Genomic DNA, 72089 nt, shown 5'->3' with positions numbered 1-72089 from the left:
AAAATATTTGATTAAACATAATTAAAGTTAAAAAGTATTCCATGTTAAATGTATGTTCAAAGTTCATGTCTATTGAAGACATTTTGATTTGAACGTTTGTGTCCTTTAGCATCCTAACAATCATGTTCCTTGGTCCTTCACTAGATGTTTTCATTAAATCACGAAAGTATATGACTTTTGGAATAGAGATGTCCTTATAATCCTCATAAGTCACGCCCTTTGGATGAAGAATCGCCTCCCGTTGCTTTTCATTAGACATACCTTTTGACTCTTGAAAGGGCACGTCCCTTAATCTCCCAAATTAACAAATTGTGTTGCTTGGAACATCCTGTAAATCAAAGAAATTTTCTGAATTTTCAAGGTTAAAAAAATCTTCTTTAATCTTACGTCTCAACAATAAGCATTTCTGTAACAAGCACATAGATGTAGAAGCACTTTTTTTCTGACTAGTTTTTTCCTTACTTGATGTCAATTTGCCCTTCCTCGTAGCCTCACACTTTTCTTCATCTTGATTTGATCAATTTGGACTTGTGAGAATAATCTTCTTCCCTCAAAGTTTGAACGAGTATTGATTGGTAAAATAATCATGGATAATCCTTTTATCATATTGACATGGCCTTCCAAGAAATAAATGGCTAGCATGAAAATGAACAACATTACACATAACCTCGTTCTTGTACTTTCCAATTAAAAAATGAACCATCACCTGCTTATTGACGTTAAGTTCTCCTCGTTCATTGATCTATTGTAGTTTATAAGGATTTGGATGTTTCAATGTTTTCAATCCCAATTTCTTCACCATGATTAAACATGCCACATTGGTACAACTACCGCCATCTATGATCATGAAACATACATTTTCATTCACATGGCATCGAGTATGAAAGATGTTTTCCCGTTGTGCATTATCCTCTACCACTTGAGTTCAGTTGGTGCTACTTCTATGGGAGCCCCAATTTCTACTTCTTCCTTGAATTCAGTTGGTGCTACTTCTTCTTCTTCATGGTCAGATTCAATGTCACCATTTCCAAGTAGTAACTTGGTGTTTCAATTAGGACATTGTGTAGAACCATGCCCCATCCCAAGACATTTATATCACCGAATGTCTTTTGATCGTTTAGGGGTTTCTTTTTCTCTGTTATCCTTGTTTAGTTGTGGAGCACGGGATGATTCGGCTTCTCTTTGCTAGGAGTAGGAGTAGATTTCTTCAAGTTGTTTGGACTCTAACTTGAAGGTGTAGGCATCATAGTGTGAGAGGTAGATCTTCTCCGTAGTTGCATTTCTATTTTCATCGCCATTTGCACCATTTCATCTATCTCTATGTAATGGTATAACTCCAAGGTGTTGGTGATTTCTAGATTAAGTCCGGCAAGAAATATTGCCATGGTTGCTTCACGATACTCTTCAATATTGACTCAGATCATTGCCATTTCCATCTCCTTTTAATAATCCTCCATACTCCTTTGGCCTTGTTTAAGATTCTGCAGTTTTGAAATAAGTCCCGATGATAATGATCAGGAATGAAACATTTACGCATGATACATTTCATTTCAAGCCATGTTGAGATTGGACTCTCTCCATTCCTCCTTCTGGTAATAGTAAGTTGATCCTACCATATCAAATAATAATCGACAAAATCCATGGCTGCCGATCTCACTTTCTTTAATTCAGAATAGTTGTGGCAACTAAAAATATGTTCCACCTTGCTTTCCCATTCGAGATAGGCTTCAGGATCAGTTTTTCCTTGGAATTGAGGAATCTTGATTTTGATGTTATTCATGTTATCATCAACATCGGTACGTCTAGGTCCTTGTAACATTGCTGGTTCTTCTCCATCATAGTTGTCTGGGCATCATCTTCTTGGAGAGGTTGCTGTCTCCGAGGTGTATCATTGTTTCAAACTTGTGGTGGATCTCGTTGTTGGTCTAGTTTATCATGAAGAGCATCAAACTCTTCACGAAACATTCTCATCATTTCTCCAATCAATGTTTGCAATTGCAAGTTTGGTTGACTTGCATTTCATTTAGGACTTTGAGACATAGTTAGTAAACAAAATAAACCTTACCAGCACACTCACAAAGCCTCACAAGTTTTGCTCCAAAGAAATGATAGGATCACTCCACTCAACACTCGTGTTTACTATCGGGAATATAAATTGGCTTTTGGCAATTCTGCTTCTGATCTCACTCACTCAATTAGCCTTTTTCCACTCGATCTCTCTTGCTAAGTCCTGTGAAGAACTTACTCAAGATTAGAACAAGTTATTTCTCTTCTTGTGAGCGTCAGCTGCAAAATAGGTTAGGGTAAAAAGGAAAAAGGAGAAATAGAAAGGTAGAAGAAAGAATTCAAGGTATTGAAAAGAAAGAAAAGGTTGAAGACAAGGAAAATGGAAGTATAGAAAAGGAAGAGGTGACTTACAACCCAAGAAACAAAACTTATTGTACCCTTTCACAAGAAACAATAAGGTTATCTTCTCTAGTGTAGATATGCCTCCTTGATGTACTTGCAATGGTAGAGCACTTTCCTTGGCTTTTGTTTTTCTCTCTTTTTTTTATTTGAAATTCTTTTTCTTTTTGCTTTTGTCTTTGCACGCCAATGACACTTTTTTTGTCAATCCAACTATGCTCTGAATACCGCTTGATGTAGGCTGAATCTACACTCTTCAATAGAAGTGAGTAGATAGCCTTATTATGTCTCGATCTTGGATTGACAAGTACTGATGTCCTTGAGTTATAAGTTTGGGATGCAACAAAGATAATAAAAGAAATAGGATTAATAAGGGAATAATAAATGGATAAATAAGATAAGTAATGAAATGAGAGAAATGAATAGAGTTGGCTGCGAAATTATGAAGATGTTGATGGCCTTGATGAAAGATGTTGATGGTGTTGATGTTGAAATGGAGATGGTAGTGATGTTGTATCTCAAACACGCCAAAGATGAAACTATACTAGGAAACACAATCCTGATCTTCGCAAACTTGCTTGAGGGGTGATGAAAGTGTCTTCAACCCACTAGATAGAAATCTAGGAAGTTAGGAATCAAGATGAAATGAAAGTGTCTTCATAAACAAGGCATGTGGGTATGGTCGAATAGGCATATAGCTTTGCCTCATATCCCTTGGTGATTTAGGCCTCCAATGTGTGTAATCTCTTCACCAACGTGCTCCTGGGTGAAAGGGCATCTTCATGGGTAGCATCATTCATGAAAGGTCACAATGTTTGAAAAGGTAACATTTCGTGTTTGAGCTAGTTCTAAGGTGAATGAGCTGGAGGTGAGTTGGCCATAGGTGAGTTGTAACATGGTGAACATTATGGCATCTCCTTGTGAAAATGTACCTATTGAGGTGGCAACTATTCTTGAAAAGGTATGATTTCACAAAATTTGACTTAGGACATATTTGAAGTGTCCTAAGTGGTGATGATGATGGTGCAGCTTCCTAACTGAATTGAAGTCATCTTGTAGCTCAAATCTTTAGCTCAATCCAACTATGAGCTCATAGGTGTCCGGATAAGTTTTCACCAAATGTTCCTTATGTCCTCCTTAACATCCCCATGTAAGTTTCCTTGCCTTTTTTTTCTCCAATTAGCTCCAAGATAGTTCCCAAGATATGGTTAATTGTATCTATACACATAATATAAAGAATAAGTTAAGTATATTAACTATATAATAATGTGTATAAGATAAGGATGTGAACTATAGTATAATAATAACTTATATTTCACATAGTAATGAATAAGTTATCATCGTCATAACTATAGATGTAATATATGTATATGAATATAACTATATTATAGCATATGAAATTAGCATCATTATGTATAAAGATAGAAAGTTTCTTCCCTTGAAAGGTTGGAATAGCCAAGTTAAACATGATGTTGAATTGGATCACATCACAATTACTCAAGCTTCTCTTCAACAAGTTGTTCCATGATGCCCCATCTTGTCTCTTCTTGCAGAAAGATTTACGGACAAATGAAAGTTTTGTATTTTGAGGCCTTTCAGTTTTACGGTATAAAGAAAAATAATTGTTTTGTGTCTGAAAAGGCAAAGATGTGACTTTGAAGTCGTGCATATGGGAGAAATTGTGTTATAAACAGATTGGCTCTACACGAGAATGTAAAAGTATGAATTTGGGGAAAGTATGACTTTGAAGTCTCGGATAAATGTATTGTCAAAATTTGTTTTGGTAAAAGAGATCGAGTAATTGTGTTTTTGGCTTTGAAAGAGATATGAAAGGTCTAATTTTTCCACTTGCCAAAGATCTATAATTATTGAAAAATTAATTAAATGAATATTTAACTAATTTGATACTCAAAGAACTAATGGATTAAAACTTTGATTCATTGCTCATAGCCTTAAAATGTGGCACACGTTCAACCACTAAACATTTTTGATAAAATATTTAAGTAAATAAAATAAAAAGAAAGAGAAAAAACAAACTTAAACAAGACAATGCAATAAAAAAAGAGCTTCGTGACAGATGAAATTGTCTCTTCCTAATTAGAATGCCCCATTACTCATCAGAAATTTGGGTGTCTGGCTGGATATTCAGGGTTATTATAATCTAATGCCCCACTTGCTCATTAAAACCATGCTTCGAAATGATCAGATTCTGTAAATTTCTCTTCACCGCCCTATAATTCTTAATGGCATGCCCCGAACTTCAAATCTAGTTCACAAATTTTATTTAGGAACCAACGGGGTGGCCTTAATTTACCTTTAATATTACTGTCACTAGATTCTCTAAGGTTTACCACCAGGACCCATGATTAATGTACATTGAGATACAATATATTATGCATTGTATGACGTATACATGTGAATGTAAAGATGAAAAAAAGCACATACGGATGCGAAAATACGTAAATGAGAATGCAGAATGTGCGATACAAATGCATGTATGCAAAAGGTGTCATTCAAGAGTGACCATCATAAAATAATTTTCATTGAACACAAAAGTTTTATTATATCAAACAAACTTTACATATAAGGAATAGCTTTAACTCCTAACTTCTATATTCCTCTCAAAACCCAAATTAACTTCCACTCATACTCGAGTGTTGAATTGCCAATCTGCTTTAATTTCCTTGCAAAGCCAGCTAAATTAACCAATTTATGAGCCACATTGTTTGCTTGGGGAAGCAACTTCTTTCATGACCTTATCTTTTTCCTCCATATTACATATCAATTCTCATATAAGTTAACAATATTGTTCATTCTCCCTTGTAAGAGAGCCTTTGTGGTCAAGAAGTCCTCGTACAAGATCTTCATAATCATCTGCAATCTTCATCAATATTTTGTTATTGGCCCTAGTGGCTTCTAGTTCAGCATCATTCTCATTCTTGTGGACCTGATATGAAACTTCCTTATTGGCTATGAACATACTCAACATCTGGTTTTGGGCTTGACATCTTTCCAAATCGATGACGGATGTTTTGCGCATTTCCTCTACAATCCGTAAAATATGAGAGAAATTCTTAGCTCGACCTTCATAAGTCTTGAAATTCTTTTTCCAGTGTTCAACATCATTTTTTAGTTTAGTGACCCCTGTTGTCCACTCTTTCGGGGTATTTTCTATACCAGCAATTTTAAAGGCTAGACTGATCCTTTGAAAACTATCATGCATGGCTTCAATCTCTGAACTCAGTTTATCATTTTCAATCTTCAAATGATGTGTTTGAGCCTCATACTTCAGTAAACATTCTTTTTCCTAAATGCCCTTATTGATACCCTTACTTTTAAATACTTATGGTATCAATCTAATAGGACAATCATTTACCAAACTAGGTCGATCTTTCATCTCGAACTCTAAGATTCCATGATCCAAAAGATGGTGGACTCGATGCTTTAAGGTGATGTAATTCTCAATGGAATTTCCTTGAGCTCCGGCATGATATTCACAATGAACATTGACGTCATACCAATTTGGATACGAAGGTTGCTAAGGTTTCACATAATATGGAGCCACCTCTCGGGCTTCTAGCAACTTTTCGTACAACACCTTGTATGATATAGGGATAGAATCAAAATGACAGCCACCTCTCATCTTGGATTGAACTTGAGTCTCCGATTTTGGGAGAAAACTCTTAAATATCAATGAGTTCTTATTGCATAACTTATTTTCATCTCTGGGAACTTCTACAGTTGTCACTATTTCTTTAGTATTTCCAAATAATTCGTTGATACGAATGGTGACTGTGCGTAATTTCTCCGATTGGTTAGGATCAATGGTCTCTCGTGTATTTGACATTACAAGATCATCTTCATCGAGCTCTTTTTCTCTTGAAGAAGTCTCTATTTCTTTGGTCAAAGTAGATATTCTATCCATCATTCTAAACATTTACCCTCATATCTCTCGTATCTTCTTTTTCTCTTCATCGGAGATACGATCTTTGGGGTGCATAACTCTCCATTATTTTCAGAGTTTCCTCAAGATGTCATTCCCTAGTTGTATTATAGTTTACTTGATCATGAAATCCTTTTTCCATAATGAAAACCTTTTACATTAATGACCACTCACAAATCAACATGATTATGATCATACAATGCAAGCAAAAAGAAAGCAACATAAAAACAAGTTAGTACAAATAACAAAATAAATAAATTAATAAGCTAATGGAAAACAAAACTGAAAATACAAATAAGAGGTAGAGAAAAATAAGTCAAGAGGAATGGTTAATACCAATCAAATTTATGGAAAGAAAAGATTCTACCCAACTGGTATCTACCCTAACAAGATTTTATCAAATAGCAATCCTATCCATATTTTTCTAGTTCGTAGGCTTCACATAGAGATATAAAACCTAACCGCATAATTTTATAGTTCTCGTACTTCTTGCAAAAATAAATAAGTAGATTCGAGGGAAATGTTAGAATGAGTTTCCCCTACAGATAGAAATTCAGTATAAAACGGACAGAAATTCAGTACTACTAGCAGGGTACTCAAATTGTCCTTTGCTGGTGCCCCCTTGAGCCTGCCATACCCTTGATCCTCACCCATTATAGGCTTAAACAGATTGAGTTCAATTCGAGAAAATGCATTTCCCCATGTCCATGGAAGGAAACTCATTGTTTCACTCGTAAACATGAAGTGTATGTATCTTAGAGGTTACTTGCTAAAGCCTATGCGGAGAAAAATAATTTTTCTCACGTAAGTGTAGTGTTCACCCATACATAACGGGATACAACTTAGTTAGAAGGCTCTAACTATTTCAAATGGTTATAGTGTGTGTGAGGGGAAACTCACAATCCTTTGCCTCGATTCGAGAACAATAAAACCAAAAAATGTTAGAAATCTGAAACATAAAAACTAACCACATTAGTATGACTAATAAAAAATGTGATGTGATGTAAACAAAAATATCATTCATATTTTCCATTTCCACTAAAAAGATGACGTATAATCGATTATAGCTTGACTCTCTAAAAAAGTCCACAGCAAAGTCGTCAAGTTGTCGAAACGGTCCTCAAAGCTTTTTATGGCTATAGTGAGGATCGATCAAACATAATATTGGAAAATGTTGGGTTTTAACATAAATACATAAATAAAAAAAAGTTGGAGTTGCCATCGACCTTTGGGTTAGGTAGGTCGAATACCTAAAAATACCTTTTAAAATAAATTTAAGAAAAATTATTTTAAAGGATAAAAAATTGATATGCGTTTGACCAGAGATTCATTTTGAAAAAGTGTTCGGGAGTCGATTACGTGTGAGGAAGGATTAGCACCATACATCACCCGAAATCGGTACCTAAGCGATTATATGTCATCTAAATATTGAAATTGGCAAATTTGAATAATATTTAAATTATGATACTTTTTTTAGAAAAATAAAAAGGAATATTATTTTATACGAATAATCATCTAAAATATCTCTCTAGTCAATAAAGGGGGTATTTTTATGGATTCCTCGTATAAAATAGTATTACTCTAAATTTTAGATATTAATAAAAAAACAAATTCATTTGAATATAAAATATATTACTTTATTCGAACAATTCTTGGAAACACACTCATTGTTAGTTAAGGTGTGCTTCTATAAAAATTTTCAAGTAAAATAATGTTTAAAAATATTACAATTAACGAAAATTGACAAACATGCAAATGAAGGATTAAAATAATAAATATGATAACTTTACTGATTAAATTATAAAAATAACAAAAGATTAAGACACCAATGTAAATATTTCATATGTTAGGCACTTTAAACGTAAATAATCGAATAATATTATTTTAGAATTAAAAATTTCAATTTGAGGATTAAATTGCAAAGAAAGCAAAAATTATGGCCATACACAGAAAAGTCACACAAGATATGTACGGTAATTGTAATTTAACCATTATCACTATTAATAATTAAAATAGAAACCACTAAAATAATAAGGACTAAATCAGATATTTACTCAAAACACATGTATATACAATCAACTACTAAAATAGAAACAAAATAAAATTTGAAATCTAAATTAAAATACATGGAAATTAATTTCATGGACCAAAATGAAAAGTTACAAAACTCGAGGGACTTGGAACGAGGTTTACCCATACTCTCAAAACGCAGATACTCTGCCCCTGAAACGACGTTGTTTCAGATTGGGTATAAATACCCTTAATCGGCCCAAAATGGCCCTCAACCCCTCATTTTCTCAATTCTTTTTGTCTCTCTAAAAGAGAGAAAATTAATTTTCTCTCGCCTCTCTCTTCATTCCTTCGCTGGAGGGATTGCGACAGCCTTGGGCCACCGTCCGCTGGAGTTCAAAAAATTACCCCAAATTGAAACCCTTCACACCCTAAACCCAAATCCGACATCCCCTAAGCCTAAAAACCTTCCAAAAGCCGTAGATCTAGGGAAATACCTTCGAACCGATGACTATCTGATGGAACGTGGAGGCTTCGACGAACCAGGGTAAGTCCTTCTTTCCTCTCTCTTTTCCTTTATATTGTTGATTTTGGTTGATGGTTGTTCCCTTATTTATTTGTTCGACTGATTGTTGCCTCCTCTCTCTATTTTAGAGGTGGTTCTTTTATAGGCCCCGGGGTGCCCCTCTCGGATCGATCAAAGGAGGGTTTCCCTATGAGTGACCGATCTATGGCGGTGACTAGGGGCAATTGTGACTCACCATGGGCCGCCAGTTAGGTGGTTGGGTGCATTATTTGCACCCAGATATTTTGGAGGCCAGTGCGGCAGCTCACGTGGCAGTGGTTGAGTGGTATTCATTGGAGGCGGCAGCTAGCAAGGACTTTAGGGTAAAACCCTAGTTGATAAGTGATCTGGACCGTTGGATGGGTCCAGATCCTACGGTTGAGAGTTGCAGCGCATGGCTAAGAGTTGCAAAACCTTAACTGATTGGGTTGAATGTGGGCCTTCCTTGTTGGGCCTAATCCGACCTGGGTGATGGGTTCTGGGCCTGCGTTGTAATTGGGCTACGGGTTTGATTGTAATTATTATTTAATAATAATAATAATAATAATAATAATAATAATAATAATAATAATATGGGACGAAAACTAATGTCTACAGAAAAATAATTAAATCACTGTTAATGTTCTCAAAATAAAAATAAAGCATCTATTATTATTCCCAAAACAAACCATTATACGAACCAAAACCTATCTAAAGTGAAAAATCATTAAAATATCTCTTTTTCTGTAGAAAATATCTCTTGTTTCATGTTTCAGAAAAATAGTTTTGTCAAAACAGTTTTTAATTAATTTTGGTTTAACTATTTGTTGTTTTCTTGATTTTGTTTAGTTTCTGTTTTTTGTTTTTTGGATTTTGTAAATGTGCGTTTTTATGCATTTTAATTATTTCAAGAATTTATTATATCTATAGATTTCTGTCTTTTGAATTACAACATACTTCTGTTGTGCTTTATTTTTTTTTTCTTTTATGGCCTATTACTCGATGTGTATGTTGCTGTACATAGTACCGGAAAACGCCCGTTTAAATATGTTGTTTTTTAGACTACATGAATACATATATGTTGCTGTTTTCTTATTATATTCACAATTTTTATGGTCAGTTCATTCGAAATGGACTTCTTGTGGTTGGATCTTTGTAATCCTTTTACCTGATCTACAAGGAATAGATCGAATCCAAAAAAAAAAAAATCATTGACTCCACCCTAAGAAAAAATTAACCTAAAAGTAATTTAATAAACATCGAATTTATTCCCTCGCAATATCAATTAGAAAGCTTAAGAAAACAAATTTAATTCAATTAATAAATTAAATCGAAAACAAATGTATATCAAACCAAAGTCTAAAATTCAAAATAAAATTTCAAAGTCCAATGTCCCAAAAATAAATAAATATAAATAATAACGATTCTCAAATAAAAGTATTAATGAAACCTGAAGTAATGATCTAAGTAAAACATTTCCATACTATGAATATTAATAAAATTCAAATATGAAAATCTCCAAATATCGGTTCACATAGAATATGAGTAAAATATTTACATACTGTGAATAATAAGCTTAGTGTGTCTTTAAAGTACAATCAACCACAATTCATAACAGTCTAAATCAATCAGTATTACTCATAGTCCAAATCAACAGTGATAATCCAAAATTTGAATGTTATGCAAATGCTTATGCACCCATACTCCTGTCACACCATCTGAAGAGAAGGTTCCCCAAAACCACTATAACTACAATCACACCATCCGAGTGGGGTTCGCCACAAAGGCAGAGGCCACAAAATCCGAAAGTGACATTCACCCGTCGAGTGAATGCACTGAAATTTCCCTAACATATGCATCCCATTATGATATGAAAAAATGACATACATATCTGATTTCCAATCCGATCTGATCTGAATGTAAAACTATTTACATAATTCCAAAGTCCGAATGCATAGCATAATCCAAATCCAATAAATAACATATGTCATATAACATACTTTTCTGAATTACATCAGATGCAACAATATCACATACCATCATGATAGAAAACAACTATCAATCAACATGCATATCTGAAATATAATTAACTCAACATTACCACAAAAAAATCTTGCTTCAAATCAATTTCATACAATCAAACAATTATCACAGCAAAGATTTAGCACCAGATAGAGGCACACCTTGACAAAATAGTTATCGATGGTCGTAGTCTCTCACGATCAACTGACCTGAATCAGTTTTACGAATTAGTTTAATAACCAAATTAATATTCTAAAAATGCCAATACTAACTGTACTAAAAATGTCAACTAATACTCACGATCAATCTGAGCAACATGAGACGGTTTGAAGTTTGCGGGTAACAGCTAAAGAGGCGATAACTCGGTTCCCAGTTTAATTTCTCCTAAAAAAAATTACAATGTTTGAATCAAATCCCAATTATGTAATTCTAGATTAATGAAATATTTCAAACGACGTCTATAATATTTTTAGTTTGATCGAAAAACCAATAGCGAAGTTTAGTTAAAATATGGGGTTGCCAGAACAGTAAAATGGGACTACCGACTACGAAACCACACCGACAATAGTCCCTAGTGCAGATGACCTAACGGCTGGCCTTACCGTGACCTTAAACGGTCGACCATAGTGTAACCATGCTACCAAACAATGACAGCAACATAAGCCAAACCCGACGAGGGCCCCACATGGTTGATGGGTTTTTCAACCCAATGTCGTTCAACGATGACAGTAGAAGATGGGTTACAACGAAGGAGCGACACTTGAATTACTGACGCCCTTCTCCTTCAACGGTGACGAAAGTTACTCAGAAAAATATGAGCGATACTTCTAGGGTTTTAAGAAAAAAGAAGAAAGGGTTGCAGACGTTGCGTGAGTGTTATAGAATAGAAGGGGAATAGTTTGTTTCAATTTAAAATTGGTTAATTACTAAGTAATCATTTGATTATTTAAGGTTACAAAATATGCTTCCAATTTATCTTCTTTTATAATTTGTTTACCATTCTAATTTAGGGTTTTAAATATATTTTCCCCAAATTCTAGGGTTTTGAATTAGGGTGTTACAATTATGTCATTTTTAAAGAAAATTTTTACATCAAAATTTACAAAAATTGAAATAGAACGACTAAAAATTACCTCCAATATCGCCTAGCTCATCCTGATCCTCATACCTCTTAGTAGTATATACAAACTCAGGTTGTGTTAGGTTCAACTCCTTCTGGGTAACCAAGTACTTAAGGCTCTTGTGGTGAGTGAAAATATGGCATTTCTCTCCAAATGGGTAGTGTCTCCAGATCTTAAGTGAAAAAACCATTGTTGCAAGCTCTAATTTGTGGGTAGGGTAATTACGCTCGTGCGACTTGAGTTTACGAGATGCATAAAATACTTCTTTTCCTTCTTGAATAAACACGCACCCAAGGCCACTCAATGAGGGGTTGCTAAACACTGTGAACTTTTACCGGATTCTGGTTGGGTTAATACGAGAGCTTGGGTTAAAATGGTATTTAATTGTTCAAAGCTTCTCTGATGCTTCTTATTCCACACAAATGGAACTCTCTTCTGAAGTAACTTCATCATCAAATCAGCAATCATTGAGAAACCTTTAACTAACTGACAATACTATCCCGTAAGACCTAAGAATCTATGAACTTTTTTCACATTCTTTGGCAGTTCTCACTCTAACATTGCCTGAATTTTCTAAGGGTCAACTGGATGCCATATGCTACTATGACATGACCCTAAGAAGGATACGTCAGATAAACAGAACTCCCACTTCCCAAGCTCAACAAACAATTGGCGATTCTACAATATCTGTAAAACTAGGCGAAGGTGTCGGTCATGTTCTTCCTCTGATCGCAAGGACCACCATGAATTGGTCTATATACGGGTTGAAGACCCAATTTATCAAGTCCATGAATATTGTCGGGGCATTGGTGAGTCCAAACGGCATCAAAAGGAACTCATAGTCACCATACTTCATCCTATATACTGTCTTCGCTATGACGACATCCCTAACCTTCCGCTAGTAATACCCAAAACTTGGGTCTATCTTGGAGAAAACACAAGCTCCCTTAAGCTAGTCGAATAGGTCATCTATCCTAGGAAGAGGATATTGGTTTTTGATGGTCAACTTGTTAGCTGATGGTAGATGATACACAACCTCATTGACTCATCTTTCTTTTTCACAAAATGAACTAGCACTCCCCAAGGAGAGATATTGGGATGGATGAATCCTTTCACTAAAATCTCTTAAAGTTGGACTTTAACTCTTTGAGCTTCGTTGGTGCCATGCGATAGAGACCAATGGACACCAAAGCTGAACACGATAACACCTCAATGATAAATTCTAAGATCAATGAACCAAGGCATCACACATAACCATCAAAGTGGCTAACCTAAAATTTTTCTTTTAAAACGACATAAACATCAATTTAAGAATTCATTCATAAAGTTAATAACAAAATAAATATATAACATTTGATTTAAAAAATATGAAAGCCCCCAAAATAAGTCCAAATAAAGTTTAACAATAGTCCCAAAATACAATTATGACTCGAATATAAAAGGGTTCATATACATTGCATGCCCACTAAAAATATACTCAAGACGTACTCAAAAAAGTTGATGTCAGTATGAAAGGCGGTCTATGAAATGGCTCCTCAAAAGCTCCTTCTACAAACCTACGCACGGAAACAAATTTCGAACTCTGAGCTCATAAGCTTAGTACAACACTAAAAACCATACTATACTACATGCATCATTTACATGCACATGCTAGTAAACATAACTATTAACATACAAATATACTAAGCTAAACATACACACAGAGGTAGGAATCATAGTGTGGTCAAAGGGTTTCACTAAATCTCATAGACGCACACCCGTCTAGCATACCTTGGCTGAGATCTGAAATTTCTACATCAGAAATATTCACCAAACCATCCAACTCCTTGCAAGTACTTAGGGCATCTATGCCCAGTTTGTAGTCTTATGATACCCCGAGTTATAAGGTTTCTAGGTGTAACTTTAAATTATTAACATTTGTTTTCTCTTGGTATTTTATTAGAGGTAATTAGGGTGCTTTTGGGTCCCTAAACATGCCTCTAATCCTTTTAGATTTTTTGCCCCAAAATGTGTGTTGGTATTGATAATGAGCTTTTTGGTATCAATACAGACCCTGGGTATCGCTATCATGCAGTTAATTTAAGTCTGGCAGAAGGGATAGTATCGATACTCCTAGCCAATTATCCATACTCCCGAGATAAAGTATCGATACCCACAGGGGTACCGATACCAAATTGGGCTTCGATGTTTCAAAAAATATTTTAGTATTGATACTCTAACCTCAGTATCGATACTCCCACGAATACCGATACCAAAATTGGCCACTGGAAAATCGATATCGATACCCCTCCTACAAGTCTCAAAATTGGGCCTAATGTATCGATACTGTAACACCCCCAACCAGTATCTGACCCGAATATGAGTCCAAGGTGTCACATTGACTTTTTAAAACCTTTACTTGTATACAATAATGAAATTTTCCACTAATATTAAATAAACTTCATATTATTCCAAAAATAAAAGGTTTACAAAAAGAACTTATCAGAGCATATACAATTCAAATCATTTATCTTACATGCCAACTACATTTCATATAACAAATACATAAAAGACTTTTCTGATATGATATTTGAAAACGAGAATCTGACCTATCTTGCTCCTCTCTGCTCCTTAACCTTCTCGGAACCTACGTGTGAAACATTCACATGCTAAGTCTATGACTTAGTGAGGCCTGTAAAACTTATGATGTAACTCTAACTCCTAACAATGCATGAACATTAAATACGATAATATCACACCAAATTATATACCAATTCATACATACTCATGTACAATCATTTCAATTTATTAAAAATCTTATCATTAGCCTTTATACTTATATCCTCTTATACATAACATTCATAATCTCCACATCATGCATTAACCAAGTAATACACTACATTACATAAATCATGTAATCCTTTTCATATAACAAGTTACATATATATATCGCATACAGTATATTTGTTTAATTTTTTATTAGCCCGTGTACACATGTGAGAACTAAAGATATGTGAGTACATAGAGGTTGTGCACATATGTTGTCACCATAGTTCGTATAATTCTCACTAGGGGCACGTAGGATTTGTCCTGAAGGACCACATATAACACATATGTCACGAAGGACTACTCCTTAAGAACCATATACATTTTCCAATAGACCAAATAAGTGTACCGAAGTACCGCATATATGTTCCAAAGGGTTACATATATGTCCCGAAGGACCACGTAGAACCCTCGACTCTTGCCATGTCAACTATACCTCTAGCTCTTCTGACATATAACATGGGCTTTATCTTTATACTTGTCTCATAGTCACTTATTCATATCACATAGCCACATAATCTCATAGTTCTTTCACATAGCTCATTATCAGATATTCACATATGATCGCATAGGTCATATCTCATAGAGCTCATAGCTTATATCACATGTTCATATTTTTCTTTATGTCCCTATCACATAACTTATTTCATATTCTTATATAATCATATAGATCATTTATTCTAATTCACATAGTTTATCACACTAACGTATTCACACAAATCATGTAACATATACAATAACTTATAACACATATATGCATATCAAATACATGCTTATATTCATGTATTCATGTATTCATGTATTCTACTATAGGAAATAGAGTTGTCGTAAGTCTTATTTCCATTAAACATCATATACTAACTAGTATGCACTCACCTGGCCTCACTAGTCTTATTTGAATACTTATGGTTCTTGCACATTCTTATCACTTTGAATCTCCTTGGCTTGACTTTGATCGATATCTACATGAATATACAACTTATATAAATATCAAAATTTGAATTACTTATAACCAATCAATATAACTTAAACTATATCAATTATTATCTTAACCATTCCCATATAAGTAGTATCGGTACCCTACAATACGGTATTGATACTTCTAGCCTATGGTATTGATACTACACTTCAGTATCGATACCCAATTTCGATTCTGTAAATTCATCTTCAAAATGGTATCGATACTTGCTCAGAGGTATCAATACCCCAGTATCGATACTACTCCTTTGGTTCCGATACTCTATGAACAATTTATAAATTTCCGTCTTATGGTATCGATACTCATTCATATGGTATTAATACCCTCTCTCGAAGTTTGACTCTTTTTTGTATGAAGTGTCGATATTGGATGAATAATACCGATACCCCATGCCCATAATTCATCTTTTTAACTCGAAAATTCACTCATACTTACCTATACCTTCCATTTTTAACTCCTTTCATACTACTAAACTCAAATATACTTCCTAAAACCTTCTTATATTCATATTAAACATCATTATCTTCAATATCCCATTCAAATTCTTGAAACCAATAATCTCACTACATTTTCAACATGTTCTAATTTCATTTCTAACAGCTTAAACTTCTTATTCTAGCAGATGACAATTCAAATTTAATCTCAAAACTCATTTACTAACTTTTTTCTACAATTTCACTTAACAACCCCTTATATTAATTCTTCCATAACTTCCTCATCTTTTAGTTTATACTACTATAGCCTTTCCTTAAGCTTTCTTAACACTCCAATAATCAAAACCAACTTAAGAATTCAAAGAGCAAACAACTTCAAAGCAATTCACCTTAAAATGGAGCTTACGGGAAGAGAAAGAAGAAGAAGAAGAAATTCCATACTTTTCTTTCTTTCATCCAAACTCCACGTGTATAAATCCCTTATAAAGAGAAAAATAAAAAATTTCTTATCAAATAACCATTATACCCTCTCTACTTTCAAACTTTGATATTAATTCCAACACCAAAATTCTCCAATTAAGTCCCTAAACTTTTAATCTTTTCTAAAATTGATCACTAAGTTTCAAAAACTTTCACTTTGGTCACTAACCCGAATTTTGGGATGTTACAAATCTCCCCTACTTTAAGAAAATTTTTCCTCAAATTTTCACACCATATCTTGATAAAAACACTGCCTACACATATCTTCTAATGTTCCCATATTGCTTCCTTTACTTAATTTTTCCTGTTTACCGCTAATAGCTTACCTTTTTATTCACTCACTTCTTCATCTACATTTGTACTTATAGGTCCATATAATATCACCCATCATTCAGATAGTAATCCTAATCCTTACCATTCATGATCACGAGTCAATTGATTTCTTTCATCATTCTCTAATTGCTTTGTAGCATAAACCAAATTTTTTCTCATTCCTTAATCCTTGTATATATTACGATACACATAATCTTTTCATATAACCTTACGTACTTTTCTTACTTTTGTATCAAACTTATAATCCACACCTCAATATAATCATTATCATACTCGATCCTTTAAACTATATCTTTTCATTTCCTTATTTATTTATTCTTCTAAGAATCAAGATCTCCTTGTAACATAAGTCATATTTTTTCCTTCATTCTCCTATATTCTCTTCATATGACTTATACTTATATATGATTATCGATCTTTATCGCATCTTCATAACTTTGAGATTTAACTTTTCTTATACAGAACCTTATTCTTTACTATCTCTTGTACTTGTATTTCTCCACTTAATTCATCAGATACCAAATTCAAACAATCCCTTAATCTATTAAAATACTTGTTCTACTTCCTTAAAGCTCCCTTCAAACATATAAATCCTCATTTCTTTGACTACATCATAACTACATGATCATAATACATAACTATATCAAAATCCATGCCATATTTGGTTAGTTTAACTTAACATCATCTTCTAATCCATTAAATCTAATTCACTTACCATCACATAACCTTGTTAGTCAACATCAACTCTTTAATCTAGGGTACAAACCTTTATCAAGTCAATCATATACATCCTTTTTCGTCAAAATTTTGCTCAACGATATCTTACTCAACTTATCAAACCCGCACTCCTACTCATACATAGTATTATTCCCTTGTTTCAACCTCATAAACTTTGGTTTCATTTATCTTATACACTAGGCACTAGGCACTTATTCTTAAACTCTTCTAGAAATTCCAACCATATCATTTGATCTTTTAACGTTCTTATGGCGAAACTTGTCCACCATATTCTATATTATCCACGTAATAACAAAACTACTCCATATCACTTTTTCGATTCAAAACAGTAGAGACCCTTTAGCGCTATGCTAACATGTCTTCAACTTACTGAAAACAACCTTTGATCTTACAAGGACTTCCTGAGGTGTCCGCTCCTTATCCTGCCTGGCCAGGGCAGGTGAATTGCTACCACCATCAGGTTCATCACCTCTCACTTTTCTTCAAAAATTTTCATAATCAGATTTCTATTATATCCTATTAATCTTATTCTATTAGCAAGACAACATACTCCTTACACTATCAGATCAGAAATTTCCCACTTTGTGTTGGCATGTACACATTTAAAACTCCATTGACTTCGGTTTAAGCCTAGAATCGGCTAAACCTTAGCTCTAATATCGTTAAATGTAACACCCCCAATGCGTATCCAACCTGAATACGAGTCCAAGGTGTTATATTGACTTTTTAAAACCTTTACTTATATACAATAATGAAATTTTTCCACTATTATTAAATAAACTTCATAATAATCCAAAAATAAAAGGTTTACAAAAAGAACTTATCAAAGCGTATACAATTCAAATCATTTATCATACATGCAAACTACATTTCATATAACAAATACATAAAAGACTTTTCTGATATGATATCCGAAAAGGAGAAGATGACTTGTCTTGCTCCTCTTTTCTCCTTAACCTTCTTGGAACCTACGTGTGAAACATTCACGTGCTAAGTCTATGAATTAGTGAGGCATTTAAAACTCATGATGTAACTCTAACTCCTAACAATGTATGAACATTAAATACGATAATATCACACCAAATTATATACCAATTCATACATACTCATGTACAATCATTTACATTTATTATAAATAATATTATTAGCCTTTATACTTATATCCTCTTATACATAACATTCATAACCTCCACATCATGCATTAACCAAGAAATACACTACATGACATAAATCATGTAATCTTTTTCATATAACAAGTTACATATACATATACATATCGCATATAGTATATTTGTTTAATATCTTTTTTAGACCATGTACACATAAAGATATATGAGTACATAGAGGTTGTGCACATATGTTGTCACCACAAATCATATAATTCCCACTAAGGGAACATAGGATTTGTCCTGAAGGACCACATATAACACATATGTCCCAAAAGACCACATATAATACATATGTCCCAAAGGACCATTCCTTAAGAACCATATACATATTCCAATGGACCAAATAAGTGTAACGAAATACCACATATATGTTCTAAAGGATTACATATATGTCCCGAATGACCACGTAGAACCCTCGACTCTTGGCATGCCAACTATACCTCTAGCTCTCCTGACACATAACATGGGAATTATCTTTATACTTGTCTCATAGTCACTTATTCATATCACATAGGCACATAATCTCATAGTTCTTTCACATAGCTCATTATCACATATTCACATATGATCGCATAGGTCATATCTCATAGAGCTCATAGCTTATATTACATGTTCATATTATTCCTTATGTCCCCATCACATAACTATTTCATATTCTTATATAATCACATAGATCATTTATAATAATTCACATAGCTTATCACACTAACACGTATTCACACAAATCATATAACATATACAGTAACTTATAACACATATATGCATATCAAATACATGTTTATATTTATGTATTCATGCATTATACTCTAAGAAATAGACTTGTCGCAAGTCTTATTTGCATTAAACATCATATACTAACTAGTATGCACTCACCTTGCCTCACAAGTCTCGTTTGAATACTTATGCCTCTTGCACATTCTTATCACTTCGAATCTCCTTGGCTTGACTTTGATCGATATCTACATGAATATACGCTTATATAAATATCAAAATTTGAATTACTTATAACCAATCAATATAACTTAAACTATACCAATTATTATCTTAACCATTCCCATATAAGTAGTATCGGTACCCTGCAATACAGTATTGATACTCCTAGCCTATGGTATCGATACTACACTTCAGTATCGATACCCAATTTCAATTCTGTGAATTCATCTTCAAAATAGTATCGATACTTGCTCAGATGTATCGATCCCCCAGTATCGATACTACTCCTTCGGTTCCCATACTCTAAGAACAATTTATAAATTTTTGCCTTATGTTATCGATACTCATTCATATGGTATCGATACCCTCTCTCGAAGTTTATCTCTTTTCTCTATGAAGTATCAGTACTGGATGAACAGTACCAAAACCCTGTGCCCAGAATTCATCTTTTTAACTCAAAAATTCACTCATAGTTACCTATACCTTCCATTTTTAACTCCTTTCACACTACTAAACTCAAATATACTTCCTAAAACCATCTTATATCCATATTAAACATCATTATCTTCAATATCCCATTCAAATTCTTGAAACCAAGAATCTCACTACATTTTCAAAATGTTCTAATTTCATTTCTAACACCATAAACTTCTTGTTCTAACCGATGACAAGTCAAATTTAATCTCAAAACTCATTTACTAACTTCTTTCCACAATTTCACTTAACAAACCTCTTATATTAAATTCTTCCATAACTTCCTCATCTTTTAGTTTTACACTATTATAGCCTTTCCTTAAGCTTTCTTAACACTCCAATAATCAAAACCATCTTAAGAATTCAGAGAGAAAATAAATTGAAAGTAACTCAACTTAAAATGGAGCTTACGGGAAAAGAAAGAAGAAGAAGAAGAAGAAGAAATTTCATATTTTTTCCTTCTTTCATCCAAACTCAACGTGTATAAATCCCTTATAAAGGGAAAATAAAAATCTTTCTTATCAAATGACCATTATACCCTCTCTACTTTCAAACTTTGTTATTAATTCTGACACCAAAATTCCCCAATTAAGTCCTTGAACTTTTAATCTTTTCTGAAATTGATCACTAAGTTTCAAAAACTTTCACTTTGGTTACTAACCTGACTTTTGGGATGTTACAGATACTCTACGGATGAGTATCGATACTCCTACAATAAATTTCCCTCGTTTTACTCCTCATCTTAGCTGTGGAAAAACGTCTCCAGATCAACCAAGAGTTAACTTCTCATTTCCTTTGGTTTTGGAGCCTTTTCCAACTTCTCTCGCTAACATAACATGGGAAATGAGTTACTAATTTGTTTATTATACTAAAATAAGTCTAAGAACATTTTCCTAATCTCATCTTACCCTAGAAATGAGCTATAATTCCTAGATTCCAAAACCCCCATTAAAACTCCAACTATGGTCATTATGACCAAACTATGAGATTATGACCCCAAATGAAAGCTTGAGGTGAGGAGATTATAATTCTTACCTTGAAATTTTTGTACTACGCTTGGAAGGCCATCAAGTTCTCACCTTTGTTGGTTTTCTTGAAGGAGAAAAGATGGAGAATAAGAAAGAAGATATAGGACAAAGAAATGATGAAAATGAGGGAAGTGGGGGAGTGGTTAAAGCATATTACTTCACCACTAATTAAAAATAATTTAGCATTTTATATTAAGAATGGCCTAATATCCCCTTTAATCGTCCAACTCTCACTTAGATATTAAAATGGTCTCAATTTCTATCACTTGGGCTTGACAAAAACCCACCTACAAACATGACTTGGTCCAAGCAATTCTATAAGTCTATTCGACTCGTTTTATGAATCCCGGGTTGACCTGAACTACTAACTTGAGATCGGGGCTTTAAAGGGTTGCTTTTGGTTCAACAAAAATTCAGATCCGTTTTAGTTCGATTTAGTTTATTTTGGATTTCAGATCAATTTTGGGTCATCATATTCAGGTCCATATCAGGTATCAGATCAAGTAAATCAGTCCGAGAATTTAGATAGGGGTCAAATTTTCCAGGTCTACTTAGAAAGTATATTATAATTAACTTTAAAAGAAAAAAATTCTCTTTTTACAAACACAAATTAACATCAAGCACACCTAAAAATAACATATATATATATATAAGAAAATTCATTTTAATTCAGATGAAAGTTATTTTAAGTGATCAATTAATTTTAATAACGATAATAATTTAATAAAAGTATTAAATTTATCATAAAAATATTAAACAAATTTGCATAGATATTATTTTTAAAATTCAATAAAATGTTAAAGTTAGAATTAAACATTAAACATATTATTGAAAATTTTATTTGAAAAATAAATTTATAATAGAATTTTTTTTATCAAATTAGATTTTACTATAAACTTTACGGATCATATCAATATAAAATTCAAGTTATAAACTCTAACATGCATTATAAGATCAAGCTTGAGTCAAATATCATATGTAAATGATGGTTTAATTCAAAATATTGAACGTTTAAAAATTAAAATTGAGCAAAAATGCTAAGACTAACAAATAAGTAGACATGTTTTACAATAATAAATAGATAATTCTATATATACTTAATTAGACTCATACCTGATTCAACTTGAATTGACCTAATCCAAAGTTTGACCCAAATAGAAAATTAATTGATCCTCAATGACCTAAATACAAAATTAACTCATTCGATATTGACCCGGTCCAAAAATCAACCAATTTGATATTGATCCGACTTCAAATCCAACTGATCTGATATTAACTCAACCTAAAATCGATCGATTTGATATTGACCCAAAAATTGACACAACCCGATACCTGAATCGATCTAATTTACTTTACGCCTAAACTTAATTCAAACGAGACCCGATCTGACCTAAACAAAATTAAATTGAGTATAATCTAGACTTGAAATGACCCGACCCAAAATGACCTAACTCAAACCCGATCCGACTAACCCATTTTTCACCTCTAGATCCAAACAATAAGGTTTCAAATGCACATGAATTTAGATCAATAACATACTGACTTGTTGAATAATAAAGTTGTCATTGGTTTTGTTGGATTCTAACTGTTAACTAAAGAGGTATACATTGTTTTAGATTATATTTAAAACATTGTTCTTATTTTTGTATATTAATCGAGGTTGGCAAACTTAGAAGCATTGCCTCACTATACCTTTCAAGCATGCCTATGAGTATATAGATTCCATTCTGAAATCTAATTTTTTTTTTCAAATTAGATGATTGGAGGAAAATTAGTTACATGTACGAGTCAAATATACCAATTTCGATAAATGACTCTTATACCCATTCATTTTTTCACATTTCCATATGACTTAACTCATATGTCAATAGTAATTACTTCAGGGTAATGTAGCTTTATAACATTGTGATTTGGTATAATCACCTTCTGTTTGCATATAAAAATACTCTTCTCTGCTTGCAAACAAAGAAAATTGTCCCAACACAGTACAGGATGAGAAGCAAACCAATGTTGGAAATATACTTGAAAACAACATGACACTTGCTGAGTCCAGACTTCTTGTTGGTGAACATCCAGGTGGTGTAATTACCATTGAGCTCGATCGATCAACTGAAAAACACTAAGAGGGGTGAATTGGTCTTTAAAAATATTTGGTGTGGAAGCAATAAAGATTGAAAATTTAGCATAATGATTTATAATGGTTTGACTTCTTAACAAAGTATACATCCACCGACTTAGCTCCACACTAAGGATTTTCTAAAAAATTCACTAATTTGTTCTTACCTTTCAAGGATTAGGTGTAACCTTTACAACTCTCTAGTTTTTTCAAGACTAAACTAGAACCTCTCTCCTCTTTAAAAGGATTGATTTGGGTAAACAATAATACCTCTCTAGATAGGTGTTTACAAGATTTAATTTCACAAATAATGAATTAAAAAGATATACAATAAGGTCAATACACTTATGCATAAGAGAAAATAAATGAAATATGAATGAAAACTCTTTTCTCGTGATCTCTAAGCTTGGATAAGTGTAATAAAATTCTTTTAGTGTCCTTTTGTTATTTTTGTCACTTGGAATGTATTTCTAACCATTTATGACCGTTGGGGATGATTTATAGCTGTTGGAATATTTAAAAAGGTGCAACTAAGGCGACTTGCACATGAAGTTTCGAAACTGTAGAGATAGTTCACTATGAATGAGGAAATGAAATTGTTTACCGCTGGAACCCAAAGTTTTGAAACTCTTGGGAAAGTTTGAAACTTCGAAGTTTATTGTTTTTCCAAGTTTCAGAACTCTTGTTGGAGTTTCGATACTCTTCATCAAAACTTGTTTAAAATGAATATTTTTTATATTTTGAGAAAAAACTAACTTTGAAAATTGTTCTAAATTGTTTGAATTATATTTTTTACATAATTTGAACTTAGAAACCTTATTTTAAAGATTGGTTAAATTTTAAGGACTTTAAATTAATTTTACAAAAATCAATATTTGTATATAAATATATATTAGGTTACATCAATCTCCCCTTTCTGATATAACAAAATATTTTTGTAAAAAAAATTTGATTCAAAATTTGTCATAAAATTTTCAATTTATATATCATTCAAAAACAATTAATTTTCATTTAACTCACCATTTAAATAAGAATTTAAGGCTATAAATTTTTTAATCAAAAGTTTATGTCAAAAATGAAAGGATAAATAAAGATGTTTTTGATATTCTTCTCCTCTTTTGTTATATCAAAAATATTTCAAACTTTGTTGGTTCAAAAGAACAATATAAAGAAAATTCGCAACGAATTGCACATGCATAAGGCATTACATAATGTCATTCATTTAATATGGATATCAGTTGTTAAAGAGATACCATTTGCTAATAAGAACACATGCATGAACATATTTAATCTCATTTACATTTGCATATCAAGAATTCAAAAGATTAGGCACCCAAATGCAAATAGACAAAAGGAGGCATATGCAAGTAAGAAGAAAAGCTTTATGATTTATTCCATATGCACCTTTTAAAATGATACCTATTGAAAAATATTTTTAAACATCAAACTTGTCATCATAGGCTCAAAGTGATCCCAAATGTTAAAAATATTCAATAAATTAAGGACATCACTTGTTTTGAAAATAGTTTTCAATAAAATCACAAATTAAGGTCAAGGTATTTTAAAAGAATCATTTAAAACAAAAAAATAACTTTACCAAAAACATTATGATGAACTAAAAAATGACAAAATATTTAACTTTAAAACATATACATCATAACACGTTTTCAACATACATGACAAAACAAACAACATGCAATCATTCATGCTCAAAATCTCATTCAAAAAAATATATGCATTAAAACAAAAAATCAAACCAATTGGCAACCAACATTCAAAATAAATAAATAAAGCTTTAAGTTTAGAGGTTACCCATCCTTCATTTTTGTGTGACAAGAGTATTCAAATGTTTTAAAATTACACTTCATTGCCCTAACAAACAAACAAGAGAAATTCATTTCGATTTTGGTACACAAATTACATTGGGTCCTTGAGGGTTAGTACCAATGTCTCTAGTTTCCAACAGAACCCATACTTATCTGATTTTAAAATGTTTTCTTTTCTTTATAGGACAAACAAGTTCATTGTGACCATAAAATTGACAATGTGAGCATTCTTTTCATTTTTAAAAAAGATGAATTATTTTTAGAAATGATTTATTTTGTTTTTATTAAGCGCTTAACTTTCAAATTAAAATTTTCTTTTTCAAAATTTTCAATTTTTATTTTTGAAAGCTCTAAATCATTTGTCAAAACTTCATTTTGTTTTTCAGAATCTAATTTTTCTTTCAAAAGAATATCATTTTCATTTTTGAATTTTGAAATCAATTTCTAATATTTGGAATTCATGCTCTCAAATTCCAAATACAACTCATCATAGACATTTTGTAACTCTTTAAAAGAATAAGAATTTAAATCAAAAAGTTAGGAGTTACCATAGAATATTCTTCGACGGCCATGAGACATAGACTGGCTACTTCATTTTTATCATTGGAGTTGTCTTTATCACTCCAAGCAGCCACAAATTCCTTCTTTTTTCTTGTTCTTATATTCTTTTTTTAGGGGACAATCATAATTGACATGTCACATTCTTTGGCACTCAAAGCACACTGGGGGACCCTTCTTTTTGCTTGATTCATGCCTCACATTTTCTTTTGATGTCTTCAATCTTTTGAAGAGTTTGGCCATATTTTCTTCTCCATCCTCTTTTTCACTTAAGGTGCTCTTATTTTGAGTTGAGGACTTCAATGTGACACATTTTTCTTTCTTTTATTCTTTCTTCTCTTCTTCTAGTTCTTCTAGTTCTTCCTCCTTTACCATCAACTCGTGAGTGAGAATGAGTTAATAAGCTCACTCTATAGGCTTTAGGTTCTTCGCTTTGATTATCATCGTCTTCTTCAATTTCCAAGACTTTGGAAGAGAGTATATCACCTTTCTAACAAGCTTCTCATTGGGGATGATTTCTCCATGCCCCTTAAGTTCATTGACAATCATGAAAAAACTATTTGTCATAGCTTTGATGTCTTCATCTAGTTTCATCTTAAAATTTTCATAGCTATGGTTGAGAAGATCGATTTTTGTTTCCCTCACTTCATTGGTTTCTTAATAAGTGACTTGAAGCTTGTCTCAAATCTCGTTATCATTTGAACAAGATGAGACTCTTCCATATTCATCTAGGCCTAATGCATAGAATAGAATGTGTAGGACCTTGGCATTTTGTTGGAACTTCTTCTTTTCTTCTTCTTTTCTTCTTCACTTCAATCTTCTATCTTTGGTTGGAGTAGAGTGACCCTTAATGATAGAGTTTCAAGATCCTAGATATTTTGCTTGAATGAAAAACATTACCTATTCTTCCAATAAGCATAATTTGGTTCATTGAAATATGATGGCTTGTTGATCAGTTGAGAATCTTTAATGTAGTAGGAGTCAGATGTAGAAGCCATCTTTACTAATTGATTGTATAAGTTGATAGAGCTCTCCAAGGACCTTCTCAAGGTTGTTAAACTGTATATAGAGACCCACTCTGATATCAATTGTTGAGCTTAATCAATCAATCGAAAAACACCAAGTGAGAGTGAATTAACCTTTAAAAATCTTTGGCATGGAAGGAATAAAAGACAGAAAAATTGGCACAACGATTTATAATGGTTCTACTTCTCAGCCAAGTCTACATCCACTACCTTAGATCTACACTAAGAATTTTCTAACAAAATCACTAATTGGTTCTTACCTTTCAATGATAAGGTGTAACATTTACAACTCTCTAGTTTTAGGTAGGTTTAACTATAACTTTTCCCATCTTTTCAAGGTTTGATTTGGGTAAACAAGAATACCTCTCAAGGTAGGTGTTTTCAAGATTTAAGCTCACAAAGAATGATTTAAAAAGATATACAATAAGCACAATACACTTATGCATAGGTGAAAATGAATAAAATAGGAATGAAAACTCTTTTCTCTTAATCTGTAAGTTTGGATAGGTGTAGTAACCTTCTTCAAGTGTTCCTTTGTTGTTTTATCAGTTGGAATGTATTTCTAATTGTTTATGACCATTGGGGATGAGTTATAGCCATTGGAAGATTTAAAAACGTGCAATGAAGGCCACCAGCACATGAAATTTTGAAACTATGGGCAGAGTTTCAAAACTCTACGAGTGAGGAAATGCAATTTTTGACCATTGGAACCCAAAGTTTTGAAACTATAAGTGAAGTTTCGAAAATCTTGTGAAAGTTTTGGAACTTCAAAGTCTATTGTTTTTTCCAGTTTTGAAACTCTTGTTGAAGTTTCAAAAATATTGGACAAAACTTGTTTAAAATGAAGGTTTTCGATATTTTGAGAAAAATCTAACTTTGAAAATTGTTCTAAAGTGTTGGGATGATATTTTTGACATAACTTGAACATAGAAGACTTATTTTAAAGATTGGAAAAATTTTAGGGACTTCAAATTAATTTTAAAAAAAAAATCAATATATGTATATAAACTTATATTTTGTTATATCAAAATCATTTATGTTTATCAATTACAATTCATATCGTTCTTCTCCTTCCTTTGTCAGACAAAACTAATGGTGGTTCCGACCGATATGTTTAGTTTCTGAACTATGTTTCATGTGCCAAACCTTATGTATGGTTAGTATGCCATATCCCAACTTGAGTGCTAATTTTCCACATTTTATCTATAGAGAAACAAAATGATGATTCTCCAAAGAAAATTAGTTGTTCGTATATGGTACTGTAGACAAGCTGCCTAATCGGATGTTATACCAGTTTCTTCGATGCTTTTCTATGTAAGATTTTTTGAGATTGTAGTCCTTTATCGTTACATGTTTGATGAATATTTTTATTATTTGGGTACATAAGCAAAAGGTCCTAGAGTTTGCTTTACAGAAAATCTTTCATGTCCATTGTGACTTGAAAAGAGGGCAAAAAAAGAAAGTATTGAATTTCATGCTTAGTTGATGTTAGATACCACAACCAAAATTAAAGATTAAAAGTGAAATTTATTGTAAGAAATTATTTGTTTCTTTTTTTTCGTTAAGATTGCTCTTGAAAATGAAAATTCTTGTCACCTGCACAAGTGGATGATTACATGTTTGATTGTTTACAATTATCTTTTTCTATTAAACGTATTGTGCACACCTTAAATTTAAAGTAGGATAAAGTACACAAATGATCCCTGATTATAAGGTATTATTTTTGTTAAGCCCTCCAACTATGAACAGTTATAAAATGATTCCCTGGCTATAAGACATTTCTTTATTAAGTTACCTGATTATTAAAAGTTATAAAATGATCAATTGACTATTCATATATTCCAAATTCGTCCTTTTCAGTTAAAAAATTGGCGGTCGTTTGAGCTGGATGTTGACATGTTGACAAAGATATGATAAAATTTGATCCTAAAATTGTTTGAATTGTATTTTGTGGATCGACTCTCCATTTACATTATGTCCTCGAACCTGTTCTTGAAACATTATATCATAGAGCTAATCCTTGAAAATAACAACAATACCAATAGACATCATTAAAATATATTTTTATCGTATCTCAATCAACATGTTAACGTCCAACTCAGATGGCCATCAATATTATAACAAAAAATGAAGAGTTTGAAACATATGAATAATCGAGTAACCATTTTATAACTTTTAATAATCAAGAGACTCAACAAAACAACACCCGAGAGATCATTTTATAACTTTTAATAATTAGCCATTAGAAAACCGATACCGATACCCCTCATTCGAGTCTCGAAATCGGGCCTAAGGTATCGATACTCTATGGATGAGTATCAATACTTCTACATTAAACCTTGCTCTTCTCAAGGCCAATATCGGTATTGTTCTTCCAGTACCAACACCCAAAACCACAAATGCCATGTTTGGGCACAAATTTGAATCCCAAAGTTATCCAAGAATCCCTACTGAGGTCCCGAAATGTTATTAAAGTCTTATGTCTGATACAAGGCCATAAAAGGGGCTTTAAAACATACTAAATAATAAAAAGCTTGAATTTACCATGGACATACTTATATGCTCCATATCTAATGCAAGCTAAGAAAATGCACTACGAGGTCCACATATGGTATAAGAAGGTTAGAAATGTGTAACCTTGATGCTTAGCTGTGGGAAAACATCTCCAGATCAACCAAGAGTTAACTTCTCTTTTCCTTCGGTCTTGGAGCCTTCTCCAACTTCTCTCACTAACATAGCATGGAAAATGAGTTATTAACTTGTTTATTAAACTAATATAATCCTAAGAACACTTTCCTAATCTCATATTACCCCAGAAATGAGCTAGAATTCCTAGATTCTTAAATCCCCATTAAACACCTAACTATGGTCATTATGGCCAAACTATGATATTATGAGCTCAAATGAAAGCCTGGGGTGGGGAGGTTATATATATTTACCTTGGAAATTTTATATTAAGCTTGGAAGGTTGTCAAGTTATCAACTTTGTTGGTTTTCTTGAAGAAGAAAAGATAGAGAAGAAGAAAGAAGATAGAGGACAAAGAAATGATGAAAATGAGGGAAGTAGCAGAGTGGTTAAAGCATATTACATCACCACTAATTAAAACAATTTAGCCTTTTATTTTAAGAATGCTTAATATCCCTTTTAATCCTCCAACTCTCACTTATATGTTAAAATGGTCTCAATTTCTATCAATTGGGCTTGACAAAAACCCACCTCCAAACTTAACTTTGTCCAAGTTATTCTATAAGTCTATTGGGCTCGTTTTATGAATCTCGAGTTGACCCGAAACTACTAACCCGAGATTCGAGGTGTTAAAGGGTTGTTTTTGGTTTAACTAAAATTCAGATCCGTTTCAGTTTGATTTAGTTTATTTTTTTATTTTGGATCAATTTTAGGTCATCATATTCGGGTTTATATCGGGTCTCAGATCAGGTAAATCGGTTCGGGTATTTAGATACAGTTCAAATTTGCCAGTCTACTTAGATGGTATATTATAATTAACTTTAAAACATAAGATATTCCTTTTTTAAAAACACAAATTAACATAAAACAGTCTCAATAAAGAATATATATATATATATATATATAAGAAAATTCACTTCAATTCAGATGAAAGTTATTTTAAATGGTAAATTAATTTAAACAATGTTAATAATTTAAAAAGTATTAAATTTATAATAAAAATGTTAAAAAATTTACTTAGGTATTATTTTTATAAATTCAATAAAATGTTAAATTTATAATTAAACATTAAACATATGATAGAAAATTTAATTGAGAATGAAATAGTTTTTACTATAAACTTTACGGACATATCAATATAAAATTCAAGTTACAAACTCTAACACGCATTATAAGATCGAGCTTGAGTCAAATTATCATATGTAAATGATGGTTTAATTCAAAATATTGAACGATTAAAAATTAAAATTGAGCCAAAATGCTAAGACTGACAAATAAGTAGACATATTTTACAATAATATATAGATAATTCTATATATACTTAATTAGACTCATATCTGATTCAACCTGAATTGACTCGATCCAAAGGTTGACCCAAATAAAAAATCAATTGATCTAACATTGACCCGAACCAAATATTAACCGATTTGATATTTCCCGATACAAAAAACAACCAATTCGATATTGAACTGACTTGAAATCTAACTAATTCGATATTAACTCAACCTAAAAATCGACCGATTTGATATTGAACTAAAAATTAACACAACTCGATACCTGAATCGACCTAGTTTACTATACACTTGAACTTGATTCGAACCAGACCCGATTTGACCTAAACAAAATTAAATCGAGTATAATTTAGACTCGAAATGACCCGACCCAAAATGACCTGACTCAAACCCGATTTGAATGACCCATTTTTCATCTCTAGATCCAAACAATAAGGTTTCAAAGGCACATAATTTAGATCAATAACATACTGACTTGTTGAATAATAAAGTTGTCATTGGTTTTGTTGGATTCTAACTACAAACTAAAAGGGTATAGACTGTTTTAGATTATATCTAAAACATTGTTCTTATTTGTGTATGTTAAATGGGGTTGACAAAGTTAGAAACATTGTCTCACTATACCTTTCAAGCATGTCTATGAGTATACAGATTCCATTCTGAAATCTGAATTTATGAATTTCAACTTAGATGATTGGAGGAAAATTAGTTACATTTACAAGTCAAATATACCAATTTCAATAAATGACTTCTTCTCATTCATTTTTTTTCACATTTGCATATGATTGAACTCATATGTCAAAACAATTGCTTTAGGGTAATGTAGCTTTATAACATTTTGATTTGGTATACTAACCTTCTAATTCCATATGGAAATACTCTTCATGGCTTGAAGACAAATAAAATAGTCCCAACACAGTACAAGATGAGAAGCTAATCAATGTTGGAAAGATACTTTAAAACAACAGGACATTTGCTGAGTCCAAAATTCTTGTTAGTGAACTTCCAAGAGGTTTGATTATCATTGAGCTTGATTGGTCAACTGAAAAACATTAAGAGGGGGTGAATTGGTCTTTAAAAATCTTTGGTGTGGAAGCAATAAAAGATTGAAAAATTGACATAACGGTTTATAATGGTTTGACTTCCCAACCAAGTCTACATCCATGACCTTAGATTTACACTAGGGATTTTTTTAACAAATTAGCTAATTTGTTCTTGCCTTTGAAGAATTAGGTGTAACCTTTACAACTCTTTACTTTTTCCAAGACTAAACTAGAACCTATCCCCTCTTTACAAGGTTTGATTTGGGTAGACTAGAATAACTCACTAGGTAAGTGTTTACAAGATTAAAGTCCACAAAGAATGAATGAAAAAGATATACCATAAGCTCAATACACTTATGCAAAAGACAAAATAAATGAATATGAATGAAAACTCTTTTCTCATGATCTCTAAGCTTGGATAGGTGTAATAACCTTCTTCTAGTGTCCCTTTGTTATTTTTATCAGTTGGAATATGTTTCTAACTATTTATGACTATTGGGGATGAGTTATAGACGTTCGAAGCTTTAAAAAGGTGCAACTAAGGCAACCTACACGTGAAGTTACGAAACTATACGGAGAGTTTTGAAACACTGCGAATGAGGAAATGAAATTTTAGACCCATAGAACCCAAAGTTTTGAAACTCTTATGAAAGTTTGAAACTTCAAAGTCTATTGTTTTTCCAAGTTTCGGAACTCTTGTTGAAGTTTCAAAACTCTTAGTTAAAACTTGTTTAAAATGAAGATTTTTGATATTTTGAGAAAAATCTAACTTTGAAAATTGTTCTAAAGTGTTTGAATTATATTCTTGACATAATTTGAACATAGAAGCCTTATTTTAAAGATTGGCCAAATTTTAGGGACTTAAAATTAATTTTATAAAAAATAATATATTTATATAAATATATATTAGGTTATATCAATCTCTCCTTTCTGATATAACAAAACTTTTTTTTCTTGATTCAAAATTTGTCATAAAATTTTCAAATTATAATCATTCAAAAACAATGAATTTTCATTTAACCCCCCTTTGAAAAAGAATTTAAGGCTATAAAATTTTTAATCAAAAATTTATACCAAAACTGAAAGTTTAAAGAAATGCCTTTTTTATATTTTTCTCCCCTTTTTGTTATATCAAAAAATAATTCAAACTTTGTTGGTTCAAAATAACAATGGAGTCCAAGTTTAAAAATAGAATAAAAAATTTAAACAAAAAATCATTTGGAAACAAAGCTCCCCCTTCATAAGACATTACATGAAAAGTTTTGGCATGAAAATACTTAGGCACAAAAGAAGAATATTGAATTTCATTAAGATGAGAAAACATGTTAGTAACACATGAAATTCATTAAATCCAAGACTATCATACGTTATGCAATATAAAGAAAATTTGCAATGAATTGCACATGCATAAGGCATTACATAATGTCATGCACTGAATATGGATATCAATTGTTAAAGAGACACAATTTTCTAGTAAGAACACATGCATGAACATTTAATCTAATTTACATTTTCATGTCAAGAATGCAAAAGATTAGGCACACATATGCAAATAGACAAAAGGACGCATCTTCAAGTTAGAAGAAAAACTTTAAAATTTCTTCCATATGCAACTTTTCAAATGATACCAATTGAAAAAGATTTTAAAACATTAAACTTGGAATCATAGGCTTAAAGTGCTTTCAAATGTTAAAAACGTTCAATAAATTAAGGCCATGACTTGTTTTGAAAACAGTTTTCAATAAAATCACAAGTTAAGGTAAAGGTGTTTTAAATGAATCGTTTAAAAAACATGACATGACCAAAAACATTATGATGAACTAAAAAATGATAAAAATATTTAACTTTAAAACATGTTCATCATAACACATTTTCAACATACATGAGATAACAAACAACATGTAATCATTTATGCTCAAAATCTCATTCAAAAAAAATATATGCATTAAAACACAAAATCAAACCAATAGGCAACCAACATTCAAAAAAAAGCTATAACTTTAGAGGTTATCCGTCCTTCATTTTTGTGTGACAAGAGCATTCAAATGTTTTGACATTACTCTTTATTGCTCCAACACACCAACAAGAGACATTCATTTTGATTTTGTTACCCAAATTGCATTGGGCCCTTGAGGGTTAGTACCAATGTCTCTAGTTTCCAAGAGAACACATACTTGTCTAATTTTAAAATGTTTTATTTTCTTTATAGGACAATCATTTTCATTGTGACCATGAAAATTACAATGTGATCATTTTGTCATTTTTAAAATAGATGAATTATTTTTAGAAATGATTTATTTTTCTTTTATTAAGTTCTTAACTTTCAAATCAAAATTTTCTTTTTCAAAATTTTCAATTTTCATTTTTTAAAGCTCTAAATAATTTTTTCAAAACTCCATTTTGTTTTTCAGAATATATTTTTTCTTTCAAAAGAATATAATTTTCATTTTTGAATTTTGAAATCAATTTCTTATATTTGGAATTCATGGTCTCAAATTTCAAATACAACGCATCATAGTCATTTTGTAACTCTTTAAAAGAAAAATAATTTAAATTACAAGAGTTAGAAGTTACCATTGAATATTCTTTGACGGCCATGAGACATAAGATTGGCTACTTCATTTTCATCATTGGAGTTGTCTTCATCACTCTAAGAAGTCACAAATTCCTTCTTTTTGCTTGTTCATATCTTTATTTGGAGGGGACAATCATACTTGACATGTCACATTCTTTGGCACTCAAAGCACATTTTCTTTTTGCTTGATTCATGCTTCACATTTTCTTTTGATGTCATGAATCTCTTCAATCTTTTGAAAAGCTTGGCTATATTTTCTTCTCCATCCTCTTATTCACTTAAGGTCCTCTCATTTTGAGTTGAGGATTTGAATGCGACACTTTTTTCTTTCTTTTCTTCTTTCTTCTCTTCTTGTTATTTTTCCTCATTTACCATCAACTCGTGAGTAAGAAGGGAACCAATAAGCTCATCAAGAGTGAAAGACTTTAGGTTCTTTGCTTCGATTTTCATCGTCTTCTTTGATTGCCAAGACTTTGGAAGAGAGTAGATCATCTTCCTAACAAGCTTCTCATTAGGGATTCTTTCTCCATACCCCTTGAGATCATTGACAATCATGAAAAATCTATCCATCATAGCTTTGATGTCTTCATCTGGTTTCATCTTGAAATTTTCATAGCTATGGTTGAGAAGATCAATTTTTGTTTCCCTCACTTCATTGGTTTCTTTATGAGTGACTTGAAGCTTGTCCCAAATCTCCTTATAATTTGAACAAGATGAGACTTTTCCATATTCATTTGGGCCTAATGCACATAATAGAATGTGTATGACCTTGGAATTTTGTTGGAACTTCTTCTTTTCTTCTTCATTTCAATCTTCTATCTTTGGTTGGAGTAGAGTGGCCCTTAATGATAAAGTTGCAAGCTCCTAGATCATTTTCTTCAATGAAGAGCATCACATATTCTTCCAATAGGCATAATTTGCTCCATTGAAATATGGTGGCATGTTGATCGGTTGAGAATCTTCAAGGAAGTAGGAGTCGGACGTTGAAGTCATCTTTACCGATTGATTGTAGAAGTTGATAGAGCTCTCCAAAGACCTTCTCAAGGTTATTAAACCGTATATAGAGACCCGCTCTGATATCAATTTTTGAGCTCAATCAATCAATCGAAAAACACCAAGAGAGAGTGAATTAACCTTTAAAAATCTTTGGTGTGGAAGGAATGAAAGATCAAAAAATTAGCACAACAATTTATAATTGTTTGACTTATTAACCAAGTCTAAATCCACTTCCTTAGCTCTACACTAAGGATTTTCTAAAAAAATTACTAATTTGTTCTTACCTTTTAAGGATAAGGTGTAACACTTGCAACTATGTAGTTTTAGCTAGGCTAAACTAGAATCTCCCCCTCTTTACAAGGTTTGATTTGGGTAAACAAGAATACATTCTAGGTAGGTGTTTACAAGATTTAAACTAACAAAGAAGGAATTAAAAAGATATACACTAAGCTCAATACACTTATACGCAAGAGAAAATGAATGAAATAGGAATGAAACCTCTTTTCTCTTGATATCTAGGTTTGGATAGGTGTAGTAACTTTCTTCAAGTGTCCCTTTGTTGTTTTTATCAATTGGAATGTGTTTCTAATTGTTTATGACCGTTGGGGATGAATTATAGCCATTGTAAGCTTTAAAAACGTGCAATGAAGGCCACCTGTACATGAAGTTTAAAAACTATGGGGAGAGTTTCAAAACTCTACGGAAGAGGAAATGAAATTTTTGACCGTTGAAACCCTAAGTTTTGAAACTATAAGTGAAGTTTCGAGATTCTTGTGAAAATTTTGAAACTTCAAAGTCTATTGTTTTTTCAAGCTTCGAAACTCTTGTTGAAGTTTTAAATGTCTTGGTCAAAATTTGTTTAAAATGAAGATATTCGATATTTTGAGAAAATCTAACTTTGAAAATTGTTCTAAAGTGTTTGGGTGATATTTTTGACATAATTTGAAATTAGAAGACATTTTTTAAAGATTGGAAAAATTTTAGGTAATTAAAATTAATTTTAAAAAATTAATATATGTATATAAAGTTATATTATGTTATATTAAAATCATTTATGTTTATCAATTACAATGCATGTCGTTCTTCGCCTTCCTTTGTCAGACAAAAGTAATGGTGGTCCAGACCGATATGTTTAGTTTATGAACCATGTTTCATGTGCCAAACCTTATGTATGATCAATATGCCATATCCCAACTTGAGTGCTAATTGTCCACATTTTATCCACGGAGAAACAACAGGATGATTCTCCAAAGAAAAGTAGTTGTTCGTGCATGGTACTATAGACAAGTAGCCTGATCGGATGTGATACCAGTTTCTTCGATGCTTTTCCCTGTAAGGTTTTTTGACATTTCAATTCTTCACCGTTACAAGTTTGACGAATATTTTTGATTATTCTGGTGGCTACAGAAACATAAACAAAAGGTTCTCAAGTTTTTTTTTTTTACAAAAAATCTTTCGTGTACATTGTGGCTTGGAAAGAGAGCAAAAAAAAAAAAAGTGTTGAATTTCAAGGTTAGTTGATGATGGATACCAAAAAGAAATTAAAGACTAAAAAGTGAAATGTATTGTGAGATTTTTTTTTTTTTTTTTTTAAGACTGCTCTTGAAAATGAAAATTCTAGTCACCTGCACAAGTGGATGAATATTTGTTTGATTGTTTACAATTATCCTTTTTCCATTAAACCTATTGTGCATACCTTAAATTTAAAGTAGGGTAAAGTATACAAATGATCCTCAATTATAAAGTATTATTCTTGTTAAGTCCTCCAACTATTAAAAGTTATAAAATGATCCCTTGATTATAGGGCTTTTTTTGTTAAGTCCTTCAACTATTAAAAGTTAAAAAATATCCCTGACTATAAGATATTGCTTTGTTGAGTCCTCCAATTATTAAATGTTACAAAATGATCAATTGACTATTCATATGTTCTAAAATCATCCTTTTCCATTAAAAATTTGATAGTCTTCTAAGTTGGAAGTTAACTTGTTGACTGGGATATAATAAAATCTGATCCTAAAACCGTTTGAATTGTATTTTGTGGATCGACTCTTCATTTACATTATGTCGCCGAGTCAGTTCTTGAAACATTATATCATCGAGCTAATGCTTGAAAACAACAATGCCAATAGACATCATTAAAAGATATTTTTATCGTTTCTTGATTAACATGTTAACGTCTAACTCAGATGGCCATCAATATTTATATCGAAAAAATGACGAGTTTAAAACATATGAATAATCGAATAACCATTTCATAACTTTTAATAATCAAGAGACTCAACAAAATAACATTCAGTGATCATTTTGTAACTTTTAATAATAGGAAGACTCAACAAAACAACGTAATATACTAAGGGGACCGGGACCATTTGTATACTTCACCGTTCAAAGTATCATATTGATGAATATTCCCATGTGTAAAAAGTAAGGTTGATTGAAACCAGAAAGATGAAAGAAAAATCTAGCGTATAACACAAGCCAAAGCGGGAACAGGGAAACGGGCAGATAATTAAAGCAGAGACTAAGGGAAACAGGCACAAGTAAATGTAGAATAACTGTTTCTGATCAATCAAAGAATTATTCACTATACAACAGAAGAATAAATCACCATGACCGGGGGAAAATGGCAGAGGTTTTAATTCTGTCTATACCTTATGATACTGCTAAACCTGTGACAGCCGGGAAATTTATAATTTATTTACATAAAATACTGCTGCTTTGCTTTTGAACATTGCGTATCAAGCTTGGAAAACTTGAACAGGCATGAACTTAATCTTGTAAGGGGGCGGACATTGCGAAGAACACATCCAGTGCCAAGTTTGTTCTTACGGCTCACGAATGGTCTCCTGGAGAGGCTGGTCAGGAGCGAATTAAGTTTTGAGCTTTCCTCTATTGCCAAATATTCTTGAGAGTCATCATGAGTTTCTGTCTCTCGCCTTCAACTTCTGCAAATTGAAGGCTTAGCTGAGAGTATCGTTCATGCATCTCTTTTAGTTCAGTCTCTACCACTCCATATCTTCCCTTAATCTCCAACATGTCTTTGATCAGTTAATTGATGTCCCTGAAACTTTTGAACACTGCTTCCTCGTCATTGTGCTGTTTCAGGAAGAGCTGGGACCACAAAAAAATATCATGTCAAATTCTGTGATGTTTCCTTTTCTCAGCTAGGGTTGGAATTCACTTATGCATGCAACACTCTCGAGGGAATAATATGCATGATGCTTAGAACTTTAAACATAGAATCCATAGCAATTTTCTTTTTTAAGTGACCTTCAAGGCCAAAGCAAATTCCTTAATCAAAAGGTTTCGTCTTAGAAAAGCAGACTAGTTTTCTTTTCTAGAACATTGCATACCTCTGAAAAAGGATGCTTGATTTCTTCTTTGTTTGCAATGCCTCGGAAAGCTCAAGTTCCAACGCCAGTACCCGTTCTAATGCATTCCCGGTTTCTGAATATTCATTAAACAAATGAAAAATGCTTCCCAGTTCTTCATTCACCTGTTAAAAAGAAAAAAGTGAGAGCCTGATTGAATAACTTAATCAAATCTTTATGAAAGGCGGACATATCGATCCACCTTATCTAACTGCATTAGTTCTTGCTGTAAACCTGGAAACTTGGTGTTGAAATGTTGAGTGCGTTTTGAAAGAACCATATTCTCATTTTTCAACCTTTCCAGCTAAAAGCACCCAAAGAACAAAGTAAATTAATCACCATTATTAGATGTTATCCTAAATAAATTTTATGCCACAAATGTAATGATTCCCTCAAGCTCAACAATACAAGAAACTGCAACTGAATTTGAGTGAGATCATCACTAACTGGCACCTTACAGCTTCGACAATAAACATACCTCATTATTTAGGTGGTCCATGCTTGATCTTAAACTTTGGGCTCTAAAACAATCATTGATTAAGGCTAGACGCTTGGCATCACTCTTCGGCAAGTTCCATTGGTTGACAAGTGTCAGACTTTGAACTTCATTTGTATCATTAGACACCAGACCCTGATATACCATTAAGCAAATCATCACCATAAAGAAATTTCATTGTGTAAATATAATGGGTCACACACAGTACAGGAAGAATTAAGCAAATCATCAGGTCTAGATAACATCAAAGTGAAAATAATGCAATTGTAGTTCCATAGTCATCCTAAGGATCAAATACATTTTCAGTTCTTTCTTAGAAAGGCGCACTTGCATTTATAATAAGTTGATAATCTAGTACTAAATTCTCAAATTATATCATTAAAACTAAGACAGAAAAAAATATACGCAACACAACAGAATCATATGCTACATAAAGTTTTCAGACTTATAATTCATTTGAAAATAAAGAATTAATAATTGAATCAATCATAGTGAGAGAAGATATTCCCAGTAAACTGATAAAAACTACCTGCTCAGGTTGCAAATGTGCATTTGTGCGGTCACCTACACCGACAGGAACTAAGCCTTCTGTTTGCTTGGAGTTTTCTGAAGTATCTTGGTCCAAATTAGTGAGATCAATGTCCCGAGTTGGAGCATTATTGAGAACAAGCTCACCAGGAATGCTAGCATCTTTCAGTTTTCCATTTCTTTCTGTCAGAAAATTCATAGTCGATTTGGAGGTTGTAGAAATCAGACTATAGAAAGAAAACAGATTGTATAGTAGAAAACAGACTGTAGGAAACAGTCAAGTCTGTTATTTTATTCTTGCATACTTTCAATAGAAACATATTACATATTTATATATAAATTATGCCTCTAAACTAGGAAACTCTAAGTTAGGAAAGATACTAATCCTAGGAGATGTAATCCCTTGAAATAAGGGATTTGAAAAACAGAAAATAATTACAGAATCTCTTGACAGCTCATTTCTATAATTTCTACACTCCCCCTCAAACTGGTGTATATATGTTGTATATACCCAGTTTGAATGACAGCTCATCAAAAGTCACTCGTGGAAGGGCTTTGGTGAAGATATATGCAAGCTGTTTCTTCGTCGGAATGTACTACAGTTGTGCAACTCCATTGTTGACCTTCTCGTAAATAAAATGTATGTCTATCTCAATGTGTTTCGTTCTATCATGTTGCACTGGGTTTTTTGCTATACTCATAGCTGATTGACTGTCACTAAAAATCTTAAAATTCTTCTTGTCATCTAAGTCCAGTTGTGTGAGCAGTCTTTTAATCCACATTCCTTCACATATTCCGAGAGTCATTGCTCTAAACTCTGACGCAACACTACTTCAAGAGACAACGACTTGTTTCTTACTTCTCCAAGTCACCAAATTACCCCAAACGTAGGCACAGTAGCCACTAACTGACCTTCTATCAGTTAATTCACCTCCCCAGCTTGCATCCGTATAAACCTTCACTGTTCTATCTTGATTTTTTCTAAATATAAGTCCAGCTCCTGGGAAAACTTCAAGAACCTTAGAATTCTGTTAACAGCTTCCAAATGTTCTTCTCGAGGATCACTCATATGTTGGCTGACAATGCTCACTGAGTATGCAATACCAGGCCTGGTCAGTGAAAGGTAGATCAACTTCCCTTCTAGCAAATCTGTCAAACTCCATGTCTTATTCTTTTGCAACGCTTTTATCTTCTCTTCCACAGCCTTTTTCCACTCAGGAGATTGAAATGCTCACTGAGTATGCAATATCAGGCCTGGTCAGTGAAAGGTAGATCAACTTCCCTTCTGGAAAATCTGTCAAACTCCATGTCTTATTCTTTTGCAACGCTTTTATCTCCTCTTCCACAGCCTTTTTCCACTCAGGAGATTGAAATGCTTCTGTCACATTTCTTGATATTTTCACTCAGGGTCATTGTTAGGTGCATTTTTTATAGTGGTGGAAGGGGTTTTGCACGGACTAGAGTTATGACGTAAGAAGAAAGGTAATTCATCAGAGTTATTTAGGTTATTCCCATCACCCTCACTAGGAACTGGAACTATGCTAGACGGCTTTGGAGAGACAGTAATAGGTAAAGAAAGGATAGGCTGTAAAGAAATATTAGTTTGAACAGACTGAAATTTCTTGTAACTCTCCCCCTGAATTTTTGTTCCCAAAAAATAAGGTTAGTTTTCAAAAAATGTAACATCAAAGGAGACATATGTCTTTTTTGTGGAAGGTGAGTAACACTTGTAACCCTTCTGACTCGAAAGAATAGCCCAAGAAGACACACTTTATGGACCTAGGATCTAATTTCCCTCTGTTGTGGATATGAACAAAGGCTGTACACCCAAACACCCGAGGAGAAAGACTTGAGTTTAAATGTTTAAAATGGGGAAAAAGTTGAAACAGAACCTTAGTAGGAATTTTGAAATCTAAAGTCTTACTTGGCATTCTATTGATGAGGTACGTCGCTGTAAGAAGAGCTTCCCCCCAAAGATACTTAGGAGCATTAGCAGCAAATAAAAGAGACCTAGTAACCTCTAGAAGATGTCTATTTTTCCTTTCTGCTACCCCGTTTTGTTGAGGTGTGTTGACACAAGACGTAAGGTGAACAATGCCTTTTTCCTTAAGAAATACCCAAGAGTTTTATTCAAATACTCACTCCCATTTTCACTCCTCAGAATTTTTATTTTTGTGTCAAATTGGGTTTCAACTTTTTGATAAAAACTTCTAAAAAGAGACTCAACCTCAGACTTTTCTCTCATTAAGAATACCCATGTTGTCCTAGAGTAATCATCTATAAAAGACACAAACCACTTATACCCAGAAATACTTTTGACAGGAGAAGGGCCCCAAATGTCACTATGGATGATGGAAAAAGGTGTTGTTGGTTCGAATTTGGCTGCAATATATGGTTTTCTGGTATGTTTAGCTATTTGAAAAATTTCACAGGAAAACAAGGATGGATCTTTATTTATAAATAAGTTCGGTAACATTTTGGAAAGAGAGTAAAAATTAGGATGACCTAATCTAGAGTGCCATAACATAATTTTATCGTTATTGAGATCAGAAGATAAAATTGGTTTCCTAAGAGCACTGGATAAGGCATGATTATGAGATGTTTTACCTCCAAGGGTGTACAACCCTTTTCCCAGCCTAGCACTCCCAATCACCCTCTTCGAGTCCTGTGCCTGAAAAATACAACCACCAGTACCAAACACAACATTACAACCAGAATCTTTAATTAATTTGTTGATTGATAGCAGATTGCATGCAAGTCTAGGAACATAGAGGACATTATGAAGTATTAGATTTTTGTTTAATGTAACAGAACCACTTCCTTTGACTGTAGTGAGAGAGTCATCTGCTATTTTTATAGAAGCTGGTAAGCTGCTTTCATTATATTCCTCCAAGAGATCAATATTTCCTGTCATATGATCTGATGCACCCGAGTTTATTATCCATTGTACCGAGAAAGCATATGGATTATTTCCATCAATAGCAGTATAAGTCACATTGGTAGGCTTGGCTGTCATACTGCTCAAAATCTGCTACATCTCCTCTATTTGTTTCTTGCTAAAACTGCTTGAGGAATCATCTTGAGAGGGAATATGGGCCTCCTTTTGAAACCTAGACCGTGTGGGCTGCCAGGCGGCTGGTTTTCCGTGCAGTTTCCAACATTGGTCTATCATATGGCCTGGTTTCTTACAATGTTCACACCAGAGGCGATTTTGCCTCTGCTGCACTGAAAATCTGAAATCTGAAAAAACAGATTGAGATGGGCTGGTTCGGATGCTGAGGGATCCCGATTAGCCATGAAAAAATAGAGTTGAACAGGAATTGATTTAAAGAGAAGCGGAAATCGGATTGATCGCTCTAACCTGATACAATGTAGAAATCAGATTATAGAAAGAAAATAGATTGTATAGTAGAAAACAGACTGTAGGAAACAATCAAGTCTGTTATTTTATTCTTGCATACTTTCAATAGAAACATATTACATATTTATATACAAATTATGCCTCTAAACTAGGAAACTCTAAGTTAGGAAAGATACTAATCCTAGGAGATGTAATCTCTTGAAATAAGGGATTTGAAAAACAGAAAATAATTACAGAATCTCTTGATAGCTCATTTCTATAATTCCTACAGAGGTCTCATGCAATTCTTTCACTATGCTAAGTTCAACTGACAGTCTAGATTTTTCCTCATTATATTTTTTAAAAGACGCCTCAAGTTTCTTTTTTTCCCGGTGCATTCTTGCAAAGATGCTTCAAGTTTCTGTTTTTCTTCATTACATTCTTGCAAATATGCTTCATGTTTTTTTTTCTTCCTTGTAGAATTCAAGGCTAATCATTGAGCAATCCAATTCAGTTTTCATCAGGTCATAAGCCCTCATTTTTTCATGCTTGTACGAAATTAATGCTTGTAACTCGGCCTCTAGTTCCAAGATCTTCACTCCCAGTTCTTCATTTCTCTTTAAGTGAGACGCTTCTGATTTCTTTCTATTCTCAATGTCATCCAAAGCATCTCCTCGCTATGCTTTTTGGAGACAGCCAACTGATGCTTTAGTTCTTGCAGCCTTGTTTCATACTGTTCTTTGATAAATGCAATTCTTAAGTATTCTTGCATAGCAGTTGGTGGTGCTTCGGATTCTCTCTTCTCCGGAGCCAGGATGGATTCTGCGTCAGCCTTATCTTTGATCTCCTTCAAATGAATGGACAAGTTTTTGAACTCTTCAGTCTTCAAAATCTGTTCAGAAAACCTTTGAGAAAGCTCATTACACTGATTCTGCAGCAGCAGCACTTCATCATTGCGCCCTTCCAGTAAGATCATCTGAGTGGTCAGTTCATCCAATTTGGCTTTGACTACTAAGACATTGAATTCCAGTTCTTCCTTCAATACCATCAGATTATCAATCTCTTCTCGGGAGCCGCCAAGTAAGTGCTTTAGCCTTTCAACTTCAAGAGCATGCTGATGGTTATCCTCATAGTAAGCAAACTCAATCTTTTTTATCCTAGTTTTGTAGTCCTTAAGCTCAGCTATTACAGAGCTAGTTTTATTGGTAGGTATCTGGTTTTCAGCCATCTGAGTGCTCTGTTCATCCAATTTAGCTTTGAGTACTAAGACATAGAATTCCAGTTCTTCCTTCAATGCCAACAGATTATCAATCTCTTCTCACGAGCAGCCAAGTAAGTGCTTGTCTTTCAACTTCAAGTGCATGCTGATGATTATCCTCAGAGTAAGCGAACTCTATCTTTTCGATCTTACTTATGTAGTCCTGAAGCTCAGCTATTACAGAGCTATTTTTATTGATAAGTATCGAGTTTTCAGCCATGGAAGCTTCTAACTCCGATTTTAGGGAGTCAAGAGTCACTGATAATCTTCTACTTTCTTCAATGCAATATGCTTCACGAGCAAGACAACCATCAAGTATACTCTCAAAATTTTGACGCTTCTTTTGAAGCTCTGCAAGTTGTCTATCAGACCTAGAAAGTTGACGAACAAGGTCAGTGGTCCAGTTATCGTACTGCGCTCTTAAGAAAATGAGGCTAACATCTGCAGCTATTGAAAGTTCATGCATTTCAGACAACTGAGATTTCAGAGAAGTAATAGTGGAAGACTCTTTGAAAGCATTGATGAAGCGCACCTCAGACTGCTGTAAAAGACTGCAAACTCTAGATTTCTCTGATTCTAGGTCCAACAACATATGCTTAAGATGGCCCAGTTCAGATTTCTGTTGGTCATATTGCAACAACTCACGGTGCTTCTCATTCATTTGGGAAGTAAGATCTGTAATCACACTCTGTGATTTATCTTTGGCGCTTCTTTCTGATTGCAGCTCATCATGTGTAGAATGCAAGCTTTCTTTTAAACCATTAATTTTCAAAGAAAGCTTGGATGCCTCCTCAGATTTATCCTGCAAAGATTGCATCAAAGCTTTGTTTTCTTCCACAAGTTCAGCCACAGTCAACTTATTGCTTCCAAGTTCTTCATTGGCAGACTCTAAGACCAAGAGTTCTTCAGCAATCTCCCTATTCTTAGAAGTAAGCTGCTGTAGCTCTGTTTCAAAATGCTCAAGATCAGATAAGAGATCTCTCTGCTGCTGTGCATTGGTTTCTTCAACTTCGGAGCTAACTTTGAGCTTTTCGGCAACAGCTTCAATTTCAAACTGAAGCTTTTGTACAACTGCATTGGATAGATCCATTTTATCAACCATGGTTTGTAAATCACATTCGAACTTCTGTTTCATTTGCACCATGTCTGATTCTACCACACTTAGAGAGACTTGAGCCTTATCTCTTTCACCCATCAGATCTTTCTTTTCTTTCAAGAGATGAAGAAAATTTTCATATGCATTATTCTGGACCTCTTCTAACTGGGCAATGAAAGATGTAAAGTCCTCAGACTCAATATCCTGGCAAACCAAGTCAGTTGAGAGGGGTGGTTCAAAAAATTTGCCAAAGGATGACATTAAGGGTCTGTTTGTTTCACTGAAAACATTTTCCGTAAAATGGAATCTGGAAAATGTTTTATAGAAATGTGTAAAACATTTTTCAAAAAATATTTTCCAGTGTTTGGATGGTTCATTGTAAAATGTTTTACACTGTTTGGATAATTTTCCTAAAAACTGTTTTTAGAATCTATTTTTAATGAAGAAGCATACATATTCGATATGTTTTTATTCTTTATTATTTTTAAAGGTTCATTTTTTATATATAATTATATTTTATAAAAATCTGTATTTTTATAAGTACGACAAACTAAATTTTTAGATAATATTAATAATTTATGTTGATTGTGTTATAAATACACTATTTTAGGTTTAAAATCTTCATGATGCTTATTCATTCGCATTCATTTCAACGTATAATTAATATTATGTAGGTTTATTTGATATAATATTAATAATTTATTAAAAATATATTATAAAAGTTTATAAATATTATGTAGGTTTAATTAATAGTACACTACATTAAAACAACAATAGCACATAACTTATCAAAAATATTATAAGAATTATTTCAGAATATAAAAAATTTCTCAAAAACAACAAATAAATGTCTTAAAAGAACAAAAAAATGTACTGAACATTTCATTAACCAATCATCACATTCAAGATCCAACATCACAACACAGGATCTATATTTTGCAAGAGTCTCCAAAATTACAACTCTCCTTCCAAATGATGGACCACTAGTATCGCTCAATCCATTGAAAGTTCCAACAATCAAGCTAAAAATATCCTGAAAGCATGCCACAAATCAATCACCAGAAGTTCAGTTGAAAATTTATTACTTTCTAAGAAAATTAAGACCAAAAACAATAAACCTTCATGAAAGAAAAAGCACCTTTAGAATATCATCACTATAAGGCGCTTCAGGCGCAATTATCCGAGTTATCTCACAAATACAGGTTGCAACTAGAAGTTTGGCTTCCCGATCTTGATGATTCAGCAGTTCTGGCTTGACAATTGCATTATGAAGAGGCTGCATTGATTCCACTATTGATGATGGTGGAGACTGGTCAATCTCAGAGAGACATGTAGCAGCTTGCTGCGGATTAGACGGAAAACATTCCTGATATATGGCAAATAACCAAATTAAAAGACTGCAGCTGATTTTGATACACAATATATATATGAATTCACAAGTTCAATCATCCAACAAGATGTTTTAAGGATAAAACCCACAAGCTAACAGAAGGTAGAAATTTAATTAATGCAGTCAATTGAACTAATTCCAAATCTAGGTTGACTTCTTTTCAAGGTTGATTATGTTTCACCACAATACCCGTTAAAGCCCTTTGCAACCCATGATGACAATTCCAAACCAAGGCCAGACCCACAATACACATTTTTTGCCTTATTACACAGGACGAGTGATTGGTGGTGTAATCCATGAAAGGTACCAAAACCAAAGATTTACGGCATACTTATGTTCTTGAAGTATGGAGGTTATCGATCATTAAAATTGTAGGGGGGCAGTCAAACACAGTCCAGGTCCCGAGGCTTGCACATTGCAGCTTGTTTAGGTCCTGGTTCACTGCCTAGAACCATAATGTTTGAAGATACAACTACTGGGACAAGAACAATAGAACATTCTAATACGGTAACTAATAGCTTGAATTAACTCAAAAGAACGGTTGACCCAAATATCATGTCATGTAGCAAATTAAGGGCATACAATACAAGTGGAAACTCAAGTTGGCAGGAAGTATGAGTGGGGGTAGCATACCACAACAAATACTAATAGACTCACTCAACCGATGCATTCACCCCGCCAGGTCAATTTTTCATCAAAAACAAGTGTTTCATCAAACAAGTTCATTAAGAAAAGGGTCTGGCCGTAGAAGAACCTTAACGAAAAACAAAAAAAATCAGCATAAATCATATCAATAAGATCAAATGCCCAAGAAATAAAAACGAACATAAATAACGAAATTACAGCAAATCAAAACCACCAAACATATGTACTAAGAGGGGAAAAAGCTAAACAGAATTCAAAAGCGAATAATAACCTTGATGATTAAGCAAAAGCCTAAAAAATGTTCTTCAATTTGTTGAATTACCATGATTAGGAGAAACTTTGTGAATTATGGGAACAACCCTAATTCAACCAATTAGGAACGAACTTTAGCTAAGCAATCTAAAGTTCAGTGGAGAAGTAATAAAGTTGAAGAATGCATGCCTTTAACAGCTTGAGAATGGCGTCCTTCGCGGATGGAGGAGATTCCAACTTGGATCCCAGCTCCTTGAGCTGCTCTTCCAGCTTCTCGGCCATTTGCTATCAGCAATTTCTGTTCGCAAGGCAAAGCAGCAGCAGCTTCGTCTCCTGCTCACTCTCGCTGTGTAGCTTTCAGTATCAGTTGAATGAGTCGTGGACTCGATAAGATGAGAGATAGAAAGCAAAGAGGGAAAAAGGGAACCAAACACATGAAAACGGAAAAAACATTTTCCGTAAAATGTTTTCCTCCAACCAAGAAACCTGTTTTGCAGAAAGTTCGTAGTATTTTGCAGCTTTTCCTTCACAAGAACCAATTCATCAAACTCAGCTTTGATCATTCTCAACTCTTTTTGCAAAGAAGAATTATTGTTTCTAAGGTTGTCATTTTCCAGAGTTCCTTCTATAAATTAGCCAACTCTGTTTTCTCCATGACACAGGCGTCAAATTTGCTCTTGTAACTTTTGTACTCCATCAAGCAGCACTCCAGTTCAGTTATCTTCTCACGGAGATGATGATTTCCTTGTGTGATATTTTTCACATTTTCTTCCAAAGCTTGTTTCTGCAGAGCCAAGTCATTATACTTGACAATGCAAGTAGCCTTGGACTCGTTAAGGGAATGAACATCATCCATAGCTGCTTGCAGCCTTTGCATCAATAACTCCTTGGATTCGAGAGACAGTTCCAATTGCCATGCAAGCTCATCTATTTTCTCTTTCATTGTTTTAATATCATCATTGGCTTCGAGCAGAGTTTCTAGTAGAGTGTTTGAAAACACGTCCATGTATAAATTTTGGCAGTGCATTTCACAAACTTCTTCGATCTTCTTGTAAAGGGTTTCCTGCAAATGGAGGGATCTTTTCAAATCTTCTAAAAGGATATCTCCACCCAATTGTTGTTTCTTTACACCAACATACTGATTTTGAGAATGCAAGGGCTTGGAGGGTTGAAATTCTTCAGAGAATCCTCAAGAGTTTGTTTGTGAAGAACCTACAAAAGCTTTCCTTATGAGATTCTCATTCGTCTCAAACACAAGACATAACCTGCGAAGAAAGCAGGTCAAGGTCCTTTTGCAACTGGCCCACTGCAATTGAGTAATTAAGGCATGCCCTTTTCAGTGCTGCTTCTGCAATAATAGCCCTTCTTTCCAGTTCCTTGCTCAGAGATTCCAAATCTTGTTTTTCTTCAGCAAATCTCAAGACTTGCTCATTCATATCTTGGCGCATAATCTCCACCTCAGCTTTAGCAGATTGCAACCTAAAGAAGCAAGTAGAATGCTCATTTCTGATAGACTGCAATTCTCCCAGCATCTGCCTTTGGTTTTCCTCAAGCTCCTGAACGAGAGCTTCATAGTAGCACTCCATCTGGTCCATTTTCTTTGCAAGGCTTTCCCGCTCAGCTTTTGATTCATCCAACTCTCTCAGAAGTTCAAATATTTTTCCTTCCATTGCATTAGTTGCAACCATAGAATCAGGTTCATACGGCATAAGACCAGGCACACTAATGCATGGAACCATGCCTGGTTCTGGTTGAAAAGGCTCTGCATCAAAACTAGTTGCTGATATAAAAGAATTAGTTAGGCTAATTTCTCTGGCACAATTCATGTTGCATCTTTTGGATGCCACTGACCTAAGAATAAACATTTCTTTTTGAGTTCCCTGTTTGAGATCTTGCACAATGCCAAGCAGTGCTTTCAAGTCTGTTTGAATGAACCTATTGTCTCTTTCATGGTAATTCAAACATGCCCCTTTGTCAATATGGCCTCTAAATCTTGGAGCAAGTTGTCCTCGCCTTTCTTTATAGCTTCGTTGCTGGTTAGAGAAGGGCAAAGTTTCGAACTTGTCATTTGCTCAAGGTCATCTTTCAACTTCGAACACTCTAATTTTAAATCAGAAATCTCTTTTGCCAACCTTTCACCTGAAGAAATCTCAGTGACAAGTTGCTGACAAAACTTCTCGGTTTCAGCACCTATTTGACTAGCATGATTTTAAAACAAGCTTAGTTCCATCTGAAGTTCCTGAGTAGATGATTCTGCCACTTACAAGCACCCTCGGAGTCTGCTATTTTCTTCATAAGCAACAGATAAGTCATTATCCCTGGAATAGTCTGAACTCCAGCCATGAACCCAATTGTTAGACCCCTGTGCCAAAAACTGATGATCTGAGGGACCTCCTTTATCTTGCTGAGGGCTATGACCAAGCCCGGTCAAATCACCAGAGACTGTACTCTTTAGGCTGTCAATTTCATGAGTACTGGACGTATCATGCTTCTCTGCATATAAACTTTCTGAAGTGTTAGAAGAGCCATCAAACCCAACAGCTGAGTCTCCATAGTCTTCATTCAAGCCAACATCTTCCTCGCACAAAGAGTGTTCTTTAGATTTTTCTTTAAATCTAACCCTTGGATTATCCTATATACAGAATAAAAGGAGAAAGATTAGGTTACCTCCTAATCATAGAAGACAATAGGGAATCACATACTGCTCATTCATAGAAAGCTCGCAGCAACTAGAGGGCCTACAACGTAGATTTTCGGATGAGCAAACAACCAAAATGTAAAACAAATAAATAAAGTGAAAAAATGTGAAATGTATATTTAAAGATACATTGAAAGTTTGCTCCGTATTGGTTTGTAGCATGAGACTGCTAGAGGGCTTTATGATAGAATTTCACGCATCTCCTCGCTCATTTAACAAACTTGACTTTTCAGTAACATTTTTTCACATTGGCTCACAACCATAGCCTCTTTGATGGTGTCTTAAATGCCATAAAAACTCATGCAAATATTTATGGCATTCCAGGTAAAATCAAAGTCTATTGAATACAATATTTGTGATTTTAATATTCTAAATTCAACCAGGGAATAGATGCCAACATTTCTCTCCAATAAGTGATCTCCTAAACCTCAAAATCATTTTATTTTTTCAAGAGGTATACGGATAAGTGAAGTCTCAGAGAGAAGATAACTATGGCCAATCATGCATCTCCAACACAGAATGTGTATTCTTCTAGAAATCCAAAAGAAACAAAGGACTGGACCTTAATATCCTCAGAAACTGATACTTTTCCAGATGAAGACTGATCAGGACCATTTTGATCTGGCCCCACCTGCAATCCCCTCTCTCTAAGTTCTCGTTGCTGTTCAAACTCCCTGAGACCAAGCATAGTTACAGATAAGAAGATTGATATTAGCTGAAAAAATAATTTAAATGTTTTCAAAAAAAATACCTGAAACCGGTTTTAGAGGTTAGAAGTTGTACAGTGACCTGTCATCAAATATAAATTAAAGATTGATATTAGCTGAAACAGTAAGATTGAAAAAAACAATAGAATCTAATACAGAGAAAAAACTTCAACACTACACATATATTTTAGCATCTAGCTACATTATGACTCAAGATATCCGACAAGAAATTGAAAAGAATAAACCAAGAATATTTTGAGAAATCCAAAAGTCCTCACGTGTAATATAGCTCCAGAATCACAGCCAATAAGTGGCAGTGGAATAACAGAAGGCTTTGATGCGTCAGCATAATCAGCAAGGTTGATGGTCGCCTCACCCAGAAGGCTGGACCGTGAGGAACCCTGATTCCAAATTGATCAACATGAAAGACAGTTAAACTCAGTTAAAATGAGATGGAAAACAAACATCAATTCTGCTACAACTAGAGGATTGTAAAAAACTGTCTACAGATATGGGAACTTCCATAATTCACGTGTAGGTCAAACTAAGAGCACTTGCCTGTGTGGTTAAGTTTAGCAATTGGAGAGTAAGAATTAGAATCTTACCATTGCCACAACAAGCTTATAGAGTTTTTCATCGAACTGCTTAGTTTTGATGTCTTGAAGAAGCCTCGTAGTCTCGTAGATTGGATCAGCCCATTTGCAAGTTCCATTTCTCACATTTGCTTTGGTTGTCTTTGAAGTTGCTTTCCCAGAATCGGCAGGAATGAATGATATATACAGTTTATCCCATCCACTTTGTGGAATCTGAATTTTTCAGAAAAATGAACATAGCAAGATGAATGATGCATCAGAATATGTTTTCCAGTTATGAAAGATGGACAATCAATCACATATTAGATTAATGGCATATATATAGTAGGAAAGTTCAGATGCACAGATCATATGAAGTGGTGGAAAACAGTCATTACGATGATTCAACCAGTTTAAGACTTAAGTCTAGTCGACCATTTATCCAATACTATGGCAAAGAGACAATGACTTGACGTCAATCCTTGTTGAACCCCTATTGTGATTAGAAACTCATCTTTTAATCCACCACAAGTTCTTACATTTATGACGAATGGTGTTGTACATATACTGTATATTTGAGAGGAAATCCCTTCTTGTTCACAGCCTACCAAAGAATGTCTCCAGATAGTTTACCACAGATTTCTTAAGTTAATAAAAATCATACTTAATTCTAACTTCGACCCTCCAAACCTCCCCATAAGTTGTGCAGGGAATGAATAATTTCCAAGGTAGATTGTCATGCATGAAATCAACCCAATTTTGCACAATATTAGCATGTTGTTATAAACCGTGTTCAATAACCTTCTCAAAGTTTCACGGTATAACTCATAAGTTATTCCTCTAAAATTTGAGCGAAAGATTGTCATCTTTGTTTTCATATAAAGGCACCAAAATATTCTTCCTCCACTCACAAGGCATGTTATTACTTCATCAAATCTTGTTAAGGAACAGGTTCAGGAAAAGACTAAACTTACGCTATCGCATAAAATTTAATCCTCCAAACAGCTGACCTTCTAAAACTCTTGGACATTGAACAAGCTACACCCATTTTGTAAACTTTCCAATCTTTTTTTTTTCCATCTCTAAAACTCTCCAACTACAAACACCAAGCAAAGACACGAAAGAAAATTGTGCATTAAAAATACATATTTCTTATCAGATACAAGCAACCATGAAACTGTAGTTGCATGATCGAAGTAACATAAAAGATAAAATCACAATCTAAGTGAACATCATAGAACATTCACATAATATAGCTGAACTTCTACATTCAATGCATTGCCATTGATTTCTTGATCCACCTTAATAAGGTACATTGTAGAATTTGGTACACATTACAACTTCCAATATTACCAATTCATCAACTTGTAACATGAGCTTATGTATAACAATATTAGCTTTAAACAGAAAGATTTAAACAAATATGCCAGAAAATTCCACAAGTACAAATTGCAACTCACATGTGTAGCATGGAATTGTAACCGGAACACGACTTTTATTTTTGTATTCTCAATCCTCCACTTAGGGATCCTCGACATTACCAGCAAATCAATTAAATACCAGCTCTATGACATAACAACCCCCTCTCTCCCCCAGATACATTTTCACATAGCTAGGAAAGCTGACTCCAGATAAAACTAGTTCAAATGGAGGTTTAAATATGTTTGGAATCCAAAGCCTACAGCAAGCACTGAAATCCCATAAGTGTACTTCACCAAGACAGTAAGATAAGTAGGAGAAAAACAAGGAAAAAGCAAACAAAAGAGGACTTTTATTAAAAAGAAGAAAAACAATGTAAAAGCAAACAAAAGAGGGTTTTTATTAAAAAGAACCCAATTACACAGAAGGTCAATTCAGATCAAGGTTTGATTTCAATAAACAGGAAAACAAATTGAACAGAACTTCAAGCTAAAATTTAGAGGAGAAAACCCTTAAACTCATCTCAATGATCTGATCTACTGAGTTTGACTTCAAAATTGCTTCAGAAGCCATCACAAGATCCAAACAAGTATAAAGACGATATTTGAACTAAAAGACAAATTAGAGGAAATCGCTAATTGCAGACCATACCTTGTTCAAATAAAGGCAAAAAATGCCCAAAATGCAAAAACCCAACAAACAAACTTCAAAATGCTGACATAAAATGATCGGGTCCAAACCCTTTTTATTGAAAAATAAAACAGTGAATTTTTTTTTAAAAAAAAAGCTTACATAAGGAGAAAACAAGCAAAGAATAGAAAATGGCACTTCACACACTTCAAAAGAAACAAAGATGCAAATGTCCATCTTCCGAAAGACTGACACAAGAGGAAAAAGGAATAGAGTATAAGAGAATCCAAAATCAAATGACACACCAAAATAAGAAAAACAAATAGCACCTATAACAAAAGCTTCAAAATACCATTATTTTTCTTTCCTTTTGAGAAACATCGAAGAAAAACAAAAGAAAAAACCGACCCAACCCAACTGAGAACACGTCAATAAATTCACATGGTAAGAATTATCCATGTAAAAAATTGACATTTTGAGTCCACTTAAACACTGAAAAACATACAATAAAAGAATGCCGAGGAGCAATGAAGTTAGGTACCCAGCATCATATGGTTAGGTGATTAAGCTGGAAGAAAGGGAAGATGAATCTTTCAGAGAAGGTTGCATTTTTCATACAAACGACAGTGAATAAGAAGAATTTTGTTTTAAGAAAATAAACGAGCTTTGAGAGGGACGAGGGGGGAAAGGTTTTGTTTTTTTTTAGGGGTGGAATTTATGAGTTGTTATACTTTTTAATGATGTGTGTTTTGCAAGTCGAAAAGTGTTTGCTGGGTGGGATTTTTGGGAGTGTGGCAAACAAGGATAAAATGTTCGGACGTTTTGCTTTGATTTTTTTTAAGGAACAAATATAGGGTAAAATACACAAAAGGTCCCTGAACAATGGGACGTTATTTTATTAAATTTTTTGACAATTAAAGTTTATAAAATGATCACCGACTATAGGCTATTTTTCGGGCAATTCGACCTAAATATCACCCTATTTTTTCTAATATTCCCGATCTAACATCGTTTTTCCAATATTTACCAAAGTAACACCCATTCGACTGATGTGGAAATAAGGCATGTTCCTTGGAGCGCGCTTTAAAGGGATTTTTGCTGACTGGGATGCCACACGGGTAAGGCGTTTTGCAGGGAACGCGCTTACACGGGTTTCTACTGACTGGGATGCCACGCGGGTAAGGCGTTTTGCAGGGGGCGTGCTTTTGCAAGATTCAGTGACACGTATGAAGGAGCGTTGCCAGGGACACGCCTTCCATTAATAGGTAATTAATTCCCACCCATTTCCCCCACCTAAACACCCTCCTCCTCCCCTATATAAACCCCTTAATCCCCCTCATTCTTCACACCAAATCATTCTTTCTCTCTAATATATCTCAAATTAATCTCTTATTTGAGTTAAAAATTTCTTAGTAGTTGGTAAGAAATTTATTTTTAAATTAGTATATATTTTAAAAAAAGTTGTTATATTTTTTATAAATAGTTTTATAAAAATAATGTTATATTTTTTTTATTAAAATAATATTTATATAATTATTATTTATTTAAATTTATTAATTAATTATTTGTGCTAATTATATTTGTTTGCCTACAGTTATAATGGGAAGCGAGATGTTGTTATATTGGATGCAAATCATATCTCAAGACATTTTAGTGATATGGTAATATTTTTTAAACTTATGTAAATGTTTAATAATTTTTTAATTTAAAGGTTTCATGAATTTGTATTAATTTTAAATTTTTGGAATGTTTATTAATTAGAAAAATGATTGTATTTTGGAGACATTTATTCAAAACACAAAGATATCGACACCAATACGTATTTGGTCGTATCTGTCTTCCGCTGGGTTCGGGTATATTGTGAAAGTTGTTGGCGGTTACAAAATGGAACCCACCCTAATTTCCTCATTAATTGAGAGGTGGAGACTGAAGACATGCGCATTTCATCTTCTATGTGGAGAGTGTACAATTACATTGGAGGATGTCTCAATGCATTTGGGGCTCCCCGTTGATGGAAATATGATGTGTGGTGTGGTCGATGGTGATTGGCATTCACTATGCATGTAGTATCTTGGAGTTTCTCTGCCAGATTTCAATGGAGGTCGGATATCTTTATCATGGCTAAAAGCCAATTTTGAAGTTTTGAATGAAAATGCTTCTGAGGATGAAGCAAAGGCATGTGTTCGGGCATATATACTACGAATCATTGGAGGAATATTGATGTCCGAAAAATCTCGCAACTAGGTGTGTTATTTGTGGTTGTGTCATCTTATTAATTTTGATGAAGCAGGAAGATACAGTTGGGGTGCTACAGTTTTGCATTTCTCTTTAGAGAAATGTGTCGTGCAACAAATTATAGTAAAACTGCTATCGGTGGATGTCTCCTGCTTCTCCAATCATGGGCGTGGTTCTGCTTGCCTTTCTTATGCCCGATCGTTAATGAGTCATATGTATTCCCGTTATTATGGAGGTAATTTCATAACTAAATTTTTATTTAAATAATTTTTAATTAAATAATGTAATACCCCAAATATCAGGCCAGTGACATTATTGGAAAGATTTAGAATTTGAGGATCTATTTGAATAACTGATAAAAGATAAGAAATTATTTGGAATAGTGTTTAAGACCAATTAGTAACAATGGATGAATAAAGAGGACATTTTGGTCCTTTAAGGAGAAATGAATTTAAAATTATTTCATTATTAGAGATTTAAGAAGGAAAAAAGGGAAAGTTATCTATTCTTCTTCTCCTTCTTCCCGTGCTCATGTACTCTCCCCATAGCCAAGGTAAGTTTCCTTTAAGTTAGTTTATTCTTTAGTTTATGGACAAGTTTTGAAACCTTAAGTAATATAGAGGCATAAGGAAAGTTCAAGGATGTTTAAAACTAAGTAATTTGTGATATATTTGAGATTTAAGAAAATGAGTTTTTGAATGATATGTTAATATATGAGTGTTTATTGATGTCTACTGGTATATTTGACTTGTCAAAGTAGTAAATGAGAGATTAGAAGCATTGGATGAGTATAAATATAAGTTAGAAAATATGGTGTGATTCTTAGACTCAAGTAAGTTTGAGAGATTTTAGATGTTGTAAGAAGCTAAATGAAGGAAAATTATTAGGAATAAGTAGAGAAGAGTTAAATAGCATTGTTAGGTGTAATTATAAAGAAATTTGGCCCCATTTGGCTAATAATCGGATTAAAAACTGGAAAATCTAGGCAAGGGTATCGATACTGATAGAACAGTACTGATACTATAGACTAAAATGGGATGAATTAGCTAAGTAATATCGATACAGATTCAATCAGTATCGATGCCAAGCATCATCGAACCTAAAATTGATATCGATACCGGAAGGGGGTGTCGGTACCATAGTATAGAAGTATCGGTACCAGGATAGTAGTATCGATACTATGAAGCCAGAAATGTTAAAAATAGGCTGATGTTGGTATAGAAAGTTAATGATATGTCCTTTTGAGTATGGTTAAGTATAATGGTTAGGAAATATACTAACATTGGGTATGGTACATGTTTTAATGGATGATTGACTAGATCGGAACCAAGCTCCCGAGTCAATCAAAAATAAAGACAAAGCCAAAGTATCGGAGTGATCAACTTTGCGTTTTGGATACATAGCGAGGAAAGTCAGGTGAGTGCATTTAATTATGTACGTACATGTTACAATAGTTATAGCTGTAGAAATTATTAATGTATGTATTACCAAATGACACTAAGTGTGCTAAAATGTTAATAAATTCATACTAAGTGTATGAATTTCCGTATTGGGCACTATGTGTGCTAAAATGTTAAAAAATTCATACTAAGTGTATGAATTTTCGTATTGGGAACTATGTGTGCTAAAATGTTAAGAAGTCCATACTAAGCCTGTGTTTGTTTTCACTGTTCCACCTCTTCAAACCTCTTATGTCTGCGCCGCGCAGATCACGCGCAGACATTAGGCTTCGCATACTGTTTGTTTTTTATAAGACATAAGCTCTTCTAACGTCTATACGAGCTCTTCTTGGTGCAGACATGGTTTTATGTCTTCAAAGGTCTTCAAACCTCTTCAAGAACAATTATAAAATATGGTTATTTATTAAAATAATTATTTAAGGTTATTTATTTTAAAATAATTTATTTTAAAATAAATTATTATAAAATATGGATTGATTTATTTTAAAATAATTTATTTTAAAAAATTTATTAGTATGGATTGATTTATTTTAAAATATGGATTGATTTATTTTAAATAATTTATTAGTATAAATTGATTTATTTTAAAATATGGATTGATTTACTTTAAATAATTTATTTGTATGGATTGATTTATTTTAAAATATGGATTGATTTATTTTAAATAATTTATTAGTATGGATTGATTTATTTTAAAATATAGATTGATTTATTTTAAATATTTATTAGTATCGATTGATTTATTTTAAAATATGGATTGAATTATTATAAATAATTTATTAGTATGGATTGATTTATTTTAAAATATAGATTGATTTATTTTAAATATTTTTTTAGTATCGATTGATTTATTTTAAAATATGGATTGATTTATTATTGTAGTTGTATGGATTGATTTATTTTAAATAGTTTATTAGTATGGATTGATTTATTATTGTAGTTGTATGGATTGACTTATTTTAAATAATTTATTAGTATGGATTGATTTATTTTAAAATATGGATTGATTTATTTTAAATAATTTATTAGTATGGATTAATTTATTTTAAATAGTATGGGTTGATTTATTTTAAAATATGGATTGATTTATTATTGTAGTTGTATGAATTGATTTATTTTAAATAATTTATTAGTATGGATTGATTTATTTTAAAATATAGATTGATTTATTTTAAATAATTTATTATTGTAGTTGTATGGATTATTTAAATTTCAGTTTTGTAAAACTAAAATTATTTAAATCTCAGTATTGCAAAACTCTTTTAAGTTTAAAAAATCAGTTTATTTATATTTCAGTTCATTTTAGCAGTCTGTAGACGTTAAAAACCAAATAGTCTTCTTCTTGCAGAGTGCAGACTTTTGGTCCACCTCTTCTACTGCAGATGCCTGCAGATGTGGTCCGTAGACTGCAAACCTTTTACCTCTGTAATAACAAACACCACCTAAGTGTATGAATTTCCGTATTGGGCACTTTGTGTGCTAAAATGTTAAGAAATTCATACTAAGTATATGAATTTTTGTATTGGGCACTATGTGTGCTAAAATGTTAAGAAATTCATACTAAGTATATGAATTTCCGTATTGGGCACTTTATGTGCAAAAAGATAAGAAACTTATACTAAGTGTATGAATTTTCATATGAGAAATATATGTGTATGAACATAAGAAATTTATAATAAAGAAGTGGATTTTTATATTGGTAATGAGTATGCAAACCACACAGGTTTTAGTAATGGTTGAGAAATGATGGTAATAGCACTAGCAACGTAAATCATAGAATGTGTAATGATTGAAAGGGTTAATTGATATTATGAATGATTATTATAGTAGGGATTGCCCTAAATAAAAGATTAATAGGCCTAACTATGCATTTGATAGAAATGTGTCATTTATGCTAGTTAGATTAAAGGCTAAGTGCCTTTGAGGCCTAACTATGCATTTGACAGAAAGGTGTCATTTATGCCAGTTAGATGAAAGGCTAAGTGCCTTTGAGGCCTAACTGTGCAATTGGCAAGAATGTGTCAATTACGCTAGTTAGATGAACATTTACATATCGTTGAGTAAAAGAATAATGGACTAGTTGTGCATTTGACATAAAAGTGTCAAATATGCAAGTTAAATGAAAAGATAAATACCTTTGGGTAAAAGAATAATGGAATTATAATGTAATGTGATATGAATGGTATATAAGTGATAAGAAGGGATGATATATATATTTATATATATAATGTACAATAATGTATAACTAGTATGAAGGGATATTATAAAGGAAAACGTAAACAGTACATAACGGGCATGAAAGGATACCTAAATGAAAATACCAAATGGTGTATTAACAGTATTTAAGGTGCCACTATAATATTATAAAAGATACATGACCAATTAGCACCTTGGTGCAATACATGTATACTACTTTCACATTTAATGTACACATGGTAAATATACACTAAAGGGAGAAAATATACAAAATGATAAGTATGATGGACATACTAAGAATAATTTTCATGATGGTATGAAAGAATTGTGGTTTAACTGAGGAGGGGTTAATTGGTTCTTATGAATGATGAAATTAAATTATTCATTCAGTATTTATAAGATATTGTTGTATAATTTCAATATCATTATAGTATTATGTCTCACTAAGTAAATACTTAACGTGTTTTATTTCACGTGTAGGTAAAGGCAAAGATTAATTGCATAAGGAGTGTAGCAGTAGCAGCAGCTTTCATCTATTAAGGTTGACTCTCATAAAAAACGGTAGGACAATCATGTTTATTTTTGAACAATTGCTGGCATGTAATCGAATTTAAAGAAAAATGCTCTGGAATGTTTAAGTTGAAATTTGGTAGTATATTTCGATGATTGTTTTATAATTGTGCTAAAATGTTTTAATTAAAATTTTGAAACTAATTTTTATGGGTTTTCAAATGATTTTTTTTTAAAAAAGTGATGTGACATCCCTATCTCGTGTACGGAAAGATATTCGATAGATGGGTGTTACAAATAATGACATAATGTTTATATTATATTAAATAGGTGGTCGATGAGAAGAAATAATCATAGAGATATCCCTAGTGAACCAGAGGATATCCGTTTAATTATTGATCAAAAAGCAGGGTCTGAGGTACGTCTTTAAATATGAAGAATTTAATTTAAAATGCTTGATATAATTAGAATATTATATTTGTTAGAATTATATATTTATGTTTCAGTTTCAGTGGATACCTTATGCGAGCGATGAAATAAAGGCTTGCATCCCACCCCACTTGAGTAGGCCATTAGATGTTTGGATGCCAGTTGTGCCTCTGATATGTTATGCTATTGTTAGTGGCATTCGATTGATCGTGTGCTCCGACAATTTTGTTGTATGCAATATATTCCTGAAGCGCCTATCAATTTAGACAATATGCATAACATAGACAGACGATGAATTTATACGAAGAAATCCTCAGCGAAATAGACAACCACCGCCCTGTGGAACTCATTCGAGAAGACAACATCGTTGATCCATTGAAAGATAATATTAATAGTTGTATTTTAAAATTTTATGTAATTTTGTAATGTTATTTAAATGTTTAATGGTTGATACAAGAATGTTTTTAAAATTTAAATTTAAATTAAACATGAAATGTTTAGATTATGTAATGTTTTTTTAAATGTTTAATGTGTTTGTTAAAAGTTTTTTAAAATGCAAATCCAAATTCAACTTAATATTTCAATTAAAATTTAATTTGTATTTGAAATTCAAAGTCAACTTCATATTCCAATTAAAGTTCACAAAGAATGGACATTACAATTACAATTGAAACTTAAATTACATTGTTTTGTAAAAATTATTTCAAAAATATTTCTACAATAAGACCTAATTTTGCAGTAGAATGAGGAGTAAATTTCACTTTTTAACTTTAAATAATAATTAATATATTCAAAAGAATATTTAATATATTTGAATGTCCGATTCATTTTTAAATGACTAAATCAAATATAATCTTAAAATTTGTACAAACTTTTCAAATAATTTTTGGTATTTCAACAGCTTCTAATCCCATAAAACATAATAGGTGTTGACGTGAATAGTTCCCCACCGGGGGACATCACACATAGTAGGGCAATTATAACCTATTCTCTAACAAAAAAGAAAAGGCACGTCCCACAAGAAGCACTTTCACGTGAATAGTGCATCCCCTCAAACATAATAGGTGTTGATGTGAATAGTGCCCCACCGGGGGACATCACACATAGTAGGGCAGTTATAACATATTCTCTTACAAAAAGGAAAGGTGCATCCCACAAGAAGCGCTTTCATCACATTGTTGTGTCCCCTCAACCATAATAGGTGTTGACGTGAATAGTGCCTCACTGGGGGACATCACACATAATAAGGCAATTATAATCTATTTTCTGACAAAAAAGAAAGACGCGTCCCACAAGAAGCATTTTCACCACATTGTTACGTCCCATCAAACATAATAGTTATTGATGTGAACAGTTCCCCGCCTGGGGACATCACACATAATAGGGCAATTATAACCTATTTTCTAACAAAAAGAAAAGGCGCGTCCCACAAGAAGAGCTTTCACCACATTATTGCGTCCCATCAAACATAATAGTTGTTAACGTGAATAGTGCCCCGCCGGGGGACATCACTCATAGTAGGGCAATTATAACCTATTTTCTAAAAAAAAGGAAATGTGCATCCCACAAGAAGTACTTCACATGAATAGTGCCCCAGTTATAGATATTATTAAATGCAGTATATTCTAAAATTTTAAAACACACATCTCCTCTCAACCTTTCAATCTCGTATACTCTAAAATTGTCAAACTCTCAAACCTATATTCTTTAAAAATGAGTCGTCTTTCTACTTTTGTTTACTATGATGGAGAAATTCATAAATCTGAAGAGGGGGTTTTTTTTGAATCAGATCATTATATCCCCTTAACCTTGAAGATAAACATCACTCTTGAGGAGTTAATCCCAAAAATTTCGTTAAAAATTTATGTTGCAGGTAGGAGAATACTATCTTCACTTCAGAATAGTTTTTTACTGAACTTTTTCCAGTCACATATACATCATTTCAGCTTTCCAACTATGATGATGTTACTATGATGGTTGATGCTCATATGGGAAGTTCAAAATACCTTATTGAAATGTATGCCACTTTTTTTGAGGTTTTTTCTTCTCGTTATCTGTCATATTCCTCTTACTATGGTTTGGTGTATTAAGCTGATCAAGTCGATAACCCGACTCAACTGATCTGTAATGATTTCACATCATTAATGGAAAATCCAACATTAGATGCCATGTCATCAAGTTCAATAGGAAGGCATTCATCAACAACTGCTTATGATCTCAACCCATGTGGCTTTACCAATAATCCATATGGCAACATCTCTTCTACTTTAAGGGGAAGACATTCACCTACCACCGTTTTCGACTTGCACTGGAAATGCCATCGACACAGCAGTCTGTTCACAACCCATATGATACAATGTCTTCAAGTTCAAGGGGAGGACATGCAAGTGGCAACTTCTTTGACCTCAATATTGGATTATCTGAGGAACCCTCATCTCCACCAGAAGAACCTCTTCGTGAGCCAAGTGCAGATGGTGCTGAAACGGGATTATTTGTTGAATCTGACTCACCACAATGTAACGTACACTCTAATGATGATGCGGATGAAGTTCCCATAAATACACCACCAGTCAAACTTCATGCACATATGTATTGGGATGACTATGATGCAATGTACGGGCCTAAATTTTGGATCTCCCTAATGTTTGCAACTATAGATTTCAGTCATCACTCAATGATGGTGACTTATATATTATAATGGAGTTCTCATCGAAAGAGGAAATAATGATGGCAATTAAGAGTTACAATATTCATAACTCATTTCACTCTAAAGTTGATCGATCTACAACGGAGAAATATGTTTGCTATTGTGTCCAACGTGATAACGGATGTAAGTGGATGGTTTGTGTATCAAAGAGAAAGAGGAAGAACAACTTATGGGAACTAACAAGATACAACGGTCCTTATGCGTGTTGTGCAAGAGGTATAAACCATGACCATCCCAACTTGGACTCGAACATTATTTGCCAAGCTATCATGCCCATTGTGAAGCAAAGCTCTCATATAGCTGATGCAGTGTTGATTTCTGTTATACAATCACAATATGGGTACATTGTCTCCTATAAAAAAGCTTGGACAGAAAAACAAAATGCCATTGTCAAACTTCATGGTGAATAGGATTCCTCTTACAACGAGCTGCCCAGTTGGTTTCAAGTTATCCAAATACTTAATCCCGGGACAATTATTGAGTTTGAAACTCAACATCATTACATGAATGATCGAGTGGTTCGCAATTGCTTCCAATTCTACCGTGTGTTTTAGACTTACCCTCAGTGTATTAATGCAGTAAAGTACTATAAACTAGTTGTCCAAATTGATGGTACTTTCTTATATGAGAAATACAAGCAAGTTTTATTATTGGTTGTGGTCTAAGATGGTAACCGCAATATTCTTCCTATTGCGTTTTCCCTCGTTCAAGGATAAGACACTGAGTCTTGGGCTTTTTTCCTAAAAATTTACGTTTACATGTTGTCACAAGGGAATGTGTATGAATCATTTCAGACCGAGGAGCCGGGATAAAAGCAGCAATGGACTCTTTGGATCCAATGTGGAAAACCCAACATGTTCAACATCGTTATTGTGTCTGTTATATTACTGCAAACTACTATGGAAAATACAAGAATAATGATGAACGTCAGTTAGTCGTACGCATGGGTATATTACTTTTTTCCATTTTTTTTGATCATTTTCATATTACTTATTTATACTTCATATTAACTATTACATATTCCTTATGGCTTAGGTTACGAACTCTTACCTAAAATGTTTGAGTCTATTCTACAAGAATTGTTTGGCAAAAATAAGAAGGATAACGCGTACATTATGGATATTCATTGTGATATGGATATTCGGGAGAGGTCAACAGAACAAAAAAGATGTGGGCATTGCAAAACCATCAGCCACACTAGGAAAAAATATCCATCTCTTTTATCATCACTTAACCGTTAATCCTTACTTATGTAATTGCATTTTCTATTTAAATGTATGTTTTTGTTTCTAATATTTCAATGTAATTGCATTTTCTATAATTTCCCAATGTATGTGTATTTTCTACCTAAATTTCCCACTTACCTCTTACTTCAAGTGATTAACATTTTCATTTTAATCAAACCTTACCTGAAACCACTTTAACCTACACAATCTTAATGAACCCTTGACCTACAAAATCCTTCACCACTTTCACCTTAACGAACCATATACCACTTTAACCTAAAATCATTCCACCTTAAATACAAAATTAAAATAATACCTTCGACCATTCTTAAATCATAATCGAAACCCTTTACATAACAAATTACCAACTTTTAATAACCTTAAACCTAAACCCTAATTCAAAAACAGGTGAAAGATGCATACCCTAAAATTTTCTTTGCACTGTGGCACCACATCAGCTGAAAATAGCTTCCCCTAAAACGTGCCTTACCTCCACATCGGCAAATCCCGTTAAAGCGTGATCCCAGGAACGCACCTTATTTTCACCTCAGTCGAATGGGTGTTACTTTGGGAAATATTGAAGAAACGGTGTTACATCAGGAATATTAGGAAAATAGGGTGATATTTAGGTTGAATAACCTTTTTTGTTGAGTCTTTGACTGTTAAAAGTTACAACATGATCATGTGATTATTTATATATTCTAAACTCGTCTTTTTTGTTAAAAAATTGACGATCATCTAAGCTGGAAGTAAACTTACTGATTGGGATATGATAAAAATCATATTTTAATGATGTCTATTATCATCATCATTGCTTCCAAACATTGGTTTGGCAATATAATGTTTCAAGTACTAGCTCGACAATATAATATAAACGGAGAGTAGATCTACAAAATACAATTCAAATGATTTTTAGATTAGATTCTATCATATTTCAATTAATATGTTAACGACCAACTCAGATGACCACCATTTTTTTCAATGAAAAATGATGAGTCAGAATATATGAATAGTCGGATGATCATTTTGTAACTTTTAATAGTCGAGGGACTCAACAAAATAATGTCCTATAGTTGGGGGACCATTTTATAACTTTTAATAGTTAGAGGATTTAGTAAATTAATGGTCTATGTTTGGAGATAATTTTGTAACTTTTAATAGTTAGGAGATTCAATAAAACAATGTCTTATACTCGAGGGACCATTTGTGTACTTCACCCAAAAATATATTAAGATTAAGAAGATAATTAATTAGGTGAAATGGAAGTTTGTTTATAGGTAAAATATAAGCTTTCAGATTTCAAGAGAAAAAAGGGTTTTGTTTTGATTTTTGAAGAAAAAAATATATGAAGATTAAGAAGATAATTAATTCGGTGAAATGGAGGTTTGTTTATAAGTAAAACATGAAAGGGTTTTGCCTTGTTTGAGTAGAAAATAGACATTTCGCCAAAGCTTGGAGTTGTCAATTGTTTGCTAATTATATTAATTTAATAATTGATTTAATTCAAGGCGTTTTTACCCAAAAATCACCCTGACAGGAATTAATTATCTGTCAGGTACCAGTTTTACCCTTTCGCTGACGTGTCGCCAGCTCAGAAAATGCGCGTTGGGATTCTGACACCATTCGCGCCTTTCATTATTGGTTCCGAATTTCTCGGCCTTTAAACTCTCCCCTCACCTATAAATACACCTCCTTCAACCGTAAACATCATCACATCAATTACTTCTATATTTGCTTCACCAGTTCATTAGATCTTTTGTTGTAAGGTAATTTTTTTAATATATTATATTTATTTTATATATGATTATTTGAAAAAAATATTATTGTACTAATTATTTTCTATTATTTTTTACGGTTATAAAATTGGAAAGAGAGATTATACGTCGAGACATTTTTGCCGATACGGTAATAATATAAAATTATATTATTTAAATTATTGTTAATATTTTTAAATTTTTTATTATGTTATATTTTAATTCATATACTATTTATTTAATTAGGCGTATTTCAGCTATTATTTTTTGCATATATAAGACTCTCAATCTTTCAAACTCTCAGAATGACGCGTATTTCAGCTATTGTTTACTATAATGGAGAAATTCGGGAAGATGAAACGGGCGTTGTGTTCATATCAAATCATTCTGTCAAAATATCCTTCAAGAGAAACAAAACTCTTGAGGAGCTCATAACAAAGATTTCAAGGAAAAGTTCATGTTGGAAGTACTAGAAGACTGCCCTCGCTTCAGTACAAATTTCCAACATCGTTGTTTCCGTTAACTTATACAACGTTCGAACTATTGAACGGTGATGATGTTGCAATGATGGTTGATTCTCAAAATCATTATTTAGACACAGATACAGAGATGTATGTGAAATTTGTTGAAGTATGTGTTGTTTTTTGTATGTCATTTTTCTCCCACTATGGGTTGGCTTAACAAGCTGATCAAGTTGACAACCCAACTATAGTAATGTGTAATGATTTTAACGCCATAATGGAAAATCCGCATCATGGTGTCATCCCATCAAGTTCAATGGGGAGACATTAATCAGCAACTTCATACGATCTGTACTGAGGTGGGTCCACAAACAATCCTTTGGAAACATCGCATCCAGTTCAAGGGGAAGGCATTCATCTACCAATTTCTTTGACCTGAATATGAAGATGCCCTCGAATCTGTGCAGTACCCATTTGACACGATAACTTCAAGCTCTAGGGGGAGGCATTCAACTGCGAGCTTTTTCGACCTCAATGTCGAGATGCCTTCAAGTTCAAGGGGAAGACATGCAACTACCAACTTGTTCGATATAAATGTCAACATTGTGGAGAACCCTTATAACCACCATAAAAACCTATTCATGAGCTAGGTACGGATGGTGTTGAGCTATTCGTTCACCCAGAATCACTACAATTCAACATAGACTCCGATATTGATGATGGTATAGATAAAGTTTCCATAAATACGATACACACTGAACCTCTAACACATATGTATGAAGTTAACTATGGTGCAATGTATGGGCCAGAATTTGCGGATATGCCTAATGTTGGTGACTATGGATTTAACTCATCAGTCAATTATGGTGAGTTATATAAAGGAATGAATTTTTCATGCAAAGAAGAAGCGATGATGGTAATTAAGAATTACAATTTTCGTAATTCTGTTCAGTCCAGAGTTGACCTCTCTACTACCAAAAAGTATGTTTGCCACTATGTCCAACGTGATAACGGATGCAAATGGATGGTTCAAGTATCGAAGAGGAAGAGGAAAAATAATATATGGGAACTAACGATATAAAAGGTCCTCACACATGTTGTGTTGGAGGGATCAACTAGGATCATCCCAACTTGGACTCCGACATAATCTGCCAAGCCATCATGCCCATAGTAAAAGTAAGCTTCCATATAGCTATTGATGTGTTGATTTCAGCTATACAATCGCAGTATGTGTATACCGTCTAATACAGGAAAGCATGGAAGGCAAATAAGAATGCCATTGAAAAACTTCACGGCGAATGAGATGCATCTTACAACAAACTACCAAGTTGGTTTAGGGTGGTGCGTAGATTGAATCCTAGGATAATTATGGACTTTGAAACTTTCCATGCATACCAGAATGATCGAGTGATTCGCGATCGATGCCAATTCTACCAATTTTTTTGGACTTACCCACAGTGCATTAATGTTGTGCAATACTGCAAGTCCGTGGTCCAAATCGACGGGAAATTCTTGTCATCAAGTAACCGTGGATGTGGGCATTGTAGAAGCCCAGGACATAGTAAAAAAACCCAAGAAATTATAGAAACCTAAGACACGGTAGAAAAAAATGTCCATCTCTTTTGTTATCAAGTAATCTGATAACTCCGTAAAAGGCCACATTTTGGGACCTTTTTGCTTAAGTTATTGAATGTCTAAAGGCTCATTTAGGACCATGTAGATGCATTTAGAAGTATTTAGTTGCATGTGGTGGATTTTGGTTTGCCGTGGCATTTTATTTTTACAGCGGTGCTGCCTTATGGGAAAGGTACTTGTCTGATTATGTGTAGGTATTGAGAGCAAGGAAAAAAGGAAAGAAAATGCCGTGACATAAGGAGATTGTTGAGCTAAATAAAAATTTCAAGTTCGACTGGCATTTCGAGAGCACACAAGGTGAAAGAAGATATTTTCTAGCCAGCTGTCCCCAACTCTCCGTGTCCTCTGCTCGAGAAATCACCTCGAAGATCCGCCTGGAGGGATCGACGTTGTAACCGCTAGTTCTACTGATGACGCCGTCTGACCCTGCAGATCCTGTCTGTCCTTGGGCGCCTACAATGGGATTTGGCCGGTCCATCAGTCAGCTACCCAGGCTGCATCATAGCATGTTCTGCTCGACTCCCAAGCACTTAACCATGGTTTTTGGGGTTTCCTAGGAAAGTTAATATCAAGTCCTAGGATTTATTTTCCCCTATAAATAGAGGATGAAGCCATATAGAAGAGGACTTTGGTTCTACCCATATTTGAGCTTAAAAGGTTAGAGAGAAGGTCTCATCTTTCTCCTTCAATCTTACTTTCTGTGGCATTTCTCCTTGACAAGTCTGAGGGAGTGGCGTCCTGAGCGTCCGAGAGGAGCCAGTTCGCTGGGAGCAGTGCTTGGTAGCTGAGGGAAGCATTGGGCAGTGCACGTCGAAGGCTTTCTCTACTCCCTTAGTTCTTTTCTTTCATATTTTGTTATTGGGTTGTAAGGATGAATGATACTTGCTTTGTGCTTGTTTATTTCGAACTCCACCATGAACTAATCCTATTTGGTGGGAGTTCACTTGGATGTTTAAGTTTTTATTTCAATGAATGGTTGCTTTGCTATGCTTTAATCTGTTTTGTTTATGAAACTTAATGCCTTAAGGTTGTAGGAGCTACGAGAGTAACCTTTCCTTAGGAGGTCTTGAGGGTTCGAGAGAATGCCTTGCAAATTATCCTTAGTGTTCGAGAGAAACTAGGGAGGAACTACTTAAATAAGGGGTTCTAGGTAGTAACTAGGCCTAATCCACCTTAGAGATAAGGTTAGGATTTCATTCAACTAAAAGTAGTTGTGTAAGAACGATAGGTTAGACGTTAATGCTGCTGCAAAAAGGTATTACCGAGACATATCCTGTTATCTAGACTAATAGGATCACTGCAGGGGTTTACGCCAATTGGTTTCGCCAGGTCATCTTTAATCTGTCGAGTCCCTTACTAGAGATAGCATAGGGCACCTCAGTAAACTCTGTCAGTCAGGCTAGGCATAGAATAAATACCATTCAGAGAAATATACTTAGACTTTCCTAGTGACTCCTATCACTCATTCCCATATCAGCTTGTCGTCTGAGAAAGCTAAAGTCTTATATATATATATATATATTAAATCCTGTAATTGCATTTTATTTTGCCTTGATATTTCTATTTGTTACCACTTAGGACAATTGAATTTGCCACGACATTTCATCCAACTTGAAACGACATATTTAATTGCAACCACACTACCACCATCCCATTTTCACATCATTCATTCCATTTTGCCACAACATTCTAATTTGTACATACCATCACTAACTTTACTTAGGTGACAAAGTAAAGTGCCTTGACAAACCTTTTTGATTTCCCCAATTCCCTGTGGAGAAGATACTCAACTTATCACTGTATTACTTGTTCGATTATGTATACTTGCACATATATCTGCACTCATTTTATAGTACCCACAAGAGCGGACAAGTTTTTGGTGCCGTTGCCGGGGACTTGGCAACTGGAAGTTAAATTGTTTTGTCATAGCATTTTTATTTTACTTGTTCTTTTATATAGTTTTACCCTTTATTTTTCTTATCTTCTTCAGGATTATTGGTGTATGACCAGAAGTAACCCTAACGAGCCATTAGAATCGGTTGAACCTGAGATCGAGAGGCTCTTTAGAAGAAGAAGACATGTTCAACGTAAAAATATGTACCAAATTGGAAATTTAGACATTGGTCATGAGGAGGATCAGAATGCCGAGGCATATCCATTTGCTGGGAATGCACCCAGACCTCGTGCTATTAGTGATCATTTAAACCTAATTTTAGACGATTTAAATCCTGGAATTGTTGCACCAGAGATTCAGGCAGCTTATTTCGAGCTCAAACCTGTCATGTTCAATATGCTAAACTCCATAGGGATGTTTGGGGGTGTGCCAAATGAAGATGCCAAGTAGTATATTCGTAACTTCTTGGAGGTGTGTGATTCTTTTCGCCAACAAGGGGTGCACGAAGATGTTATGAAGCTAAAATTATTTTCATATTCTTTGCGTGGCTGAGCAAGGGCTTGGTTGAGTGGCATTCCTGCGGGTTCAATGAAGTCGTGGACTGATTTGTGCAAAAAATATTTGATGCGGTATAATCCTCCGAACATGAACACCAAACTGAGGAATGACATTGCTTACTTTCGTCAAGCTGATGACGAGTCGATGTATGAGTGCTGGGATTGATACAAGGCATTGCTTTGCAAGTGCTCAAATCATGGTTTTCAAGATTGGACACAAGTGGTGATGTTCTATAACGGAGTAAACACACCCACGAGGATGATGCTAGATGCCTCAGCAAATGGGACATTGCTTGACAAATCACCAACAGAGACATTTGACATTCTGGATAAGATTGCCATTAATGATTATCAGTTTCCATCCACACGGCTTGGAGCTGGATGCAAGTCACACGGAGCTTTCGAGCTAGATTCTAAAGATAATATGTCCGCCCAACTTGCTGCTATCACCAACATGTTGAAGAATTTACAAAGGCCAAGTGAGGTGAGAGAAGTGAAGGTAGCTCATTCAGCATGTTTATTATACCACGGTAATCACAATGAGAGTGACAGCCTAACCAATCAAGAATACATCAACTTTGTAGGCAACTTCAATCAAGGCAACAATAACCCTTATTCAAACACATATAATCCTGGATGGCGTCAACATCCAAACTTTTCATGGGGAAATCAAGGAAACAACAATGTTCATCAACCAGCTCGGCAGCAGAATTTCAATGACTCTCAGGGATTTTAATCGAATATATCATGGCATAATTCTAACAAGGGGGCCATCTTCATCAAATACCAGTTCGTTGGAAGCCACAATACAAGAGTTCATTGTAACCATAAAGTTAATGCTGCAAGATCATGCGACCTCCATAAAAAATCAAGGAGCCCTCCTTTAAAGCCATAGTTCGTCATTAAGGGCACTAGAGAGTCAGGTTGGTCAAATTGTCGCGATATTTCAAGAACGCAGACCAGGACATTTGTCGAGTGACACTGAAGTCACCAAACCTCATAGTAAGGAGAACTGCAGTGTGCTAACTCTCCGAAGTTGTACACAAATTAATGTTGAAGACGAGTTTGGGGGAAAATCGAAGGATGA

At 33.5% G+C, this 72089-nt stretch overlaps 1 pseudogene; it reads right to left on the bottom strand.

The window, feature by feature from the left end:
- Positions 1 to 38423: 38423 nt before the first annotated feature.
- Positions 38424 to 53653, bottom strand: LOC120200651 (annotated as a pseudogene).
- Positions 53654 to 72089: the final 18436 nt, after the last annotated feature.

This window comes from Hibiscus syriacus, unplaced genomic scaffold (assembly GCF_006381635.1).
Source record: "Hibiscus syriacus cultivar Baekdansim isolate YM2019G1 unplaced genomic scaffold, ASM638163v2 tig00006365_pilon, whole genome shotgun sequence".
In the NCBI taxonomy this organism is placed as follows: domain Eukaryota; kingdom Viridiplantae; phylum Streptophyta; class Magnoliopsida; order Malvales; family Malvaceae; genus Hibiscus; species Hibiscus syriacus.
Note: the sequence above shows the minus strand (reverse complement) of the source record. Positions and strands in the feature narration are given on the sequence as shown.